Raw genomic sequence first — 72089 nt, forward strand, 5'->3', positions numbered from 1 at the left:
ACTTGGAGAGATTTGGGAGAGATTTCACATACTTAGAGAGATTTGGGAGAGATTTCACATACTTGGAGAGATTTCTCATACTTAGAGAGATTTTGGAGAGATTTCACATACTTGGAGAGATTTGGGAGAGATTTCACATACTTGGAGAGATTTGGGAGAGATTTCACATACTTGGCGAGATTTCTCATACTTAGAGATATTTGGGAGAGATTTCACATACTTGGAGAGATTTGGGAGAGATTTCACATACTTGGAGAGATTTGAGGGAGATTTCACATACTTGGAGAGATTTGGGAGAGATTTGGATATAATGGGATAGATTTAGAGAGACTTTGTCGGGGGCCTTAATTAATGTTTTTCTTCGCCGAACAAAGGTCGTAGGCTTAGTTACAACCCATTTTGAGTGTTATACGCCCCCGAAGGGTACGTAATAGTGTTTTATAGAGTTGTTACTTCCCTCAAACTGATTAGGGTTTGGGATTTTGAACATTTGAAACTTTCAAGTGTTACTTTGCATTAAAATTTAGAGTTACACATTAGTAAACATAAGGTAATCCCTAACATATTGGCACTAGTTGAGTTGACCAGTTTGACTTGTTGACTTTCTTGACTTTGACTTGACCAGAAAGTGACGGTTGTCACATCTACGAGCCTTCGACATGACTGGACCACGTCGCAAGGCCTACAACCTATCCGGACCGCTCCATGGGCCACCGACCTGACTGGACTGCCTCGCAGGGCCTACAGCCTATCCAGTCGTCCCCGGGTGTCTTGGCCTACAACACAAAGCAGGACCGCCTCAACCCAACACAACACGTCGACTTATGCAACAAATAAACATAAACACAGAGCTAGTAAATACAGATAATCATATGAATGTACTGAAACAGCTACAACTATCATATTAATATCCTGACCAGGATAAATAATCTAGTGGGCCAACATTGGTGCCTTCGACCCACGGGTATAGTGAGGAAAACTCACCTTTCAGTCTGAATACAAGCGGAATGAATCTCGGTCCCGAAAATCGGCTCAACGATCACCTAACCAAAACAAAGGACCTAATCTCAACTAATCAGCTCAAAATACCTAAAATACCCCTAGTTCAATTTGGTCAAAGCTCTAGTCAAAGGTCAAGGTCAACGGGTCAACTCGGTCCACTCAGCTGGGTACGCGAGGCGTACTCAGCTCCTACGTTGGACGTACTCAGGCTTTGACCGAAGTTGGGTGATTGACCCCGTATGCGCGGCGTACGTTGGGTCACACACGACGTACATACACAATCCCTTTTTCCTTAATAAGAGCTTAATGCATTAAGCTCTCACGTCCCAATTTCAGATCCAATGCCAAATACCACTAAGAGTCATAAAGTTTCCAACTTTATGACTTTGCATGCCCATTAAGTGCTTAATTCACAAAATACCAACTTCTTAATACCTTAAGACCTTCTAGGGCATGCATGGGGAAAAACTAAGCATCAAGACCACATTTTTATGACTCAAGACCCCTCATTAGGTCTGAAAGGACGACTTATTCGACTAAGAGCATGCCATGCTTAAGAATCATCATAGTTGGGACCAAAAATGCCCTAAATGAAGAAATGGCTAGATCTATAAGATAATATGATCAAGCTATGAGCTTTTTACCTCCTAGAGGTTGCTAGCAAAGAGAGAATCCCAGATCCAAGTTGCTTTCAAGCTCCAAAGTCTTTCCACCACCTTCTTCTTCTTCTTCAAGAATACCACTAAAACACAAAGATGAGCTCAAGATGCACCCTTCTCACTTAGGGTTAGATAGAGGGATGTTTTCTCAGGTGGAGGCTGATGAAGGAATGAGAAATGAGGAGTAAATGATGATTATATATGGACCAAACCCTAAAAATTAGGTTTTGAGGATCCTTCATGTACGCCCGGCGTACGCGGTATACGCCTAGCGTACTAATACCCGTGCATGTGAGCCCAACATACACAACATACGCCCAACGTACCCTGAAATTTATGAAAATGGCACTATGGGACCAATTTGCAAACAAAACTCATTTCAAGGGATAAAATCATAAAGCTTCATACTTAAGAGTTAATTTTGGAAATACCTCATTGATGGGATGTTACACATAGGTCGGGAACAACAGACTTCTTGAACTCCTTAGCTTTGAATTCTCCATTGTACCCAATTTGATTCAGAAACAATTGAAACTCTTCAGTCGTTGGTTCTTGAACGCGAAAACCTTTGGGGTTTTCTACAATGTCGATCACTTTGAGGAAGGTGTTCTTGTGGACTAGAACAATATTGTCATAAAAAAATCTTCACTTCCAGTACATCATCCTCAATTTTTACTCGTTTAAATGTTTTGTGAAGGATACAAAGAGGAAGTTTAGGGTTAGGGATTTTGGTGAGAGGAACTGTGATAGGGTGGGTGGATATGAATTTGATCATGATGTGAATGGATTCATCATAATCCATGGGATCGAGAGGAAAAAACTTAGTTGTTTTTTCTGAGGATGAACTCAGTGGATGAAGATGAGGCGGATTCCTTTGAATAATTCTTCTTCGATGAAGGTTTGGAAGTTTGTGGAGCAGTTTGAGAGGACACCATTGTTGAAGGTTTGAGAAAGTTTGAAGAACAGAGTACAAAGAGAAGGCTCTGGGAAGACGATAACAAAAGTGAAAAGTGTGAATAGTTAGGATTCAAAATCCTTTTATATGTTGGATATTCCAGGCCGGGTCGAAGAATGGAATGATGACACGCGAACATGAAATGGGTCGCATTAAATTCATTGCCTAAAAAGGCTTCCTAAATGACTGCTTCGAAGGAAATATGGGATGTTTGTTTGTTCAAAAGAAAAACCATCGATTTAATTCAGATATCACTCATTGCTTTATTGGAACGTGTGCCAAAGCACGTTTATTGAGCATTAAGAGTGTAATCATAAAGAAAAGTTACCGTTAATATATTAATGAAAAACGTTTCGGAATAAAAACTTTTATGATAACCTTAAAATTCCTTTATTGTTGAGGATCTCAGAATAATCAGATTCCAAGATGACATGTCATAAGATATTCCAGAAATAAGATAAACACACCACTAGTACGTAATATAGAATTCAAGATGGCATAGTCTCAAACTGAATATCAGAGGTAAAATGCATGAAGATCTTAGACCACCAGTTCCAAAAAGATTTGAGGTTCTGAGAGCTGAAGGAGCAGAGCTCAGAGGAAAATAAGTGATGAACTCACATTACCGTTTCGTATTTGAATTCCGATGTGAACTTCATAACAAATGCTTGTTTTTGACAAATACTCCAAGATGGGAATTTTTCAAGTAATCCGATGTAACTATATCGGTCAAAACTTCAAGTGATGAGGAAGGCTGAAAAACTTAAAACTGAAAAGTAAAGGTTAGACAAAAAGATACATATAATGACCCTATATTTTCCAAATAAAGATGTAACTATATCAGGCATCATCATTCCCATTTTGTTCAGAAACCCATTAAATTTGGTTTTGTCTAATGCCTTAGTAAATACATCAGTAATTTCATCATCAGATAGAACAAAAAACAGCTTAATGTTTCCTTTTAGAACATGATCTTTAATAAAATGGTACCGAATGTCAATGTGCTTGGTCATTCAGTGCTGAATTGGACTGTGAGAAATTAAAATTGCACTTTGAGAGTCACAAAAGATGGGAATCTGTTGAAATTGATAACCGTAATCCAAAAGCTGAGATTTCATCCAAAGAACTTGCAAAGTACAGCTTGCAGCAGCAATGTATTCTACTTCATCCGTAGAAAGAACAATATTGTTTTGTTTCTTGGATGACCGGCTAACCAATCTTCCACCTAAAAATTGACAACCTCCTGATGTGCTTTTTCTATCCAGTTGAAGACCTCCATAGTTTCAGTCAGAATAGGCTTGAAGAAGAAAACTTTCATTTGCCGGATACCAAATTCCAAGGTTCATCGTTCCTTTGAGATATCGGAAATTTGCTTGACGACCAGAAGATGAGACATCTTAGGATTAACCTGAAATCTAGCATACAGACATGCAGAGAACATGATGTCCGAACGACTTGTAGTGAGATAAAGTAGCGATCCAATCATTCCTTATACTTTCTTCTGATCAACAACAACACATGATGGGTTCGAGAAGATCTTGTGTCCGAAACCCATTGGAACCTTTACAGAGGCACATGTGTCCATTGAATATTTTTTCAGAAGTTCGGAAATGTGTTTCTCTTGATGAATAAAGATTCTTCTATTAGTCTGCTTAACTTGTAGTCCGAGGAAGAAACTTAATTCACGATTCATGCTCATTCGGAATCGACTAACGATTAACTTTGCAAAATCAACAACCATCGTTGAATCTGTTGATCCAAAGATGATGTCGTCAACATATATTTGAACTAACATGAGATGGTTTCCATTCGATCTTCAGAATAATGTAGGATCAATAATTCCTCTTTGAAAACTGGAACGCTTCAAAAAATCAGTGAGTGTCTTGTACCAGGCACGTGGAGCTTGCTTGAGGCCATAAATAGCTTTTTGAAGTTTGTAGCAGTGGTTTGGATATAAAAGATTTAAAAATCCAGGGGCTGTTGAAGATACACTTCAGTATCCAATTCACCGTTAAGAAAGGCGCTTTTGACGTCCATTTGGTAAACTATAAAGCCTTTGTGAGCAACATAAGCGAGAAAGATTCGGATGGCTTCAAGACGAGCAACAGGAGTAAAGGTATCGCTGTAGTCGAGTCCATCGATCTAAGTAAATCCTTTGGCCACCAATCTTGCTTTGTTTCTGATTATAACTTCGGCGTCGTTGAGTTTGTTTCGGAATAACCATTTTGTACCAACAGTAGGGTGATCCTGAGGAGGAGGGACAAGAGTCCACACTTGATTAATGTCTAATTCTGCTAGCTCTTCTTGCATGGATGTAATCCAATCAGAATGTTTTAAAGCTTCCTTGATGGATTTTGGTTCAACCGTTGATGTGAATGCCAAGAAGTGACACTCATTTTGAATGTTGGTAGCAGAGCGAGTTTGAACTCCAGTATTGAGATTTCCAATGACTTGATTTGGAGGATGATCCTTTGTCCAGATATGCAATATCGAAAGTTCTTGTGCAACAGATGATCTGATATCAACAATAAGGTTATATTGCTCCCACTGAACAGTTTGAATTTGACGAGGATGCTCCCCATGAACTTCTGAACCAGATATGTCAACGTCTTCATCGTTCGAAAAGTCAAAGAAGTTGGCATCGTCTTCGTTCAAATTCAGCGAATTGATCTGCTGCATCTTGAAATCCATCAACATTTGATTCGAGGGTTGGATGACTATTCTCCCCCTCAACCTGAGAAGGCTGAAATGGATCAGAATCAAATGGAGGAAATGTTGGGGTTGGACTAGAGACATGTTGAGAAATCGAAGCGACAGTTGATGATGACGGTCTTGATCGAGATTCTGAATCAATAGCAGTTTCTATTGGTCCGAACAATCTTTCGAAGTCAACTTCATGGATAATTTGAGGATTCGGAGACCCAGGAGGTGGAGAATCGGACTCCATGATGTGTGTTATAACATAAGTAGGATCCAAATTCCAAACAAAATTATCATCAAAAGTGACATCAAAGCTTTCTTCAAGTACACGAGTTCTACGATTCAGAACTCTGTAAGCTTTGGACTTGGCTGAGTATCCCAAAAAGATGGCTTCATCGGCTTTTGGTTGAAACTTGGTGAGTTGATCACGGTTATTTTTAATAAAGCATCTACAACCAAAAACTTGTAAGAATGAGGTACTCAACTTTCGACCATTCATTGCTTCATATGGTGTCATGTTGAGACGACGATTGATGATGCTTCAATTTTGAGTGAAGCAAGCAGTAGAGACGGCTTCAGCCCAAAGATATGGAGGAAGGTTTGCAAAGTTCAACTTCGATCGAGTGTCTTCAACAAGAGTTCGGTTTCTTCTTTCAACCACACCGTTTTGCTAATGAGTATAGGGAGCAGAGAAATTATGGTCGATGCGTTTTTCGGTGAGGAATTTCTCAATGGTAGCATTTGTGAATTTAGAGCCATTGTCACTTCGGATTATTCGAACAGGAAGTTTGAAAGCACTTCAATTCCTTTAATGAAATTTATGAGTTCAAAGGTTGTTTCGAACTTTAGCCCAAGGAAGAAAACCCAAGTAAACCTTGTGTAGTCATCAACAATCACAAAAATGTATTTTTTGTGATATAGACTTTCAACTGTAGATGGTCCACAAAGATCGATATGAAGAAGTTCCAGTGGTTCCAAAATTGAATTTTCAATGATCACAGGATGACATTTATTTGATTGCTTCCCACATTCACATGTAACACAAAGATGATCATTTTCAAATTTGAGGAGTGGCAGACCTCGGACCATTTCACCAGAAACTAGATCATTTATGTATCGGAAGTTGAGATGAGCGAGCCTCTGATGCCATAGCCAACTTACGTCGGGAATGGCCTTTGAAAGAAGACAAAGTTGAGGATTTTCGATGAGCATATTGATGTCTAAAGGATACATATATTTTGATGTGATATGATTTGATAAGACATTCTTTCCATTCTTCTGTCATAACGTATCTATGCTTCTTGCAAAATTCAACTCTCCGATTTACATCAGTGAGTTGAGCCACACTGATCAAATTGTGCTTGAGATCAGCTACATATTCCACATTAGAGACAACGAAATTTTCATTGGTCAATACACCATTACCTCAAATTTAAGAATTCAAATTGTTTCCATAAGTAACGTAACCAGCGTTAGGAGCGAGCTTAAGATCACGCAGAAAGTATTTCTGCCCGGTCATGTGCATGGAATAAGCACTATCAATATACCATATTGTATCTTGTTTCGAAACACAAAATGCCTTCACAATCATTGAGTTTTGGAGTTTTTAGGCTCCAAGTTAGATTTAGGGACTTTGGGATGGGCTTTAGACTTGGTTTGTGATTTCGGAGCAAATGACATCTCGGAAGGCTTTTTCCGAGATTCTTTTGGAAAGAAGCAGATTGTCAGGGTCTTTTCATTTATCCAAAAATCATATTCAACCAATGGTTGTTTGGATACTGTTTTCTCGGAGGAACAGTTTTCCTAGATGTTGTGGGAATAATTGTGTTTACAGATGTTACAGTTGTGTTTTTAGACTTTTTCACTTTCCATTCAAACTTTTGTTTTGAGTCTTTGGAAGATTTATGAATAACAGTGTTCTTAGCAACTTGTCCTTTGTTTGCTGCTTTCAAAGGCACATTAGATTTTGGAAATTGTTTTGGTTTGAAAATCGTGCCATCCGATTTAGCAATAAACACAGAAAAGGAAAATATCCGAGGAGAGTCATTTTTCACAGAAGAAGTTTCAACAATGACCTTTTTTATACAACTATTGACAGATTTTTTCTGAACATACGAACTAGGAGGATTAGATGGCCTCTTAAGGATCTTAACAAGTATGAAAGTTTTGTGATTCCTAGTAGTTGGATTGACTGTTTGAGACACTTTCTTCTCGAATTTCTCGAGGAACCTAGAATTTTGCCTAGACCTAGTTTCTTTCTTAAGGAATTTCCTAGCTTCGGTCTTTTGATGAAAAATATCTTTCTTATTCAGCTAGGGTTTCTTCCGAGAGTCAGATGATGACTTGGAAGTTTGTCCAGTCGATGGATTGTTGAAACGAGGCTTAATTGGCACTAGAGTCGATTTTGAGACCACCTTGCAATTGGAGACACATGATTCAGACGAGAGGTCATCATCACTCTTAAGTTCTACCTCACTATCAAGAGACACCCAAAAAGAATTGGATTTGTCCGAGTCATGTCCATTTGTCTCGTGAATGATTTCCTCAATAACACAAAGTTAACGGAGGACCAGCTTTCGGAAAATGAACTCCAGTACAACCTGTGTTAGGTAAGGATTCCGAAGACTGATTCAGGTCCAGGGATATCAGAGGCGGAAGACGTGAAATCAGGACATTTAACTGTGATAGGTTTGAACTTAGGAATCAGAGATTGAAACTTGTCCGAAGTCTCAGGAAGGGATGACATAGGTGAGACAGGGGTATCCAAATAAGTATGGTTCAGAATGTCTCCCACAAAAATTAGGTTTTGAAGTTCCTTCAAGTGACAAACAACAAGTTTCAGAAACTCGCTTCTGAGACCTGGTACTTTGGAACATGGGTGACGAAAATTGTGTCATCCGTTCGTTTGCTACAAGAATATCAATAGAGTTATGTAACACATCAATTTTGGCATTAAGTGTTTATTATTAGTAACTAAGATGTTTCTTTCACTGAAAGTAATTTCACATTTGTCTTTCAAAATAATACATTCATCCATAGTCATTACAAATTTTCTCTCTAATGATTCAATCTTAAGCTTGCGGTCTTGAAAACGTAATCTAAGACGAGTCAACTCACTATCCAGCTTTTCACTAACTTTTATGGTGGACTAATAAGCTCTATGAATAACTGTCATATCTGATTGAATTTGAGTTAGATAGGGTTTACAAACAGATAAATCAAAATTATTGTCAGTGATCATGGATTTTACCTGCTGGATGATGCTTCTAGCAGGTGGATTGTTTGTTGCCATGTAACAAAAGTTTGGCTCAGCATCATCATCATCTACTTCTGAACCAGAAGACTTGTAGCCTTCATCACACTCAATTGATTATCTATCCATAAGACACATGATCCTTGCAGATTTTTCTTCACCCTCGTCACCAGAAGACCAGTACCCATCAACATTTCTTGACACCACGGTAACAAAAGACTTTTCAATTTCAGCGAGTTCTTGTGCTCTACGAGCATAGCAGGCAGAGTCTTTTACCTTTGGTTTTTGGGAAATTTCAACCAAACAGTCTTTTTCAAAGTGGTTTCCAAGACCACATTTGTGACAAACAATCTTGGGTTTGACTGGTTTCAGAACATGCTGAAGTTCCGAAGAGTGATTTAGAATGTTGGGTTGGTATGCCAGTGGATTTTCTGTAGGTTTAGGGAAAGATTGAGGATTGCTTTGATGAGGAGCTTGAAATCGATTTTGAGGAGGTTTTTAATTGAGATTCCAAGGACGTTTGTACTTCATGGACAGAAGTGCAAATTCTTGCTGGAAACGAAGTTCGAAATCACCGGCTTCTGGATCAAGCACTACGTCGTACGAATAGTTCAAAATCGTAGGAATATGTGCAACTGGTTGAGTAGGTCGAACAGGTTAAACATGTGTGATGACTCCAAAAGGATCCAAAACAGATGGGTTCGGAATCAGTGGATTGACAGAACTTACTAAAGTGAGAGGACCTCGTGATATTTCTTTCAACGTTTGTGCAACGTTGGATTCATGACCTTGCAGTTCGTCAAACAATTGATATCGCTTCATTTTCTTCAGAGATCCATTACTCTGGTGATAGGACATAGCGTTTCCACATCCTTTTCCAAGGCTATTGATGAACTTGAGATTCTATTCGAGTGGAGTTCAGACTAATCCATGTGTTGTCATGTTGTTCACAACGATTATGTACCAATTTGATGCAGAGATTGCAGATTCACTGGGAGTTGTAGTGAAAGTATCAAAGTCGTTTACAACGAATGTCAAACCCTTATCCTTCATGTTCTCATAATCTTCGAACAGGTCTTGAAGTGTATCACAAATCTCTTTGGCAGATTTACATAATTTTATGTGCTCAAAGAGAGAAGGAGGAACACCAAACACCATTTCCGAGAATGCAATCTGATCTCCATGAAGCTTTTCGAGGTCTGATGACGTTAGAGGTGCTGACGTTGTTCTTCTTGACCCATGAGAGTTGCAGCATCATCTCTAACCATTTGTCTTACGGGAACATGAGGACCTTATTTCACAGATATCCATATCTCTTCACCTTTTTCCTTACCAAATAAAAATCTCTCCATTCTAACTTTCCAGTGATCATACTCTTCAACAACTAGAAATGGGGCACATGTTGGGAAACCCACACGATTTGCTATTTGCATTGGATACATTTGTTGAGTTGGATTAGGAGCAACCATTGAAGTTAAAGTATTAGAGATGAAGTGGTATATAGAAGAACTTTTATCCTGAACACAGAAATGATCGAGATACCAAGGTAACCTCAAATCAACTACAATATGTTCTTATAGATTCAAAGGACAACCACTTAGGCTCTAATACCACTTGAGAGTGCAAGAATTTGTGCATGGACAAGGTTTGAAAACTCAAACCTTGAATTAACTTAAGATCAATGTCTGCTACTAATATTAAGAGTCCAGTCAAGTTTGGTAAACCAATCTTGTTGTGAAGTAAGAAGTTCAACAAAGTATTCAAGTATGAGAAAATGAGTATGAACAATGTAAAGCGATTTTAAGAACGATGAGAATGATAGAGACAAAGATTTGACTTGAAAGATACTTGGTATTGATGTGAAAGAGAATGTTGTTCTTACTGTATCATTGCATGAAGATCACATCTCCTTAAATAGACAAGGAGTGATAAAAAGACAAACTAGAAAGACTGCATGGACTGAATAAAGCTGAAAAGTCAAAAAGCTGACACACAAAATTTTCTCGATCTTGTCCCATGAACTTTACAATAAAAAAAGAACTAAATGACAAGAAACATTAAATGCAAATACATACTCATAATAGCACTGAATTCAAGGTGTTTCTCAGACAAGTCTTCGTTTCGGAAGAAGCTTCACTTCAGAACTCATCATACTCTAGAATGTACTTCACATCGGTTTGGCTTGACTTCGGGTTAGGGATGAGCAAAAGGACCGAACCGGCCGGAACCGGCCGGAACCGGCCCGACCTGGGAACCGGCTTCGGCCAAAATCAAGAACCGAACCGGTTCCGGTTTTTGCCGGGTTTTCAATTTTCGAACCGGTCTTCGATAAATAGCAACGTATTTTGGGGTTACGGTTTCGATTTATGCCCGGTTATTGAATGTGATTATAAGCTCGAAGATCTATAACATGAATGCAAAACTGTTATGTATTTTATATACATATACATGAATTTGCCTTAGATCCACTCCCCCCCACGCGTTATTCCTTTGCTTAATTTGTGTCGTTAAAAGCTACCGAACACCTTGATCTCCTGCTCTCTACAGTACAGGATACTCATGATATCTGATAAATAAGATTTGTTATATTTCTATAAGAATAAATGAATAATAAATTGTTTATAACAAAACAAAATGGTATGGGAACAGAAAAAACTACATGGGAAGTTGAGGAAATATGGAATTCCAAGGTGTTTTAGTGTGATAAGAAGATTTAAAGTGGATCGAGTAATTAAGGGCAGATGTCATTTCTGTTTTATGTTTGTGAAGTACTAGTGAGTTGACCTTGATAAGTCAAAATTCTAACCTTGGGATTTACTTACTTGGGAACCATCATGAATTCATGATTTGTCTTTTACTTAAGATTTAAACTTCATTTGACATTATATTGACCACCTTTGACCATGCATGATATTTGTTACTGAAATATAATAACTTACCATAAACATAATTAATTCTTTAGTGGTTGATTTGCATGTAAAAGTATATATGAAATTGAAGAGTTGATTTCTTGATGGTTATAATTGACAGAAAGAGGAGGAAAGTGAGAAGAAAGAGCAATTTAGTCTGGTTTCAGTGATGGAGTTTCCATGCGATGATGATGAAGATGAGGTTATTTCACATTTCCAACAATTATATGCGGAAGGTTTGACTCTATACATATTTTTTGTAATTTATCTCGATAGAAAACAATAACATAATTACATAAAACGTTTAATCTTAACATATTTTTTCTATCCGGTCTAGTTCCCGGTTTTGGGCCGGTTCCAACGACCGGTTCTTACCGGGTCCCGGTTCCAAAAATTGATGAAATTTTAGTATCGGTCCCGGCCTGACCGGTTCCATCGGGTGCCGGTTCCGGTTCCGGGACCGGTTTCGGCCGGTTCCCCGGTCCATATGCTCATCCCTACTTCGGATTGCTAAAGGTTCACTTTTCATGTATCAACAAAAAGGGATAATAGTTATCTAAGAAAACCTGTCTTATCCAAGACTCTTTACCCACCTATATAAACCCCTTATGAGGTTCATTATTTTCAGCCTCTCCTCTAAGAAACTTAGGGCCAAAAATTTTAATCCCCTCTCCCCCCCCCTCTCTTAAGTCTTCTATTGCTAGGGTTTGGGTACAAACCATTAGAGGCATGAGATTTCTGGTGCTTGCTTTCTGAAGAAGGAATTATTGATTATTGCTACAATAATCAAAAGGTATGTAAAACTTAAAACCCTTTGTGATTTTCAAAATTAGTAGGGCACTCCTAGGGTTCTTGATGTTCAATTGTTTGTTGCAAATCAATAGAGACAACTTAGATGCAATAGGTTGCATGTGAACTTAGGGTTAAGTTTTTCCACCACATACTTTTTTTGTAACCTATAAAACCTATCAGTGGTATTAGAACCATTGTTTTTAATTGATCTTGCACAATGTTGAATAGAATCAAAATTAGGTTTTATAGAAATTAAACCCTAGAGAAGGTATTTTCGAAAATTGCTAGGGTTCTTGAAACCCTAGCCTTCACCGTTAGGTTTTCGAAAATTGTTAGGGTTCTTGAAACCCTAGCCCCCCTTAACCCTTTTTCAAAAAAAAATAGAGCCCTTTTAGGGTTTACCTTGTTTCCTTATTTGTTATTTTAAAAGCCTTAAAATTTGAACAATTAAAACTTGATAAACCCTAGCCTTATTTTCGAAAATTAGGTGGCCTTGGATTAGGATTAAATTTGAATTATTTATTAATTGGTTAATTGTAAATAATTATTTAATTCATAATGATTTAATTAATATAATTAATTGTTTAGTTAAAAGATAAAAATAAATCATAACTAGTTTAATATTAATTAATTAAAAGAATTAATTTAAATAATTAATATTTAAACCTCATATTTTGAAAAGTTTTAAAATATATCTTATATATATTACTAAAAGTTAATTACTATATGTATAAGATAAGTCAGTCACATCGCTAGTACGTCTCATTCACGAAACCATGCTATAAAGATGGTATAAGGAAGCGGCCTATAAAATGACCGTTAAATAGGTGTCCACTCTTACCCACCGCTCTCCTGTGTGGTGGATGGTCATTAGCCGAATGGGTTTGATAGGACATAATCTCATTAATAAGTATAATGATATAAAATTACTAGAACCTTCTTTTAAATAAAATCTCACTCTAGTTACTTTAGGAAAAATGTGAAAAAGTATGCTAATCCATGAAAACGCACATCATACTTTAATATGTCGTTAGTGGAACGTGCGTGGTTAACCGACACACTAATAGGGGATTTAAAGAGAAATGATATGCATCTCAAAAATTATTATTGCTAATGGAGCATGTGTGGTTAACCGGCATATTAATTGGAGATGATAAATGATATCGAGGGTGCCAAACGTGTTTGCATGGTTATTCACATATTGTTTGTGATCCTCGGCATCCCAATCACAAATAGAATAGCATAATCTGAGATTAATTATGCCATTGATAAGATTCAATGAATCTCAAAAGATCTAGGAATTTCTTAGTTTGAAATTGGTGAATTGTTTTTACCTACCTTCATAAATTCGCAATAAGATTACGACATCCCTCTTCTTAGTTGTGAATAGTTTTCCTGGATTCTAGACTTGAATATTAATTATGGGTTAAAATATTAAGGATTCATATCAACTAACTAAAACTATTTCCTTCATATAGATGTCTACTCCAGGAGATGATATTGCTACTCAATCATCCACTAACAACAACTTCACTCTACTATTGATCCTCTCTAAAGAGAAACTAGTTGGTCCAAACTACATGGATTGGATGTGAAATCTCAAAATGACTTTTCCATACGAGGGAAAAGAATATATCTTCTATAAATCTCTTGTTGAAATCTATGAGTCGACTTCTACTCCATAAGAGATTGCTTCCTACCAGAAACACTATGACGACGCAACGGAGGTCGCTTGCATCATGGTTGAAACTATGGTACCTGAGTTACAAAAGTTCTATGAGGACTATTAGTCGTATGAGATGGGCTTGGATCTTGTGGAAAAGTTTCACAAGAGAGAACATCAAGAAAAGTATGAGGTCGTTGAAGCATTAATGGCCTCCAAGTTAAAGGAGGGAGAGTCTGTCTGCAATCATGTGCGGAAAATGCAGAGATACGTGGAGCGTCTTGAAAGGCTCAATGTGAATTTTGACGAGGAGTTAGATATTGACATAGTCCTTAACTCCTTGCCATCTTTTTATGATCAATTCATATTGACTTCTCATTTGGACAACACAGAGACCACATTGGCCAACTCCATAACTTGTTGCAAACAGCTGAATCAGGGATGAAAAAGAATCAAGACCCTTATACTACAAGTGTTCACGTCCTTGCCATTGGAAAAAATAGAGGAAAAAAGAGGATGTCCAAACCTCAATCAAACTGGAAGGACAAGGGCCAAGCTGGATCCTCTAACAATGGGTCAAAGACAAAGTCCAGTTCTGACATTCCTGTTGTTAGTGACCCCAAAGAGGCCACTTGATACTACTGTACGGAAAATGGCCATTAGAAAAGAAGCTGTCCTAAATACTTGCAATACATCAAGGATGGAAAGGTCAAGCCATCGTCGGCATGTATATACACTATTCAAGTCAATAAATCACAACTTACTCGTTCTTGGGTCCTTGATACAATATGTGTTTTCATCTTTTTACTATTATTTCTTCAATGGATACAGTAGAGGAACGAAAGTGGCCGACGGTGGATTTCATATTTGTTTTGATTTGCAGGGGCTAAGAGAATGTGAAGAAGTGAGCATGGAAGAATAAATCTGATAATGGGAAATAATCGATCTACTCCTATTACCAAGATTGGAACTTATGGTCTTATGCTTAGTAGTGATGTTATGATAGATTTGATTAATTGTTTTCTATTCGAAACATTATTTCTTTTCATGTATTGTTTAGATAAGGATTTTGATATTCTTTTAATGATACGAATAGCTCGATTTTAGCTTATAAAAATGGTGTTTTTATGTTTGAATCTTTGCCTTGTAATGGTGTGTATGAGACTGTGATTTGTGTTGATAGCTTAGGCAATAGTGTATTAAATATTGATCTGTCTAATGGTGTAGACAAAACATGCTTGTGCATTGTTGTCTTGGACACATTAACAGGAAACGCATCGCCCAACTTGAAAAGGATGGAGTGTTGGAATCATTTGACATAAGGTCAGATGATGAGTGTGAATCTTGTCTTTTGGGTAAGATGACAAAATCACCTTTCACTGGATCTTTTGAAAGAGGTGAAGGTTTGTTGGACCTCATACACACAGATGTGTGTGGGCCCTTTAGATCAACCACAAGGGATGTCAATTGATTCTACGTGACATTTACGGATGACTATAGAAGATATGGATATATCTACTTAATGAAACATAAATAAGAAACATTTGAAAAGTTCAAGAAGTTTAAACACGAGGTCGAGAATAAATTGGGCAGGAAGATAAAGATGTTTGATCTGATAGAGGTGGGAAGTATCTTAATCGAGTTCCACAACTATCTCAAGGAATGTGGAATAGTTTCATAATTGACTCTTCTTAGGACACCCCAACTAAATGGTGTGGCTGAGAGGCGTAATCAGACCGTGTTAGTTCGTTCCATGATGATTCGAGCTTTGCTTCCTATTTCTTTTTGGGGGTATGCCTTAGAGACAACCTCCCATATTCTTAACCTTGTCCCTACTAAGAAGGTTGCCAAAACACCTCATGAGATGTGGACAGGGAAAGTTCCCTAATTAGGCCACATCAAGGTTTAGGGTTGTGAAGCTTTTGTTAGACGAGAGACTCATGACAAGCTAGAACCTAGAAGTAAGAGGTGTATTTTCATTGGTTACCCACAAAAGTCTTTTGGATACTTGTTCTACAAACCTAGTGAGAACGTGATCTTCGTATCTCAAATAGGAGTCTTTCGCGAGAGAGAGAGATATGTCATATTCAAAGAGGAAAGTGGGAGTCCTATTAATCTTGAAGAAATTTCAGAATCATCCAATGAAGGAACCTTAGAAGACACTATCTCTCAACCATAGGATGATACTCCTATTGAGGCCATTGACAGTTTATTACCTCTTCGCTGATCAGGTAGAGTTAGCATGCCACCAATGTTCTATGATTTCCATATAACATATGATGGTGATATGTTTATCAGTGATGGTACACTGGTAAATTTGGATGAGCCAGCTAAATACAAGGAAACGATGGCAAGCCCTGAGACTACCAAATGGAAAGAGGCAATGGACAACGAGATTTGTTCCATGTATGATAACCAGGTTTGGAATTTGGTTGATCATGTACCAGGTCAAAATACAGTCGGGTACAAGTGGATCTTCAAGAAGAAGACCGACATGGATAAGAAGGTATGCACGTTCAAAGCACGACTGGTTGCAAAGGGCTTTACTCAAACATTTGGGGTTGATTATGATGAGACATTTTCACTGGTGGCTAAGATCAAGTCTATTAGGATAATGCTCATATTCAAAGAGGACAGTGAGAGTCATATTGATCTGTAATAAATTTCAGAATCATCCAATAAAGGAACCTTAGAGATCACTAGCTCTCAACCAGAGGATGAGACTCCTGTTGAGCCCATTGACAGTTCATTACCTCTTCGCTGACCAAGTGGAGTTATCATGCCACCAACGTTCTATGGTTTCCATACAACGTTTGATGGTGATACGTTTGTCAGTGATGGTATACTGGTAAGTTTGGATGAGACAACTAACTAAAATGAAGCGATTGAGAGCCCTGAGGCTGCCAAATGGAAAGAAGCAATGGACAGTGAGATTCAGTCCATGTATGACAACCATGTTTGGAATTTGGTTGATCATGTACCAGGTCGAAAGACATTTGGATGCAGGTGGATCTTCAATAAGAAGATCGACAAGGATGGGAAGGTACACATATTCAAAGCACGACTGGTTGGAAAGGGCTTTACTCAAACCTTTGGGGTTGATTATGATGAGACATTTTCACCAGTGGCTAAGATCAAGTCTATTAGGATAATGCTTTCCATAGTTGCCTTTTATGATTATGAAATATGGCAAATGGATGTCGAAAATGATTTCCTTAATGGGAAGTTTGCTGAGGATGTTTACATGAGTCAGCCGAGGGCCTTGTACATGCAAAGTTTCCTAATAAAGCGTGTAAGTTTGATAAATCCATTTATGGATTGAAACAAGTAGCTTGCATTTGGAATCTTTGTTTCCATGAGAAAGTGAAAGAGTTTGGTTTCTCTAGGAGCGAGGATGAGTCCTGTGTATATGCCAAAGCTAGTGGGACTATAGTAACTTTCCTACTATTGTAAGTTGATGACATACTCTTCGTGGAAAACGACATTCCGACCTTGCAAGATGTGAAATGTTGGCTCGGGAAGTGTTTTTCCATGAAGGATCTAGGGGAAGCTGCCTATATATTTGGGATAAGGGTTCTGAGGGATAGAAAGAAAAGACTTATTGGTCTCAGTCAGAGTACCTACTTGGATAAAATATTAAAGCTATTTTGTATGGAAAATTCCAAGAAAGGGGATCTGCCAATTCAGAGTAATTCTAAGTTGAGTAAGACTCAAAGTCCAAATATAGATGAAGAAATAGATGAGATGAATCGAGTCCTATATGCTTCGGCTGTAGGTTCGATCATGTATGCTATGACATGTACTTTCCCTGATGTGTCTTATGCTTTGAGCATGGTTAGTTGATTTCAGGGCAATCTTGGTAGAGCTCATTGGAGTGCAGTAAAGAACATACTTAAGTATATGTGAAGGACAAAGGATATGATTTTAGTCCTTGGAGGCAGTGATACGTTAAGAGTAACTGGATATATAGTGACGCCAACTTTCAAACATAATGAGACAACTTTTGTTCTAAGTCGGGCTGGGTGTTTGTGTTAAATGGTGGAACAATGACTTGGAAAAGTTCCAAACAGGATACAGTGGCTAATTCTACTTGTGAATCATAGTACATAGTAGCGAGTGATGCATCAAAGGAAGCGGCTTGGTTGGAGAACTTCATCGAAGGTCACAGAGTAGTCCCAACCATTAAGGAGCCATGGGAACTTTACTGTGATAATGAAGGTGTGGTTGCTTTGACCAAAGATCCCAAGGATCATGGTAGATCCAAAAATATTGACAAAAAGTACCACTACATCAGACATAGGGTTGAAGAAGGTCATCTTGTAGTGAATAGAGTAACCTCAGAAGATAATCTTGCATATCCTTTCACAAAGGCTCTTAGTAGGGTTAAGAATAACCAGCATGCTAGAAGCATAGGCTTGAGAGATGATATTAGTTTTAGTAGTTAGTTGATAGTTTGAAACTTGGAACAAAATAAATGTAATTGACTTTGGTGATTAAGTAATAGAGATTATTTATGAGTAGGGTTACTGCCTTTTTCAATTATTTATTCTTGTGTTTTATTTTACATGTTTTACTTCCTAAATGATTTGATTATTCGAAACTCCACAGTCGTTCATACTTTTGGAAGTGAGTAGTGAATTTAGACTATCGTGAATAGATTGTAGATTGTCTTTTGAGATTAGACATTGCAATGGTTGCTACAATCTTGATGAGTACTTAGAAAATGGAGATTTTGAGTATTTGATAAACTCACGCTCAGAGAATTACTTCATGGATTATAGCACGAGTAATTCTGAGACGATAATATCTTATATTCTTAAAATGGAAATATATGAGTTGTAATTTACAATTCGCTTGTCCATTGGAGTTACGTAAACGCATTAGTAACATGATGTTATAAAACGTAGTGTCATGCATGATTTGGTGAGTAAAAGATACAAGCATATGAGTCGAAATTTATTTGTTCCTTTTTCCCTAACGGGAAAAACGATATCTTTGGGCCCCTTGGTGATTTGGTGTTGAAGTTATAGTGTTGGGCCCAACCAAGACTAAGTTCATGTGTTCAATTAGTAAGTCTTATTAGGTCATCACAGATCGGGAAATCATGAAACAAAATTTTGGACAAGAGATTAATTATAATCCATGTCTCATGTCCATACGATATCTTTTAGAACGAAGGGATATTTGATCAATTATCTGAGGACCGATATCTGATCAAATCAGAATATGGAGTTGCTTTGGAAAGCACCCCTTTGCTGTTTGATTTAGAAGTTATACTTACGATTGTAGTTATAGACTTATCCAAACGAGAGACTGTTGAGTTAGGTGTCTAAGCCAATAACTAAATTGGTATACACTTGAATTAAAATAAGAGTCCTTTTGGGTTGCCCTCAAACCTACTAATTGATAGAATGACTTTTTGGAGAGAGAGGTTGATTTATTAGTTTATTATAAGATTAATAAATAGCAAATATATATATATATATATATATATATATATATATATATTTATATATATAATGAGAATAATATATTAATTAGAAACAGTGTTATTTAATTAATAATTAATCAGAAGTTAATTGGAATTAATTTTAGGATGAATTGGATTAATTAAAAGTATACGGACTAAAGGCGACAATGTTCAAAAGTTAAGCATTGAAGGATTCTAGAACCTTCCCACATGAGGGGGACGGGTTTGTAGGTTCCTAGGGCTTCTTGGAAGCCTTAAGGAGCAAGAAAATGAATAAGGGTTATCTAAGAAAACTTTCCTTATCCAAGACTCCTTACCCACCTATATAAACCCCTTATGAGGTTCATTATTTTCGCCACTCGTCTAAGAACCTTAGAGCCAAAAATTTCTATACTCTCTCCTCCCCCCTCTCACGTCTTCTATTGCTAGGGTTTGGGTACAAACCATTAGAGGCACGAGATTTCTGGTGCTTGCTTTCTGAAGAAGGAATTGTTGATTATTTTGCTACAATAATCAAAATGTATGTAAACCCTAAAACCATTTGTGGTTTTCGAAATTAGTAGGGCACTCCTAGGGTTATTAATGTTCAATTGTTTGTTGCAAATCAATAGAGAAAACTTAGATCCAATAGGTTGCATGTGAACTTAGGGTTAAGTTTTTAGCCACATATTTTTTTGTAATCTATAAAACCTATCAATATCATCATCTAAATCCGTCCATAGTGCCCTCTATTTATAGGGAATGATAAAAAACCCTAAAAGATAATTATCTAGTCACCTAATAATTATCCATATACATGGTAATTATCTAACAACTTAAATTATCCTCTTTTATCCTCCAGAACATTCCAGAACTTCTAGATTTCATTTAATTAATTAAAGGCTATTAATTAATTAACAAATCAAGTCCCTATAAAATTCTCATGACATTTATTGCTTATTTATGGTCTTGCCTATAACCTAAAAGGACCCTACTATTAATAGTAATATTACCAATTTTTTTGTGAGACTATTCAATGCTCTTGTTGTTTTTTGTTTTGAATATTAATCTTCTTTTTGTACATAGGATTACTAAGGATAACAAAATGTATTAAACTTTGATGAGTCAATATGTATATTTCAGGATTCATTGTTCAAATGACAAATGGAAATTAGTAATAAAGTAAGGGTCTATACTATCTTGATTCTTGTTTTTAAGGTAAGAACATTAGCTCCCCTAATACAGATGTAAGTCTGTTGTTTGGAAGTGTCTGACATAATAGGCTTGGCCATCCTTCATAATTTTTTGGATGTTCTTAGGCATAAACTTGACCTCAAAAGAGGACATGCTCCTCATTGTGACACATGTCATAAGGCTAACCAATCAAGAGAGTCATTTCCTATTAGTGTGAACAAGGTCTCTAAGTTGGGAGGCTAAGTTCACTTAGATGTTTCGTGTCCAAATCGACTTCCTACTCATAATGGATTAAGACATTTCTTGACTATATTGTAGAAATCTGTTATAAAGAAAAAAGTTTATATTCTAAAATCAAAAGAAAATGTGTTGGATAAAATTGTTTATTGTTATAGTCATGTTAAAACTCAGTTTAAAGTTGTGTAAAGGTTGCTAGAATTGATAATGGGAAAGAGTTTTGTAATAAGAGATTGGCTTGATTTTTGAAACTAATGCTATTGTTCACCAGTTGTATGTTGCTTATATATCTCATCAAAATGGGAATGGTTGAATGTAATTATGTAAGCATCAGCACATATTGGATGTTGCTATGTCCATTCTCTTTCAAAGTGGCACGCCTTTAAAATTTTAGGGAGACGCAGTGTTAACTGGTGCATATGTAATAAATTTCACTCATTTTTCTATTCTTGAGGGTAAAAGTCCTTTTTGAAATAGTGTATGGTAATGCATTTCTTTATGCCATCCTTGAATAATATCCTCGATGATATCATACAAAATGTAACCAAACAATTTGTATACTTGTTAAATCCTTATATATGTTTAATCAGACCCTAAGAAAGTAGACTAAATACTTAACATGTTCCTTAAAATATTTTGGTTTTGTATAAACTTTGAATGCCTATTCATTGTTTACATTTTACAAAGAATGTGTTTCTATATATTATTTTGTGTGTATGTGGATGATATTATGTTACATGAAATAATGTTGTTAAAGTTGGATAAGTTAAATCTTTTCTTGAAATATAATTCACTTTAAAAACCTTGGTATGTTAAGATTTATACTGGGAATTGAAATCTTGGAAATAAATGAAGGAATTTGTTTGTCACAAATGAAATATTGTCTTGAGTTGCTTCATGAGTTTGGAATGCTTGATTGCAAATATGTTGATACAACTATGGATTAGAATGTAACTGTTTCTGGTTAAGACGTTGATTTAAGTGATGCCTTATTGGGCAATATTAATGAATATCAATGGTTTGTTGGAAAACATATCCATAGTATTACCAGGCAATATATTTGTTTTTATGTTCAGTCTTTAAGTAAATTCATGCATAGTCCTAGAGACTCACATTTGAAGATTTCCTTAAGGTTTTTCGCTATGTAAAAGATTTTATTGGCTTAGGAGTTAGGATAGATATGTATTTATCTTTGGGTCTTGAAACGTTTGTTGATATATATTGGGCTTAGTGTGTCAATACACATATGTGTAATACTGAACATTTTTTGTTTTAGGATAAATCACTTATTTCTTGGAAAAGAGAAATGTAAACCATAGTTTCCAGGTCATGTAATACCGAGCTATGGTAGTTGCTACGTATGAAAGATTGTGGGTGCTAAAAATTTTAAAAGATCTCAATATTGATTGTATTGTGTCTATAAATGTGATGTGTGATAATACTTCTAAATCTTGTTTTACACAAAAGGATCAAACATATATATATATATATATATATATATATATATATATATATATATATATATATATATAGACAAAGTTTAATGTTTCAAAAGGTGTTAAAGATTTTGAAAATTAATCCTATTGAACAAAAAACACGTATTTATACAAATTCTCTTGCTTCAAATCAACAAATGCAATACATGTGTGAAAATTTCTATTTATAATCCATTTCAAGGTTAGAATTGAAAGAGGGTGTTTAAAATAGAGTTATATTTCTAAAATTCTAACTTGGAATGATGTTAGATTATTTACACACTTTTTGTGTATTTTAGGAATTTTTGGTATATTTTAAAAGTTGCTAAATTTGGAGAAACCTAAAGTGCATATAACGAGGAAACTTGAAGGGTTGTATTAGAACTACTAGAAAGCCTATATGATTATCACCTTGCTCTTGCTAAGAGCCGTCTCTTTTAGCTCTCTATATTCTTTCAATAAGCACAAAATTAGGGTTTATACACTTGAGATTGTTGCATAGAGTTGTTCTAGATTATAGACAATAGATCAATTTTCTTGAGTTCATTTTAAGTTGATGTTTGACTACACTTATTTAAAATGATAAACACTTTTTAACTTATACGATGTCAAAACGAAGTTTTTAAAAAAGTATTTGAATTAGCTTATCCGATATCAAAACGCTATAATTTGATAAATCATTTGTGTTTGGCAAAATGACAAAAAAAAGTTTCCTACAAATATAGGACCGTTATAAGTTATAAGGAGTTTTGATAAGTTAGGGGTTAGTAACTTATCAAAAATGACTTATCTTCGGTCTCACGTCGTTACAAACGGTTTTTAAAAAACAGTCTATCCAAACAGTCATTTTAACTTATACTGGTGTAGAACCGATAATAAGTTAAACAACTCATTTTCTAAGCTTAACCAAACACCCTCTAAAAAGGAGTAAAATTTCTCACTTAAGTCTTGTAGTTTGAGTTCAAGGGTTTTCATAGTATACCATGGGTTTAAGAAATTACCCTATGGTTTTCTACATTGAAGCATAGATAATAAAATTAATATTTTACTTTTTAAACAATCATTGTAATTTCATTTTATGAAGATAGAAAAACTTTGTTTTTGAAAATACAATAATGCTTTAACCAAGTTTAACAAAATTTCGTTATAGAGTTATATTTTGCTTCTAGGGTATTAAATGTTAGGGTCGATAATCACTCATGTGCATATAATGTCCTAAATAGGAAACCAAACAAGTGTATACTAACGTTTACCTATTTCAACAATTTGCTTACATCCACACATGTCACTAGGAGTTTGTTATGTGATACTTGACTTATCCGGTAAAAAGTATAATGAAAAACGCTTGCATTTTAAAAAATTGTAAAAACTATAAAAAATGAACAAAATAAGGCAACCATGAACCAACATGTCAACGAATGCAAAAATGTCACGTCACAACTCTTCAACCGAGCATGAAATTATATTGAGAAGGATTATAGATCGGTCTCTATTCAAATTGGCATCCAACATTAAGCGGGTGGTTGGGATTGTTTATTTAAAGGCTTAAAGAACAATATACTTTTTTTATAAGGGTTATTACCAAAAAGTATTAAAAATAATTATCGATAATTCTTAGCGTCGTTTGGTTCGCTGGAATCTGTTGGAATTGGAAAGAATTAGAATTTAATTCAATCACTTTCCTATGTTTGGTTCAAGTTTTGAGAATGAATTGGATTCCTAAATGTGTCCAACTTTCCTTCCATTGATTAAAAATAAATTTCATCTAAAAGATGAGAAAATTCAAATTCCTTCAAGTGGGAATGTTGAAGATTACCATATTACCCTTTTCATTTTTAACATTAAATATGAAAAACCTCCGTCACTACTCGCGACCACCTCCACCACAACCTTCGCCATCACTACCCACCACCACCACCTCCGCCACCCACCCACCACCACCAGTAACCATCACCACTAATGTCGTCGCCACTGCCACCACCTTCGCCACCACCATCCACCACTACCACCGCTTCTGTTACCACCATCACCATCGCCGACACCACTACCACCACCACCGTCACCACCACCACCACTACCACCACTACCCAAAACCTCTGTTACCACCTATACCACCACCCTACCAATACCGTTGTTACTACCAACTCTATCATCACCACCATCACCTCTATTGCCACCACCACCACCACCACCGTCGCCGCCACCTGCACCCACCACTACCACCACTACCGACATCCACAAGCACCACCGCCTCCACTAACACCCACCGCCACAACCACCACTGCATCTACCATTAACACTAGTGATGCCACTACTACTACCACCTCCACCTTCGTCACCACCACACACTACCGCCATCACCACCACCGTCGCTTCTGCCACCATCGCCGCTGCCACCACCACCGTTTACTATTTCTATAATTTATATAATATATCTTTACATATAATTATAAAAAAAAAAAAGTAAAAGTAAGCAAAAACCAAGAATGGTAGTTCTGTCATTTTACACTATTCCAATTCCATTTTCCGCAAACCAAACAAAATATAAAATTCGATTCAAATTCCATTTGTTGCTAACCAAACAGAATATTAAATTAGATTCCAACTCAAGAGAGATTCCAATTCCTTAACAGATTCCAATTCCTTCAAAAACATTATGCGAACAAAACGCCGCCTCACTTTTCTTTTTAAGTCACTTATTTTCTTATTATGCTATGTCATTAATTATTTTTCATGTTTCATTTACACCATTAAAATTTATTTTTACGATATGTAGTCTCCATTTTGATTTGTTATTATTGAGGCTTGATAGGTTGTAATTAGGATAAAACTATTATTTGGATATAAATGAACAAACATATTGAATGAAACGTTGGATACCACACAAGTGTTGAAGACCACTTTATCAAGTTTAAATCAACTCTATGGTGTAATAAAAATAAAAAAATAAAAAAAATAAAAAAAGGAAAAAGAAAACTTTATTAACGTATTGAGTGAAATTAAAAGAAAAGATAAATGACTTTAAAAACAAATTGAGAGTTACTGGTGACCATTTTGTACCATTAACTATTTGTATAAAAGTGTTTATCAACTTATGTGTTATCAAAACAAAGTATATGAAAACGTATTTGAATACGAGATACGAAAATGTGATAAATTGGTAAGTTGTTTTTAGTGTGTAACAAATTCTACTTTTATATATATATATATATATATATATATATATATATATATATATATATATATATATATATATATAGTTAATATTTTTTTTTTATTTCATCCACACATTAAAAAAATGCTTATATGGTACCAATGTATAAAAAGTTAATAAACATCTTAAATAAGAAATATCAAACACACTAAAAATATTGATATATGGATTTATGAATACAATTCTGATGATCATGTCAATGGAATTGTCCCTATCGTATATGATAGCTAAAGTTTTCATATATCCAATATATTATTTTACCCTCTATAAAAACAAAAGCATGATTTCCTACCCCGAAGGAAGGGGACATGATTTGGTTGTTTCAAACTGTACATAAAATTTGGAAAATAATATTACAACATATATAATAGTGGCGAAGAAGTACTCAAATTAATGACAAGTCTCACTTATGAGTAATAGTCCTTGGTTTTGTCTTTCCAAATTATAACGATACATATAGATCGTTGAAAAAACTTCCTCAAGGGACCTCTCATAATTGTCGAGCAAAGCATTTTGCTCAATATGCTTCTGAGTATGAAATATCAACACTAAACTGGTTATTAAGAGTCCATATGTTCTTTTTCCCCGTAACAGGCGTGTTTGGCACGAAGCTTTTGGAAGCGTTTGGAAACTTCTAGCTTTTAGCTTTTGACAAAACGCTCTAGTTTAAACAAAAAGCTTCGTTTGGCAGTACGAGCGTTTAGCTTTTAGTTTAAACAAAACGCTCCAAATCTAAAAACTACTTCATGTAGCGTTTAACAAAACGCTGCTGAGCTTTTGAAATCAATTTTCATAATTACCCTTAAAAATATATTTATATATTTATTTATTTTTAATCAATTGTCATTTTATGTAATTTTATATATTTCAAAAGTTACCAGCTACTTTTACTAAACACTCATATAACAAATCAAAGCTATAGCTTCCCGCTACCAGCTACCCGCTACCGACTACCAGCTAACCGCTACCCGCTTCTAGCTAACAACTACTTTTGCCAAACACGCCCAACATATTGCATGTACTATATTCTTTATGAAGTGGCCTAAAACTTTATTTTTGGTATGGAGATGATGAAGACACATGTGTGTCCTTGCATAAGTGTGCTCGTTAATTGACCTTCGATCTTGAAAAAGTTAATTATTTTTCATCTCTCATATCCCTAATACACGATTTACAATCTTTGGTACGAAAAATCGCTTCAAGCCTATTTCATAAATTTTGTGGTTGTAATTTTAAATCCATCTTCAAAAAAATCCATTCCCAATGCTAGCGTCGTATCTTCTTTTAGAACAATTGAAACTCTTTGATACATGATGAGGGTTTACAAATAATTAATGGGTTATATTTGTGGGTAGTTTCGAAAAATGGTAGTAGATGAGGCAATCTAGTCTACGAAGGGGATTGATATGTAACTATGCTTTTAACGTCGCTTTGGGAAACTTGCTTGACAAAAACAACATCACGTATTAGGATGCATAATAGTAACAACACGTACACATTTAATGTCATTGTCATCTGCATAAGAACGTTTGTTCCATGACATTATCAAGAGAAACATATATGATTTACTTGTAACCTTACCTTGGAAGCCACCAAGTTAACCAACAAAAAATATATAATAAATCAAATTCACACCATAACATTTGTAATCATATATAATATACTACATAACACCATCGACTTACTCCAATGACACTGTAGTACAAAAGAGACGCTAAATATATGTTTATATAAATTCACTAGGTTATAACCCGTTGACACCACGGATGAGAAAAATAAAAATAATTTTAATTATATTTTAATGTAATTATTAAGCAATGATAATAAAAAATTTAATAATTTATAAATATATATGTTTTGTTAGTAAGTTCATAATGATATTCACTATTATGAATATCCAATTTACATTTTGTATTTTTAGAAATTTGATAAAATCATGAATTTTTATGATGCAATTTACAATTGAGTATAATGGAAAAAACATAATAAATCATGGAAATGACATTGACATATGTCAAATTAACCGTTACAAACGTGACAATAATGTAATAAACATAAATAAATACAACACAATAAATTATAACTTAAAATGATGAATGAAGTGTGATTTATTATAATTAAGTAAAAGATGCTATTGAAAATTAAAATAACATAGATAATAACAAAAACATAGTTGTTAATCATAAATTTGTAAAAACTTACTTGTATACAACATTAGATGCTCTCTTAGTACATGAACCATCGTTATCTATAATTAATATTTTTATTTTTTTTCTACAACGGACTATGAGTGAATACTTTGTCTTAGAAACAAACCAACCTTATGACTTTTATTTATTGTTATCGCAATATGTACATAAGTATAATTTAAAAAAAAAATGAAATGTGAAAAACAATTATTCTTACCATTGGTAATGTTAAATAACAAATTTATAACATTTCAATTTGAAGTGAGGGATTGTAAGCTTGTATGTTGATATATAATCGAATTATTTGAGTTGACATTTTCATTTGCAGATGCGGTATTTTTCAACTTAATTTCAAGATTTTAAATGTTAGTGACGATTTTACACATGCAATATAATGATAATATTAGTTAATAACAAAAAACTATTAATTGTTAATTAGAAAAATTATAACACATTAGATAATTGTTTTATAAAAATTATAGTGTACATAAAATATAACTGAAAATGATAATATTATTGTTCTCAAAACTTATGTGCTAAATGAACCTTGAACATTTGATGCCGATGATAATTGTTTTGGATTTTCTGTTATTCAAATATAATTTTAAATTTTATGTTTGTTCTAGCATCGGCATAATCTATGTCTTTTGAATCCATAAAAGAAGAGAAAATTATCTAATAACAAATATGATGGAGATTAAAAGGTATTTTATAAACTCAATGATTACAATTAGAAATCTTAATGCGGTAGAGGGAGATGCATAAAATGCCAAATTCAAATCTTATATCCGGAATTGTTATATTTTTGATTTAGATATTATAAATATTATACATATACAAAAATTGTTACAGAAACAGAAACATAAAGGTTTTAATTTTCATTTACACAAATACGAAGTTAAATTTTAATTTTCATTTACCAAACCTATTAATCATCAAATTATTCTATGTTTAACTTATTATTAAATACACCTGTTAATAAAAAAACAAATACACTCTTGTTCGTCAGACTTCAAATGTATCTGAAAGGGGAAAAAACATGATTCCTATATTTCCCTAACCCTACCCTAGTGTCTCTTTTCTTGCATCCATCGAAGAACACCGACCTTCATCCTTGGCTCTTGCCCCTGCATCTCGGACGTCACAGATGACCACCGCCTCTGTCTCACAGACGACCGTCGCAGGTGTTGCACAACACACCGCCGTCGCACATCACTCCCGGTATCATTTTTGCCTGCACAGAAACGATGAACTTCCCTCCTCAGCCCTCCTCAAATCGCCGACGCCTCCAGACCTCCGTCCTAGTTCCACTCTGTCATTATCGCCACTCCGGTTAGCTTCTTGCCCTAATGGCCACTTGTTTTTATCAATATTAAGAATCCTTAAATGGCATTTTTCTGCTGGAATCGATATTATGAAATCGTTTTTTCTGTTGAAATAGTTTTTATGTTGCTCGATCTTATGGTGTTCCGCTGAAAATTTGATATGATACAAATATACAGGTTGAATTCTATTTGCTCACATAGATTTTTTGTGTTAAAATGTTTGTTAATGAATTGAAAACTTGATCACTCAACATTACTTAATTTGCAGTTATCAAGAGTGATTTTGGGACAATTTTATTAAGATACATGTGAAGTACATTGAGTTCATGCTTTGATTCAAAATCTGATTCAAAAGGTATCAAATCAAATTCTGCTTGATACAAGGGTACATATGAGATACTTTGAGTTCATTGTTTGATTCATAAACTTCTTGTTGATTCAGTTTGTTTAATTATTTTGTTTTTGAGATAAATCCTATGACATATTTTGACAATGGTTGTTAATCATAAATTTAATATTATACTAAAATAATTACCCAAGATTGTACTTTCAAAGTAAAATAGTTTATTAAGAAAAAAAAATTAACAAATACAATGATTTTTTTTGGAGTTGGATGTATTTTCAGTAAACAAAAGTTCAAATTTTGATACTTAAGATGCGATATTTTATGTGATTATTCCTGTCAAATATTTAGGTAATCCATTGTTGTAAAAAAAGATTGATTTTTATTTATTTACTACAATACATGATTATCTTGTTAGACTGTTAAGATTTTTTTGATTATTTACACACTCCAATCATTTTATAATGAAAAGAAGGCAAATTTATGTTTTTGATGGTGAATTTAACTATAATTTTGTTTGTCTTTATGTAAATACGATTTGGGGCTCTAAATTTCCCTATGTAGGATGTTTTGTTGGCTGCAATCATTGAGTGTTATGATGCTATATTATAGTATATATTGTTAATTTATTTGGTTTTAAATACTTTGTTCTCATAGGTTAAGCCACAAGCTAATAGAAGGAATAATTCATTAGAGGAACCACCTAGTATGGCTGAGTTGTTTAATAGTTAATTGTATTTATATAGCTGCAGAAAAAATAAATAAAAGGTTTCACTTAAATTTGATGAAAAATATATGTAAAATAAAAGACATGATGAACACAACAAATATATTCCTATATGTTGTTATTATTTGCATTCAACTTCGGTTTGCATATGCTGTCCAACATTGAAAAATAATGGTAAATAATGTTGAAAACATTATTCTTATTAAATGATTCGAAATAGTTTTTTAAAATTTATATCTATAACAACTTCGAAGTACCTTTATTCATATAAAGGGTAAAGTTGTCCAACATTAGAAATATCCATACTTTTAACAATCTAAAGCAATGTACTAAACCAAATCTGAAAAAAAAAAAATCTGTGCACTCCTAGGTTATGTGCAGAAACAATAGCATAAAAAACTATTCTTAATTAACAAAAATTAAAAGATATAATTTCCAAAGAATATGTAAAGGGTAAAATTGTCCAACATTATAAATAAAGGGTAAATAACCTTTTTCTTATTAAAAGATTCGAAGTAGTTTTTTACAATTTATATAACAAAGAAATTTTCGTACATTACAAATATCCATACTTATTTACAATCTATAGCAATGTAATTTCATCATTTTGCTACTACAAAATTCAAAGCATAACAGATTAACACTTATAGTCTTCGGTTTCTGTTATGGTGATTAATATGACTAGTGATTCACTCTGTGTGTAAGTATCAGAAAAATGATGATTTTGTCTATAAGATAAAATATACACAAAGCAACAGAAAGAGAAGAATATAGATATATAATCAAAATAAGAATAAGAATCACAAAAACAGAATTGCATTGTTTATATGTGAAAGAAATGTATACAGAAAGGAACAGAAGGAGGTGAATATAGATATATAATAAAAATAAGATGCGAATAAGAATAGTGTTGCTTGGGGATGCTTTACCAGAATTGTAGTGTTTTATGATTCTTTGAATCAGCAAAAGCGAATAGACAAATGTTGGAAACGAATTCAAAAGGTTTTGAAGTTAACACTTATAGTCTTCCGTTTCAAAGTTAATATTTTAATTGATTTAATTCCTATTATGATGCAGATATATTTGGAAAAAGATAAATTTATTAAAAACTCATTGCTGATTTTATGTGATATGATGTATGATATACTTAAATGGATTTTAATACAGGTCTAATAAGGAAACAGATTTGCTGATTAGTAGGAGAATGTGTGGATTGGGCGGTCAAAGATTGATAACAAACCAAAATTTTCGTTTTATAGTATCGTATTTGATTTGAATGGAATTTGAATTTGAGTTTGATTGTATTTGAATTTGAATGTATTGACTTTTGACTTAGACTTCCGTTAATAATGCTTTGGGCGGGAATTAGTTTCTGAGAAAAGAGGTGGAAATGACACGTGGATTGTTATGGGTTATTAGAGGGACATGTGGCACCTTAGAGAGGTTTGGTTTTTATTAGGAAGAGAGATTTCGACAAGATGATTATGTCTGAGATAATCTACTAAAGCACTACCGCATTAAACACATTAAATATACAATAAAAAACCACAATAACATGGTACAATTTACCATTTATTACAATAAAAACATAAAAACCTTGGATTGTAGTTCGAAATTTGGTACCAAAACTTTCCAAAACATATGGAACTAGTAGATACAAAATTCCGAACGAACTATGTCATTTGTAGGTAGGCCAAAACATGTATTTCAATAAATGACGATAATTTTTTAGGGTTAATATCATAATATGGTAATGAACTATGTATAATGTTCAAAAAATACCCATAAACTAAAAAAATGTTATCAAAGGTTAACAAATTATTTAAAGTGTTAAAAGAAATACTACAGTGACCATCTATGGTTGGTTTAACAAGTCACATTTTTTGTCAATGCCATAAATAGCTAACGAACTGTTTAACATGTTAAAAAAAACATCCATGAACTAAAAAATTGTTATCAAAAGTTAACGAACTATTTTAAATGTTCAAAAGATACCATGATGACATATTATAACAAGTTTAACAATTTAAGCTGAAACGTTTGTTCGAAAAACACTCATAAATCTGGAACGTTTGTTAAAAAACGCGATCGACCACCTCAAGCCTCGCTAATTTGCTAGACTATAAGGCGTCTATCTTGCAACTGTTGATGACTAGTTTTATGACATGTCAAATGTATTGCTATGGATAGATATCTATATCGTAGAAATATGATTTGAAAGATAATATATTGTTATGACTATATTGTTTAAAACTCTTCGAATTAATACACTACTTATTCGACGTCTTCTTTGGATCAATACACTCCTAAGTACACTTCTAATCCCAACTTATTTCTTGTTTTTTCATAAGATTGTTTTCATAAACACCATTTGTAACCAATTTCTAACCATAACAATATATGATCTCTAAAATCATATTTAAGATATAACTTTCTAACCATACCAATATATCTGATTCTTTAATCATTTTAGGGGTGGACGAAAAAAAAATGATCTAAAATGAATTATTGTTATATAAGTTCGCCATGGTATTTTGTGAACACTTTAAGTAGTTTGTTACCTTTTGATAACATATTTAGCTTACGGGTGTTTTTTGAAAATTTAAAAGAGTTCGTTACAAAATTCAAAATTCTGACAATAACACAAAATATGACATGCTTAACGTGATATAAGAAGTCACCATAGTATTATTTTTTTTAGAACACTTTAAATAGTTCATTACCTAATGACAACATTTTTTTTTTAATTTACGAGTTTTTTTTTTGGACATTATAAATAGTCTATTACCCTATTATGACATTAGCTTTTTTTTTTTTTTTTTTCAAATGGCTCAAAATTAGTTATAAAAAACATTGACATTAATTTTGGGGTAAATGGCACAAAAAACACTCTTTTTACACAGAAATTCAATTTTGACACCGTGTTTTTTTTGTGTCAATTTTGACACTGTGTTTTCCAATTTGTTACAATTCTGACCACTTGACCGGTTAACCAGGTTGCATGCTGACGTGGCATGATGACGTGTCAGTTTTGATGACGTGGCATGCTGACATGATATGCTGACGTGTCAAAATTGAATTTTTTTCTCACAAAAAACACTAAGTTTTCATTTTTTTTTTCGATTTTGACACTAAGTTTAATTTTTTCTTTCAACTTTGACACTATGTTTTTTTGTTCCAAATCGAACATCATTTTTTCCAATTTTGTTCAATGTTGACAATTTTTTATTTGAAACCGTATAAATATTTTTTTAATACATTTAAACCGTATAAATATGTTTTTTTTTTCATTTAAAAACCATAGTATTGTATAAATACATTTTTTTTTACACTCAAACCATATTTTTATGTATAAATATGTATTAGTTATATAAAAGTTGTATTTTATATTAAATATGCAACTTTAAAATGTGGTTTTTAAACGGAAAAAAATATGTTTATACGGTTTAAAATGTAATAAAAAAATATATTTATATAGTTTCAAATGGAAAATAGACAAAATTGAACAAAATTTGATAAATGATGTTCGATTGGAACAAAAAAACAGTGTCAAAATTGAAATAAAAAATTAAACTTAGTGTCAAAATCGAAAAAAGGTGAAAACTTAGTGTTTTTTGTGGAAAAAAAAATCAATTTTGACACGTCAGCATATCATGTCAGCATTCCACGTCATCATGCCACGTCAGCATGTAACCTGATTAACCGGTCAAGTGGTCAGAATTGTAACAAATTGGAAAACACAGTGTCAAAATTGACACAAAAAAAAACACGGTGTCAAAATCGAATTTCTGTGTAAAAATAGTGTTTTTTGTGCCATTTACCCTTAATTTTGTGATTATTTCTAAAAAATAATATCTTTCACAAATCTCATACCTATAGGTTAAGATCCACGCAATTATTTAACTTCACATTAATTGATTTTTTTCTTTTATGTAATTGATTTCTAAATCCAATATAAATTATATATTTTTTATATATGAAATCAAACAAAACCAAAAATAAATCAAATCTAATCCCCTCCGTTAGCTTATGTTATGTTTGGTTGCTTTAATTTGGCCATATATACGACTTTCTTCTCACTATCAAAATAGTCAATATAGACAATGTACTTTATTTATTATAATTATAAGTAATAACAACATGACAATGTACTTGTGTTTTTTTCCTGCATTAGTGAATAATTGAAGTGGGAAATTAGTTAATATTTCAGAAAAAAAAAATTATTTTATAAGATCTGGATTTCTTTAAGTCATATAACATATATTTCTACTTACAATATCAACAAGATTTCAGCTACCAACAATTATGAGAGATTTACCACAAAAAGAAAAAATGAGACAAAATTGACCATAACTACTAAGACTATTGTTGCATAGAAGATGAGTAACCTGACTTATGTTTGACCATTTTGTCCCTTTTTTATCAGCAAAATTGACCAAAATGCCCATTGTGAAGCTATCAAAGTTGTGAATTTTGCTGGAGGGATTTCCGATTCTGGTTTCCTCAGTCTGCAATATTTTGCTCCTATAAACTGCAAAAAGGACTCTGAAAATGAATTTTTAATCATTAAAAAACATTAGGGAAAGAATCATATGACAAAAATGAAGATTCAGAAAAATACTTACATTTGATATTTCCAATCATAATGAAGAACAAAACTTTATTTCAGCAAATGTCAACAATAGACAAATCTTTCAAAGTTAGGAGAACAATTGTCCCTTGCTACCTCTGTTTTCAAAGAAACAAAAATAAAGATTCAGAAAAACAAATGAACTGAAATTTCTTGGAAAATGTTTTAAAAGAACCCTAATTCCAATTCATGCATTTTGGACATCAAAGAAATGTACCTTCTTGGTCTCAGAAACTCTATATAGATCAGCATGTATCTCAGTCAACCACAAACCAGGAAACAGTGTCTGCAATAATATCAATGGAAATACAAGTTAACAAGAATCAGAACAGGTTTTACACATATTCGAGCTATTTGATGCTTATAGATGAATTATAAGTTAATCTTATTCAATTGATAGTTACAAGATTATGTGAATAAGATAATAGCGTGCCTTGATGTGATCTTGTTATGAATTTCTTCAGATAGAATCTTTAAACTTTGTTAGGTAATCTCCTTTCCCTAACTTCTATCATTCAGCATTCTAATTTGATATGGGATATAAGTACGATTTGAATGCTGATATCAACATAATAGAGAATTGTTGGCAAATGAATTATGCGATCTAACAAAACATTAGATCACAGATACGTTGTGTATCAAATCCGTATAAACATGAGTCAAATCCAGGTTACTATGATTTATTTCCATAAGTATTAGATCGTAAATTATATGAAACAGGTACTTACATCCAGTTGATTTTGTACGATCTTAGGTCGCTTCTTAGGCTTCCGTGGCAGTCGCCGTTCCCCCATGTCCTCGAAGTCCTTCTCCATCTCCCGACGTGAAAGCGGAACAGAAAACTTTGGCCTAGCCTTTTCTCTCCTCTCAATTCCCTCAGCGCCACCGCATCCGCCGCTATTATCTACACCCGAAGACGAAGGTCGTTTGAATTGTTCCTCCTCATCAAGCTCTTTCTTAAAATTGAGTATTATCTTCTCCCAATTCGCTTCCATGTCTCCATCTTTAGCTTTTAATTTAAGTACCAACGCATCAACCACCGCCTGAGACGGTGGCCAAATTTCTAATTGCCCATCTACCGCCAAGTTACCGGCGACTTCAATTGAATTCGAATTATTCGCAGTGCATTTGGAAAGATTCGGTTGGGTTGTAAGCTTCGAAGAAGAAATGGTGGAATTGCTGGACGAGTTGGATTTCTCCAGCATTATTATGAATCGAATCAGATTTGATTGGATTGATTGGATTTCAAGGTTTTTGATTCTTGGTTGATGCGAAATTTGTCCGGGAGCTTTCCAGCTAGGTTTTCCGGCGAAAAGGATATTTGGGAGCCCAACCAAGACTATAAAGCCCAGCTAATAACTTACTCATCACAAAATAATAGTATTTTTTTTCCCCAAATGAAATAGTTTAATGCTCTTTAAAGAGGAAATTACAAATTTAGTACCTGAACTATCCCTCATTATGCAAATTTAGGTTTCTTACAATTGAATCTTGAGTAAACATAAAGGAATGGTCCATGTATTTATATATCATTGTTAGGTTCAGTCTAAAGTTAGGAATTTCTTTTGAAAGGGGTCCACATTGACATGTATGATTCTAAATTTGGTCTCTCCATTTTAATACCAATTTAGTTTTATTAAGTCATTGTTAAAATATCATTTTATCTCTACTTTATATCTTAGCTATTTTATTGCTATTAAATATGTTACAATACGCTTTGAGTGTTATTATTATTTTTTTTAATATTAATTCAGTTTAGATTATTATTCTTTACCTGTTACAATCTCCGATCATCTTGTAAACATATTTTGTCAACAATAATCAAACACGGCATCTTTTTTTTTGTTTTGAAAAAAAAATCAAATCTTAATGTCGAAAAACTATCAATAACACTATAAATATCAACATAAAAAGTAGAGGAATTATGAGCCAAAACAAAAACTTGCTAAATGTGATGGTGTTTTTTTTGAAAAAAATAGAAGTGAAGGGTTTTTTCGGAAAAACAATTGTGTGAAGCCAGCCGTTAAACTTGTTAAAATGATCAAATTGAAGCATATCAAAATACATAAAAGTTTTGTAGAAAAATAAAATAAGTTGAGGTTAAATTAGGAAGAAAAACCAATATATAGGGTCTTTTATGTAGTTAACCTAAATTAATATATTATTATAATCGGTAAATGACCTTTGATTCCATCGTTACCTTGAACGACAATGTTATAAAGGTCAATGGTTGCTAATTTACTCAGTCTCTCTTAGGAGAAGAAAAATGGAAACAGTGGGTAAAGTTGTAATCGCCATTGTTATAGCTGTGATAATAAGGCGAGGATGGAAAGTACTGAACTGGGTATGGTTGAAGCCGAAGAAGCTAGAGAAGTGGCTGAGAGATGAAGGGTATAAAGGTAATTCATACAAGCTTCTAATGGGTGACATGATTGAGCTTGGAAAGATGATGAATTTAGCGAAAAAAGATCCAATTCCAATCACCCATGATATCCTTCCACACATTCTGCCCTTCGATCATAAGATCATCTCCACATATGGTATTAGTTTCTTCTATCTTTTTCTCCATTATAATATTTTAATTATTCACATCTATCAAAATAATCACAAAAAACTTAAACTTTAAACAATTGATTATCAGATTCTTTAATCTTGAGCATGATGTCACACATGACATCGTCATATCATATTTGTAACTATCAGCTATAAACTAATAGCTAATTTTACTAAACTTATTGTTAATGATTTCATAGGTGAAAAATCATTCCTATGGTTGGGGCCAAACCCAAGGGTGTATATTAGGGATCCAGAGTTGATAAAGGAGATTTTATTAAGACCAAACGACTTCCAAAAGCCACACCCTGAGCCCTTTCGAGATAGCATCATTGGTGGCCTTCTTATCACCGAGGGTCATAAATGGAGCAAACATCGGAAAATAATCAATCCAGCTTTCAATCTTCAAAATCTCAAGGTGGGTGTATATAACTATCTATCTTTCTTTTTAGATCATTTTGATGTGCAAAATCTAAATCGATGGATTGATTATTGATATATATCTGCATGTAGACCATGTTCTCGGTTATCTGCTCGAGTTGTAGTGATATGGTGAATCAATGGGAGCTTCTAACAATGGAAACTGGTTCGATTGAAGTTGACGTATGGCCATATATAGATAATTTAGCAGGTGATGTGATTTCGAGAACAGCATTCGGTAGCTCTTATGAAGAAGGAAGGAAGATCTTCCGAATCCAGAAGGAACAAATCGAGCTTATATTCAAAATGATGTTTATACTTTATCTTCCCGGAAGAAGGTAATTAACAACAATGGTGATCTATGATCTAGTAATGTGAATCATAATTCATGAATATACATTCATTGTTCCGTTAATTCGTTTTGAAATTTAGGTTCATACCCACGAAAGCGAACAAGAAGTATAAAGAAAACATTAAAGAGCTTCACGTTGTGCTTAGTGGTATCATTAACAAGAGGAAGAAAGCGATCGAGATTGGAGAAGGTAGCTGCGATGACTTACTTGGAATTCTGCTAGAATCAAACTCGAAAGAAATTGAAGAATTTGGAGTCGGATTGAGTATGGAAGAAGTGATGGAAGAATGTAAACTATTTTACATCGCTGGATCTGAAACAACTTCGAATCTAATTGTTTGGACGATGGTTTGTTTAAGTTTGCATCAAGAATGGCAAATCAAAGCTCGAGAAGAGATCCTGCAAGTTTTCGGCACAGGAGAACTTGATTTCGAAGGTCTAAAGAATCTCAAAACCCTAACGATGATTCTCTACGAGGTTCTTAGGTTATACCCACCAGTAATCATGACAATTCGTTCGACCATCAAGGAAACGAAGCTAGGGAACATGATGATACCTCCGGGTGTGCAATTGGCGTTAGCAATGATATATATTCATCATGATCGGAAAGTATGGGGGGATGATGCGACAGAGTTCAGGCCGGAGAGATTTTCCGACGGGCTTGCGATTGCAACAAAGGGGAAAGGGTTTTTCCCGTTTTCAAGTGGTCCTCGTGTTTGTATTGGGCAGAATTTTGCTATGACGGAAGCAAGAGCAGCCATGGCGATGATTCTCCGGCGATTCTGTTTTGAGCTTTCCCCGTCTTATAAACATTCTCCGTTCCCGGTGTTCACAATGCCACCGCAGTTTGGTGCTAATTTGATTCTACGTAACATCTCGTAGCTTGAATTTTGTAGACTACAAATTTGGCAACATTTCTAGACATAAATATGTTATACGTTGCATCATAATATTACAAATAATAACCAAGTGGTATATATAAAAATTATTATGCATTCACATATATATATATATATATATATATATATATATATATATATATATATATATATATATATATATATATATATATATATATAGGAATGATCATTTGAGAACCTATACTTTTCCGAGAAACCGAGAACTAAAAGTGGAACATTAGATCAAAATTTTTAATGGTCTAGATGAAAAATGGCAGATTTGTAATTATCAATAATTTTAATGGTATCTTAGACTTTTTAAAAGACATAAAATATATCATATCCTAATAACCAATTTAATTGATCAAGAAAAAAACATTTTGAATCTTTTCCTCACCGACTCCATTTATCTCTCTCTCTCTCTCTCTCACACACACACACATCTTCATTCTTCATGCTTCACGCTTTGCCATCGGAATCTATCCTTCACTATCGTCATTGCTTCATCGTTGTTGCTTCATCGGAACTCCGATTCTCCTTTCTGAGGTCAGATCTGAGTTTTCGACTCTAGAAGCGTCGTTCAATTCCGGTGGTTGTGGAACGAAGTGTTACGCCTCCGATCCTACCTTAGCCCAAACCACCGCAATCGCTTCTCTCTCACGTCGATTCGTTTCCCCCAAAAGCACCACTGTTCGACGACGTCACGGCGAATCTCCACTGTTCGACGACGTGTTCAGGTCTCTCAACGGAATACTGAGTCAATTTCATGTTCAGCTTCCCTGATAGTAACCCTGGAAGAAAGGAAGGGTGAAATACTGAGTCGAATCTGTCCATTAGGCCAGGGTGTATCGGGAGTATAAGGTTGTCGGTGGGGCGATGAAGGCTAGGGCAAGCTCGTTGACATATTGGCAAATCACTTCGACGTTATTTCTCGTTGTAAGGTACCTTCCTCTCCCCAATTTCTTTGCAAAATGTTCGATTTTAGATACATAAATTTATATTCTGATGTTATGCATCTAAGGTAAGCTCCGTCCATTTTAATGTTCTTAAATATCTTAGGGATGAGCTAACGTCAGACATACTATCTCTCTGAAGTCAAGAAATTCATGCTTCATCTTGTTTCTTTTAATGATTCTCAACGAGGATACTATGTGTGTTATAGGAAATAAAGTTGTAGTCCATCTTCCTGACTTTTGTTGTTAAGTTGTTATTGTAAATTCAAGCATTTTTCTCAATGATTAAGTTTGATTTTATTACTTGCTTTGCTTATATATTCTGTTATCTATTTTTTGTATACTGGAAATATAGATATTGAATAGTTAAGTGGTTTGTTGAATTTGTCTAAATACTCCATGTTCACCATCAATCTTATACTTGTGATTTTGTTGCAAATTAACTATTATACTTGTAAAATGGAAAACATATTCAACCTTTAGTAAAATTTATGGAATATGGAACCAGTATGATCCTATCTGTAACTCCATAACTTCTAGTTTTAGCCTTGGAATTGTTCCAAAATCCATATTCAACCGAAGTCCTTGTAATTCATTAACCATCATATGGTAATTAACCATGTAATTCACATATGAATTACATGTGATTCACATATGAATTCCATGTGATTCACATGTAAATCACAAGTGAATCACATATGAATTACATGTGATTCACATGTAAATCACATGTAACATGTAACTAACATGTAACATGTAATTCACATATGAATTACATGTGATTCACATATTATTACCTTAATTTATGAATAGGGTTTTATTGTGTATATGAATAGTGTGATGAGTTCTAGTATCAGCAACTCGAGTATGAGATTTGTCTGCCTTCAAATTGAGGTGATTATTCTCACTATACTGTGTAGGATGCTAGATGTCTTTGTGACTCTTGCATGTGTATGTTAGGTTGGGCCCATTTATTTGTATGTTGGGTTGGGACCATTTATATGGTATGTGGTATTTTGGGGAACTCATTAAGTTTTGTGCTTACTGTTTTTTTGTGGTTTAACATTTTCAGGTACTTCTAGTTATAAAGGGAAGGGACCGACTTGGCTGCACAACGCTTTCCCCTACGACTTTCTGCATTAATGATTTTTATTATACTCTGATATTTGAGATACTTTTATATCATGCTTGATATTGGTAACAAATGATGAATGAATTTGATGGCTTAAAAATCAAAAATTTTAATCAGTATTTTGGGATGTTACATAGAAAATATAGGCTAAAAATGAAAGTTAGAATTAGCCAAAACGACTAAAAGGAAAGTTGTAGTACACGTCGATACCTACGCAGGGATATAAGAATCATCGAAAACGGAGCTCACACGTGGGAGTTATGGAATTTAGAAAATTGGATTCTCGTCGCACACGGCGCGCATTTCTGACGTCTAGATCCGTCAGGATACAAATGACATGACACAATGTAGGGAAGACATGTTGCAGCTCCCTGATGGAGCCAGACGCATGGGACGTGCTGTGCGGCGCACACTCCAAAACCTTCTATGTATAGAAAGTGTAACATCCCAAAAGTCATAGAAATTTAAATTTTTTAAAAACAACCCATTAACCCTAAAGTGTTTACAAAAACCATTGTTTCAAAAGTATAATCATAATCAGAGTATCCCAAGAACCAATGTCATAAAAACAGGAAGATGTGCACTGTCACACCCCAAAACCGGAACGGCGGAAACGTTCGGGGGTGGAGGACGTCATGTACAGTATCACAACAATGCATAGTAGTAAACAAGCAACAACATCATCCATTGCATTAATAATATAATTTAATACAAGTGTGTTCTGTCAAGTTAAATAGACACCAAAAATATGAATCAAAATAAAAGATGAGTCTTGAACGAGCTCCATCTTCTCAAAAACTGGCACCGGTACATGTCTACTGGTGACCTGAGAATACAAGTTATTTTGAAAGAGTTTATCAGCTTTAAAGCTGGTGAGATCATAAGTATATTAGTGTCTGTGTTTGTATGAAAGTGTTTGTAAGTATGTAATGTATAAGTTTGTAATTGTTTGTAAATTGTTTGAACTCTCCTAGAAAACCCTATGTTTCCTACTAACAGTAGCCTTCTACCAAGGCATCTAGTGGTCGTGTGTGTGTCTCTTGTAAGAGTATGTATTTTCCCAAATCTAACTATCATTAACCAAAAATATAGTTTTTACATTACTGTTTATTGTGTGAAGATCACAAAGTGAATGCAATGGGAAAATGAAATAGTACTGTAGTGTTGTATTAAGTAACTACTGCTGTACTAACTACCTTAAACCAATTGTTATTTAAAGTACCATGTGATTGGCCTGTACCATACTACCGACTATAAACACGACGATGTAAGACGTCGGAAGGAATGACGTTTGGCACCCGTAGACTTGCAAGTCCCACTGTAGCGAGCAGCAAGGTGTAGGATAGTCAATCCAGTATAGATCTATACACAAACTCAACGCTCTCCATTTAAGGAGATTCTTGATACAAAACGGGCCATGACAGGTGATGCCATGCCCCGTTACGTGGCTCACATAACTGTATTAGTGCACTTGTGAATGTATTGTATGTACTAGCTGTATTGTATGTTCTCTCTCTGTCTAGTATGTATGTATGTTCTCTCTGTATGGTATTGTTTGTTTCTCATCATAGTATTCTCTATCTGTATGTTATGTTCTCTCTGTATGGTATTGTTTGTTTCTCATCATAGTATTCTCTATCTGTATGTTATGTTCTCTCTGTATGGTATTGACTCATGTATGAACTGACTCTTTGTATGTTTCACTGTTCTAGTAATAGTATTAGTATCTTCCTAAACTATACCTATTATAGCTTACTAGTAATGTTGTTTGAATGTATGAACATGTTTGTATACCTTTGCTACCCAAAGGTATTGAATAGAAAGAAGTAACCTTTTATATCTATATACATATACATGATATATGACTGGGATTCAAACGACCTTCGGACAAACAACTGATACCCTAAGTCCACAACCAAACAAGGAACAGGAAGTAAGGTGAGCTATCAGTCCTAAGTCCTTTAAATCCTACTTATATAACTATATCTATATAGATACACATTTAACAGAATATAAGTTTAAAAGAGTTTAATAAAAGTATTTGACATGTAAAAGAGTTTAATAAAACAGTTTGAAGTAGTTTGTTTGATAACATAGTTTGAAAAGTAAGAAATCCACTTGTTTGGTAGCTATTAATCACATGTGATTGATATAATAACTATAATAGTTCAACTTGTATCCCCCCCCATAAAAGCATTTAAAATCATTTAAAAGGTTGATTAAGGGGTATGAACTCACATGTAGTGAGTGGTTTGGATGAACGGATGGTATAGGATGCTAAGTGTCAAGTGAAGACTTGAACACACACAAGGATCCTAGTTAACATATAATAACACATATATGTATCCAATTAGTCATTTAACAACTAATTAATCAAGTTAAGACATCCTAGGACATGTAAAACACTTGATTTAAGTGCTATAAGTACTAAGGATTGCATCTAAGGGTTGTAGGGATTGGCTTTTGAGTTTTGGGTCCAAGGGTAAACTCTTTTGGAGTTTACGGTTTTGGGACCAACTCCCTTGGAGTTTACGGTCGTAAACCCATGAGTTTACGGCCGTAAACTCATGGTAACTCTACCATTTCGTGTTTTGAGGTCTTAAAGGTCATAAAGAAGCATCCTAACTTCAAGTCTAAGCCTTAGGAAGTGATTGTGGCACCATTTCACCCCTTTGTGGAGTTTACGGTCCATGGACCATTTCTCCATGAGTTTACAGTCGTAAACCCATGAGTTTACGGCCGTAAACTCTAATGGTCCTTGATGTTTTCGATGTTTAAGGTCCCATACACTTCAAGGATGTGATCTATACTAGTATCCATGGCTTGGTAAGGGACTAGGGCATACAATGGCCCTTTCATTAGGGTTTACGGTCCAAGAACATGTTTGGACCGTAAACACCTTTGATCTTGTGTTTCTTTGTGTTTACTAGTTGATTAAGAAGTGTAACAAGCCTTATAACACACTAGGGTAAGAGTACTTACAATAAAGAAGCTTGAAAGGGTGTTAAAAGTCCAAGAACACTAGTGTGTGTTCTTGGTGTTCTTGGTGAAACTAAGAACACTTGAAGATCTACACAAATGGAATGATTTCATGGATGAAATCATGTAAGATCACTACATTAAGTAAGATATCAACTAATTAGGGCAAGAAACACTTACAAAGTTGAAGATCAAGAAGGAAAATCAGATGATACTTGAGAGCATTTGAGTTCTAGTTCTTGAAAATGGTAAAAAAGTGTATAAAATGACTAAGTGTCATATTTATACCCCTTGGGGTTTACGGCCGTAAACACCATGTTTAGGCCGTAAACTCCAGACTCTTATAGTTTTGAGATTTTATTGTTGCACAATAAACCCTAGGGTATCCTCTCTCCTGTTATCTCTTGAAGTACTAAGCTTTAAAACACTCAAACTGACTCCAAAAAGCTTAACAGTTAGCAGAAACAGTTCCGACTTCTATTGAAGTGAATGGTTGTACAGAATAGAAATTTCGGGTTGTCACATGCACGATCACGCATTCGCTTTCCCACGATCCTCTGAAGTACCTGAAACAATAAACTAAAACCATAAGCCAAAGCTTAGTAAGTTCCCTCAAAGTACCACCACACAACATAACAAACAACATCATGCAAATATGAGCCTTCAGTCTGACTGGACCGCCTCGCAGGGCCTACAACCTATCTGGATCGCTCTCCGGGCCTTTGGCCTGACTAGACCGCCTTGCAGGGCCTACAGCCTATCCGGACCGCCCCGAGTATCTTGGCCTTCAACACAAAGCAGGACCACCTCAACCCAACCACAATATGTCGACATGTATAACAGATAAACATAAACACATATCCAACAAATACAGGTAAGCATACAGATCTACCAATCTATCATATAACCAACATAACTGCATAACATCATCCTATATACCAGGATACATAACCTAGTGGGCCGGCATTGGTGTCTTCGACCCATAAGTACAGTGAGAAAAACTCACCTCTCAGTCTGAACAAATAGCCAAATAGGTCTCTGCTCCGAATCTCAACTCTACCCGTCACCTATTCATCAAATAGTAACCAATCTCAAATACAACTCAAAATACCCAAAATACCCCTAGCTCAAACTTGGTCAAATTCAAAAAGTCAAAAGTCAAATTTGGTGAATAGGGTTGAGTACGCCCAACGTACTCAGCTGGTACAGCTGGCATGTACGAAGCTTGACCAAAATGCGAGGAGTTGACCTCCTACGCCCAACATACGTGATGTGTTCCTTCTTTTCTTATTAAGAGCTTAATTATTAAGCTCTATTGTCCATATTCAAGATCTAGCCCTAAAATAACATCTTTAACCATAAAGTTTCCAACTTTATGGTCTTGCATGGCCAATAAATGCCCAATAACAAAAACCCTAACTACTTAACCCATTAAGACCTCGTAACTCATGCATGGTAGGAAAATAACAATCAAGACTACATTTTTATGATTCTAAATGCTCCAAAACGTCTGAAAGGACATCTTATATGGACTAGAGTAATCCTTACTCATAATACCAAGCTTATGAGACCAAAACAACACAATTTCATAGATAAATAAGATCTAATCAATGCTTCATCAAGTTTAGAGCTTTTTACCTTCAAGTGGTGCCAAATGACGTTGCTATTCTGGATCTAAGGGGTTCCACTTCTCCAAGATGACCTTGTTGATAGGTTTTGATCACTATAACATCCTTATGGTACACATACAACCCTAATGCTTTGGATCTAAGTTTTCTCTAGTTATACATGCAATTTTCATTTTCCAAAGCATGAAGCCTAACTAGCATACAACATTGATATTTGAAACATAAAAACGAGTTAGATGATTACCTCTTGGTTGTAGCTTGTAGAACTTGGCCTTACAAGAGCTTAGCACCTCAAATGTGATGCCTCAAATAAGTCACAAAACACCAAGAACAAATGGAGGACTATGAGAGAGGTTTAGTAGGCACTAAAATCGTCTATACTCTTCTTAGAATACTTATGTTCCAATTTTAGGGGCTTAGGGGTTACATATATAGTGTAGAATTCCAAGGGTCACTTGTAAACCCTAATCCATTCACTTAGGCTTTTGATCCAATAATTCATTTGGACTAACACTTCATTGACTCTCACATAAGCTTAGTCAATCACTAATCAATCATGGATCATTAGCCCAAACTATATGTATCACTGATTTACATAATCAGCCCCTGTTAATTTAATTAGTCTCTTTTAATCACTAAATTAATTCGAAATTAATTATTGATCAACACCAATTAAGTAATATGATTTCTCAATTAATATATTATACTTATAATATATTAATAAATCACAAATAACCTCTTTCTCAAATATCTTTCCTATCAAATTGCTCCGGTGAATGCAACCCAAATGGACCATGCTACTATCGGGTTAAGTACATACCAATTATAGTTATGGGCTTAGACACCTAATCCAACAGTCTCCCACTTGGATAAGTCTAATAACTATAACTACAAGTACGACTTTAAAAAACGACTAGCAATCGTAGCTCTCAAAAGCCGATGTCAACTCTAATCAATAACGCGTCCTTTAGATAAGGGATCATATAATCCTCTGTTCTTCAAGATATCGTGTCGACAAAGACATGGAATAAAGTCATATTCATTGTTCAACAGTTTGTTTCCCGATTTCTGATTTGTTTGACATAGAACTTAATTGAACACATCAATTTAGTTCTGACCGGGCCCGACAAATAAGTCAAAACAAAATCATCGAGGGGCCCAAGATATCACTTTTAATCCTCTTAGGATAAAAGGAACAGATAAACTTCGACTTATATGCTTGTTTTAATTACTTTTTAAATTATACACAATAATACGTTTTATAACATCAAGTTACTGATGCGTTTTCGTACTATCAATGCACAACCAACTCGTAATCAACAACTCATATATCTTGGTTTGAAGACTATACGATATTATTGTCTCACAATCACTCGTGATGAATTCCATGAAGTGATTCATGTGAGCGTGGGTTTAATCCAATACTGAAAGTCTTATTTCAAGAGTACTCATGAACGTTGTAGCAAATTTTTGCTATGTCTAAAACACCTTAGACAATCTACAAGCCAATTCATGACAGTCTAACCTCATAGCTTACTTCCAAAGTATGATTGACTGTGAATGGTTTGAATAATCATATTATTCTGGAAGTCAAAACATGCAAGAGTGAAACACAAAATAATCAATTGACAAAAGACATTAAGCTTTACTTATAAATAAAACCTTTATTATTTAATCATCAAATGTCAATTACATTTATTTATTACAAGTTTCTAAATGTCTATCTAATTACTAAAACTTATATCGTCCCTTAGGCCAATGCTCTTAGCATGATGCAAATGCTTAACCCTACTCAGTCCCTTCGTAAGGGGATCTGCTGGGTTATCTTCTGACGATACCATTTTCACTACGAGGAGTCCCTCTTCTACTCGATGTCTTATGAAGTGATATTTTCTGTCGATGTGCCTGGATCTGCCATGATCCCTCGGTTCCTTGGTTAGGGCGACCGCACTCTCGCTATCACAGAAAATCTCCATAGGCTCCTTTACAGCTGGTACAACTCCAAGGTCTCCGATGAAGTTCTTTAGCCATATCGCCTCCTTCGACGCTTCACTTGCTGCTATGTACTCTGATTCGCACGTTGAATCAGCTACAGTCTCCTGTTTGGAACTTTTCCAAGTTACCGCTCCTCCATTTAGGGTAAATACCCAGCCCGACTGAGAGCGGAAATTATCTCTGTCGGTCTGAAAACTGGCGTCACTATACCCTGTCACTCTCAATTCATTACTCCCACCTAGGGTAAGGACCCAGTCCTTTGTCCTTCGGAGGTACTTGAGAATGTTCTTTACCGCAGTCCAGAGAATTCTACCAGGATTCCCTTGATATCTGCTGACCATGCTCAAAGCAAAGGCCACATTAGGGCAAGTACATGTCATAGCCTACAGGATCGAGCCAACTGCGGAAGCATATGGTACTCGGCTCATCTCTGCTATCTCGACATCAGTACTCGGGCTTTGAGTCTTACTCAATTTGGTATTACTCTGGATAGGTAATTCTCCTTTGTTGGAATCTCCATGTTGACACATTTCAACACCTTGTCCAAGTAGGTACTTTGACTAAGTCCTATTAGTCTTTTACTCCTATTTCTCAATATCCTTATCCCTAGAATGTAAGCAGCTTCTCCAAGGTCCTTCATAGCAAAACACTTTCCAATCCAGGACTTAACCTCCTGCAAGGTTGGAACGTCGTTTCCTACGAGAAGTATGTTGTCTACATACAATACCAGAAAGCTAACTATACTCCCACTAGCTTTGACATATACGCAGGACTCATCCTCGCTTCTTGAGAAGCCAAATTCTTTGACTTTCTCATCGAAACAAAGATTCCATCTGCGAGATGCTTGTTTCAATCCACACTATTATTTGATATGTTGTTTATGGTAGAATAACATGCTAGTGATAGGCTAGGGATCTTCAGGAATTGCATGATAGAATTGCTTGATATATGATGCCTGATAGCCTAGGGTTACTTCTTGTATGGAATTGACATCATTACTATAATTGCTTAGTATATGTATCACAATTATACATAGCTAAGATTTTAGAGCCTGAGAATGTTTGGTTTGGCCTTATTTCCTGTTCCTTGTTTGGTTGTGGGCTTAAGGTAGAATCAAGTATACGATTGTCTATAGGATCTATTGTTATGTATGATTAGCATATGCAAGTGCTACAGGGTTGGTGGATGTTTCATGGGTGAGTATTTGCGTGAGCAGCCAGTTAGAGGATAAATGTTTAGCCACCCTGGAGAGGGCGAGGATAGGATGTATTCATATCCTAGTTGTGGTATCTGTTTGGACGGATGACCAAATTTGGGAGGTCATTGCCACTGAGGTGGCTACTGCTTTCCGGAGATCTATGTCGAAGATGTTTGGGTCTATTAAGACCGCTATGATTTAGCTCTTTGATGATCGATACGCTGCTCTTGCTTAGGTTTCCATTGTTGCAGCTACCTGTAACACCGTAAATTTTGAAACCAAATTTTTCATTTTAAAAGCACATTAAACTCATATATTGTATTTCATAAAACCACATGTATCTCAAAATGTTAACATCAAAATCATAAATAAAGTCAAATCCCAGAATCCTCAACATAGTCCCGAACAAGTGTGTACAATCATGTCAGCGCCTTCCCGCAGTCCTGAGAGGTACCTGAAACACATCACACATAACATGGTAAGTACGAAGCTTAGTGAGTTCCCCAAAATACCACATACACAAATAAGCCTCTCATGGCTATAACTCGGCATGGACCCTTCGGTCTCATGCGTCTCGATGTGGACCCTTCGGTCATGTGTCTCAGTGAGGACCTTCCGGTCTCACAACTCAGTTTGGACCCTACGGACCTGTCTCAATGGAAACCCTACGGTTCCACAACTCGGGTTGGACCCTTCGGTCCTATCTCAGTAAAACACAGAATATAGCATATATATATATATATATATATATATATATATATATATATATATATATATATATATATATATATATATATATATATATATATATCACACAGACAAAATGCAAAATATCACATAACTCAAATAAGCACATAAGACCCTACGGTCACACATAGATACCACTCATGGTAAGTATAGTGAGAAAACTCACCTGGTAAGTAGGCTAAGAAAATGTGTACTCCTCGAACACAAATCACCAGATCTAGCCTACATGTAACAAGCATCTCTAATTATCACTTAAAGATCACAATTCCAAATAAACCCATGATAGTCCCTCCTTAGCTCCTAGGATGGGTAAAAGACCATTTTACCCCTCCATGGTCTCCATAAGTCCTGTCTTGACCAAACCCTAAAGTCAACAAAAGTCAACACTCGAGTCAACTGTCCATGTTGACCTGACTCGCCGAGTCCCCATTGTTCCTCAGAACATCGCGAAAACCCAACTTAACTCGTCGACTCGTCGAGTTACCCATATCCAGACTCATCGGGGAAAACCCTAGCCGACTTGCAGTGTCAGCTCTTTGAATCGTCGAGTCCCTTAAGTCAGTTTCTCATTCAGGTGTTTTTAAGGCAGAAAGCAACCCCAAACTCTATATCTGACCTCCCTAGGCTCGATTATCACGTAAATCCACAAGCTTTACGTACATGCATGGCAATTAGGGCTTGAAATGCCAAAAACATAATCCCATTAAGGGTTTCTCACTCAAAAGCTCTATTATGGCTGAATAAAGCAGGGACCTTTGGACTCTAGGGACCTCACAAGGTCCAAATCTGAAGTCCAAATCTCTAGATGAACTCGATACACTCAAAGTCCCAATATTATATGGAAAAAGCCCTGAACTCCAAAAACATGAGATCTAACTGACATAATGATAAAGGTGTGGACTTTTTACCTTTCATAGAAGCTCTGGATGAAATAGAAACGGATCTAACAACCTCTTCTTGTTCCTTGCTCGAAATCCTTCCATTCTCTTCAAAAGATGCACCAAAACACTCAACGATTAGCTCACACACACTCTCTCTTAGCTCAAAGGCCGATTAGGGTTTCACACAGGGGAGTTGGGCAGGTGGTGAGGCAAAAATGAGAACATAAGTTCTCTTAAATAGGCCCCAACCCTGGATATTAGGGTTTTCTTCTCACAGCGCCTACTCGGCGAGTCGGATCTCTGACTCGTCGAGTCGGTCATTAAACCCACATGGCCAATCACGACTCTACTCGACGAGTTAAGGCTCCAACTCGTCGAGTTACTAAATAAACCACAAAAATAAATATATAAATAATATACCTAGGAGTCCGGATGTTACACTACCGCAGCTGTTGTTGCTGCATGCATTGGTAAGGGGAGAGCCTTCCAGTATCGGGAGTTCGACAATATAAAGCCTCCGGTGTCTGATGGAGTTCAGGATCCGATTCTCGCGATGAGATGGTTATCTGATGTGGAGGGTTGTTTCTTCACATGTTCATGCCCTGCTGACCATAAGGTCAAGTGCACCCTGAACCTTCTTCGGTCAGGCGCAAAGGATTGGTGGAGGTTAGTGACTAGCTCCTACACTTCTAAGCAGAGGGCCGTTGTGACCTGGGAGCAGTTCTCCGAGTTGTTTTGCTCGAGGTATGTCCATATGGTGGAGAGGGAGAGACTGGCCCATGAGTACTTGGATCTGAGGCAGGGGACTGAGACGGTGACGAAGATCACCAATATGTTTACCGAGAGGGCTCTTTTCTGTCTTGATTTTGCTGCTTCTGAGCAAGCTCAGATGACTCGGTACTTGAGCATGCTCAAGAAGGATATCCGCCAGTTTGTGTCTACTCAGCGGTATGGTTCGCTTACGGAGCTTTAGGAGGCCGCAAGGAGGCAGGAGATCGAGATAGAGCTCCAGTCTAGGGAGCTGAGGTATGCCCCTATCCAGTCATATCCTGCAGTAAAGTGGTTCAAACCCACTGATTCGAGATCTAGGGGCCAGAGGGGTCGCACTTGTGGCAAGTGCGACAAGGTTCATGAGGGTACTTACCGATCATCTGCCGGATGCCACAAATGTGGCAAGGAGGGGCAGTTTACGAGGGATTGTTGCCATCCGGACCAAGTACCGACCGTCAGGATTTGTTACCATTGTGATCAGGTTGGCCATGTCAAAGTCAACTGTCTGTTGCTTGTCGCCAAGCTGGCTCAGGCTCCAGCACCAACCACTATAAAGATCACCGATGGACACCAGGGTAGAGCGGATCCCCGAGGGTCTAGGCCGTGCTTTACAGCTCACCGTCAAGGAGGCCAGGGCGGAGCTAGACGTTGTCACTCGTATGTTTATATTTATATTCTGTCGAGTTATTTTATGATATGCTTATGTTAATGATTCGGTTAGGTACCTTATTAGTGAACTCTTTGTCTGATCTTGTGCTTTTTGACTCGGGTACAAGTCAATCTTTTGTATCCCATATGTTCAGTAGCGGATTTGATATGCTTGTTGGGGAGTTAGAGTGTCCGTTGTGGGTTTCTATCGCCAAAGAGCATGGGGTTTCTGCATCCAGGGTTTATCAGGGTTGTGTTTTGGAGATTTTTGGGGTACCTTATCTGATTGATTTGATTCCTATCCCCATGGGGGATGTGTGTGTGATAGTGGGGATGGATATGATGAGTAAGTTTGGTGCTATGATAGATTGAGAGGGTCAGCGGGTGGTGGTTCGAACCCCAAGTGGGGGAGAACTGGTTATCTATGGAGATGGTACCAGGATTGGGTCAGCTTTTTGTTCTGCTGCCAGGGCGCAACAGTATATCCAACATGGTTGTATGGGTTATCTTGCATATGTGATTGATACTCGAGTTGGGAAGAAGGCTTCAGTTTCAGATGTGCCAGTCATTAGAGAGTTTGCTGATGTGTTTTCAGAGGAGTTACCTGGTGTGCCTCCCGAGAGGCAGGTTGAGTTCAGGATTGATTTAGTTCCAGGTGTAGCTCCGATTGCCAAAGCACCGTACCGATTAGTACCGAATGAGATGCATGAGTTGTCATGTCAGCTTCAGGAGCTGTTAGGAAAGCAGTTCATCAGACCGAACAATTTGTCGCGGGGAACACATATATTGTTCTTCAAGAAGAAGGATGGTTCGCACCAGATGTTCATTGATTACCGGGAGTTGAATAAGTTGACGGTGAAGAACTGTTATCCCCTTCCGCAGATTGATGACCTCTTTGATCGGTTGTAGGGTGCATCTTGGTTTTCCAAGATCGATTTGAGTTCAGGGTATCATCAGGTGAGAGTTAGAGAGGAGGACGTGGAGAAGACCACATTTTAGACTCGTTATGGTCATTACGAGTTCGTGGTGATACCGGTTGGGCTCACCATTGCGCCTGCGGAATTTATGGATTTCATGAATCGGGTGTGCAGGGCGATGCTCGATCGATCATTTATTGTTTTCATTGACGATATCTTGGTGTATTCCAAGACTAGGGAGCAACACAAGGAGCACCTTCGAGAGCTTATAGGAGTTTTGAGGCAAGAATGGTTGTATGCCAAGTTCTAGAAGTGTGAGTTTTGGTTACAAGAGGTCTAGTTCTTGGGCCACCTCGTTAATCATGATAGGATTTTGTTTGATCCGACCAAGATCGAGGCGGTTATGCAACGGGAGGTCCCAAAGTATCCTTCTGAGATCAGGAGTTTCTTAGGATTAGCAGGGTATTATCAGAGATTTGTTCAGGACTTTTCCAAGATTGCAGTACCACTCACTCGTCTGACGAGGAAGGGCATGGATTTCCGTTGGGAAATTGAGCAGCAGGCTGCATTTAAGACGATGAGGCAGAAGTTGTGTGAGGCACCAGTGTTGACCCTCCCTGAGGGTGTCGAGGACATTGTGGCATTTTGTGATGCATCCATCACCGGTTTGGGAGCGGTGCTTATGCATCGGGGGAGGGTTATTGCTTATGCTTCTCGGAGCTGAAGTTGCATGAGGCCCGTTATCCGACTCATGATTTGGAGTTGGGAGAAGTAGTGTTTGCTCTCAAGATTTGGCAACATTACTTGTATGGGGTCCGATGTATATTTACATGGATCACAAGAGTTTGAGATATCTCATGGATCAGCCGAATCTGAATATGAGGTGGCTTGACATGGTCAAGGATTATGATTGAGAGATTTTGTATGACCCCGGGAAAGGGAATGTGGTCGCTGAAGCTTTGTACATGTATGAGATTGTTGCTTGGCATAGTATTCTAGTTTCCATTGTATCTGATCGAGATGTTCAGTTTGTATCTCGTTTTTGGCAGAAGTTCCACGAGGAACTGGGTACGAGGTTGCATCTTATCACTGCTTATCATCCGCAGATTGTCGGTCAGAGTGAATGGACCATTCAGACACTTGAGGACATGCTGAGAGCATGTATCATAGACTTCAGTGGGAGCTGGGACTCCTACCTTCCCTTAGCCGAGTTTTTTTATAAAAGAGCTATCACTCCAGTATTGGTGTGCTGCCTTTCGAGCTTCTCTATGGGAGGACGTGTCGTACCCCAGTGTGTTAGGGAGAGATTGTTCACAGGGTCTTAGGAAGGACTGATGTAGTCCTTCAGACGACAAAGCTTATTCAGCAGATTAGACAGAGTCGGCAGAAGAGTTATGCTGACAAGCATCGATCTGAGTTGGAGTTTCAGGTCGGTGACATGGTTTTGCTGAAGGTATCACCCAGGCATGGTGTAATACGCTTCAGGAAGAGGAGAAAATTGGGCCCCCGGTATATCGGGCCATTTCGGGTGATTTCCAGGGTGGGAAAGGTAGCTTATAGGTTGGATTTTCCTGAGGAGCTCAGTCATATTCACAACACCTTCCATGTTTTGCAGCTGCGGAAGTGTGTGGCTGATGATTCAGCGGTTATTCCTTTGGATGATGTTCAGGTTGATGATCTCCTGAATTACATTGAGAGACCAGTGGCGATTTTAGATCAGAAGACGAAGGCCTTGCGAAACACGGTGGTATCTTTGGTCAAGGTCCAGTGGCAACATCGTAAGGGTTCTGAATGGACATGGGAACCCGATTCTGAGATGCGGGAGCATTACCCTAGGTTGTTTGCAGCAGCAGACTTCGAGGACGAACTCTAGTTCAATTGGGGGAGACTTGTAACATCCCGGCGATGAGGTATTTCTAAATTTAATCCTTAAGTATGAAGATTTATAGTATCTAGCCCTTATGTATGAGAAAGTTTGCAAAATGGCCCATAGTGGCATTTTTGTAATTTCAGGCCGAGGTCTAGTACGTTGGGCGCACATGCGAGGGCCTAGTACGTTGGGTGTACATCGCATACGTAGGGCCTACGTGCAAGATCCTCAAACGCTAAATTTTAGAGTTTGGACCCTATTTAACCATCTTTTTTGCCTCTAACCTCATCTCTCATTAGCCTCCAATACCTCCATTCGATTTTAGCAAACCCTAGCCAGTTGTTTGAGCATTCTTAACCCTTGTGTGTGTTTTTGGTGGTCTTGAAGGAGAAATAAGGAAGTAGAACCACCTTTTTGAATTGAAGAAGCTTTGGATCTGGGATCTTCACCTCTCTAGCAACCTCAAAGAGGTATAAAGTTCTAAAATTGGCTTGTGATTCCTTAGATCTAGCTAAGTTATTGATTCATGAGCATTTTGGTCCCAAGTCCTGACCTTTTTAGTGTATGGCATGATCTAGTCCATTCTAGCTGTCCTTTTAGATGTTTTAAGGGGTTCAGAAGCATAAAAATAGGGTTTTGGCTCTTAATCCTTTTCCATGTATGTGTTTGCTTGTCTTAATTGGTTAAGAGGGTAGGTTTTTAGTATTTAGCACTTATTGGCCATGCAAGACCATAAAGTTGGAAACTTTATGGTCAAGAATGATATTTGGGACTTCGATCTACAATTTGGTCATATTAGCTTAAGTAATAAGCTCTTGACTCATTAAGTGGAGAATCAGCTGCGTACGTTGGGTGTACCAATTGGTACGTTGTGCGTATGTAGTTTGAGCCCCGACTCATCAGACAGTGAGTACGCCCCGCGTACATCCGAAGTACGCCCCGCGTACGAGGTCTGGGTCGACTCGGCTTGGTTGACTCGGCTGATTTTGTTGATTTTGACCGATTTTGACCAAGGGTATTTTGAGGTATTGTTACTAATTTAAAATGGAAAATGTTTTGATTAAGGGGTCGGGTAGAGCCGGTTTTCGGAGCAGAGATTCATTCAGCCTGTATTCGGACTGAGAGGTATGTTTTCCTCACTGTACTTATGGGTCGAAGGCACCAAGGCCGGACCATTGGATTAGATATCTTGATTTGTTGTATATTGTTATGCGGAGATATGTGGTTACTAGTTGTGTGACTAGACTGGTAGATCTATAGGATTACCTGTGTTTGTTGTTATTGCTTGATATTGTTATGTAGCGATATGTTATGGTTTACTGGGTTGAGGAGGACCAGCTGATACTGAAGGCCAAGATACCCAGGGCGGTCCGGATAGAGTGAATGCCTACGAGGCGGTCCAGTCAAGCCGAGGACCAGAGAGCGGTCCAGATAGGCTGAAGGCCCGATGAGGCGGTCCAGTCATGCTGAAGGCTCTGTATGCATGTTGTTGTTTGTTATGTTATGTGGTGGTACTTTGGGGGAACTCACTAATCATTGGCTTACAGTTTTAGTTTTGTTTCAGGTACTTCTGAGGACCGTGGCAAGGAGACGACGAAGGCGTGATCGTGCACATCCTTCGGTTTTATGTTATCTGGATCTTTGGGACACTCTGATTACTGATAAGCGCTTTTGAAACAATGGTTTTGTAAACATTATGGATTTAATTGTTGTTTTTGAAAAGTTAAAATTTGTTGCGAATTTTGAGATGTTACAATATATATATATATATATATATATATATATATATATATGTTTGTTTGTTTAGTAGAGGTCTATGAGAGAGGTCTTCCCGTCCGAAGACATTGGTCTAAGTCTTTTGACGCGCAGACGTTTTCATGTTTGTAGTTTTCTAAAAAACAAACAGAGTTCAAGACGATGTATACGTAGATGTCTTTCCACATGCAGACATAAGTTCTCAAAAAGATATTTTTTTCCAAAAAACAAACAACACAACACCTTACTTATATTTAATTAAATATAAATAAATTTTTATTCTTTATTTTTTATTTTTTTCATATGAACTTATTACTTTAATATTTTCTTAGATGTTATTGGCTTGGTTATCACCTTTGGTTTTATTATCATTGATCCTAACAACGAAAAGCATAGGATCCACATTGAGCTAGAAAACTTAGAGTTTAAAATTTTTCTCTTTTGGATTATATGACTATTAACTAAATTTTTTATTTCACTCACTTAGCAAATACAATTTTTTGAGGGGTATTCATCTTAAGGTGACTTTGTGGGTAGCTTTAGTCTATTGATTACCTGATTATCTTGAAAACCATTCAAATGATGATCGTGTCATTATAATTTTGTAGTTTGCTAAGCTACATGATTACAAAGGTTCTGTGACATCCCCTATTTCACGGTCAGAATAGACCTTTTTATTTATTTTTATTTTAAACATAGTATTCTTTTGTGAATGCCGAATTTGTCCCATAAAAGTATTTTTGAAGAAATGTTTTTCATTGATTATTAAAACTTAGGATGTCATAACTGATACAAGAAACATAAGCATAAACATAGTCATTACTGGCCTTACAACATCTTTTATACTATGACATATATTTCCTTGAATCTCTCATTGGATCCAAACATCATTATCTTTGTACTGCTTCCTATGATACATAGAAACTGAGTGGGTCCTGTTGGGAAACCTGGTGAGTACATAGGATTTTCAACCCACAATATGATAATATTTAACTATATATTTTTCAGTAGTCAAATAACCTAGTTACCCATTCCCGTTATCCTCACATCCAATTCCTTAAACAATTATCTCGAGGGATATCTCCTAAAGGATCTTTATCAACAGCAGTCGTTATCTATTCTTCCTTAAACATCTAGGCACAACAGTATGATAGTACTTTGGGCACAACACAACAGTACGATAGTACTTTGGGTAAACACAACAATATGACAATACTTGGAGAACAACACATCAGTACGATAATACTTTGGGTAAACACAACAAGTCACAACACAACCCTTTACTAACTTATCTCCGCCTCTGATTTATTATTTCACACATCCCTTCACTAACCTATCACAACCTCTCGTTTATTACTTTACACAACTCTTTACTACCCAATCATATTTTAAGTATGATAAATATATAGTTTAATCAAGTAATAGTTATATTATGTTGCACAGATATTTAAGCACATCTAAACAACACACATGACATTAAACAATTAAAATACTTGTATCTATGTGTAAGTTGAAAGTAACTATATACTCACTTGTTAAAAGTGGATGGCTGGTGATTTCGGCAACGCTCTACCTAACACTTTGGCTTTCCTTTGATATGACATGGGTACGAATATCACTAAGTTTTAGTCTTATATTCTTATGACTAATGATATTCTAGATTCCTCATTAATCTCAATGTCTATTGGTCTATAACTGATAAGGAGCAACCAGGTAAGATCATATCGGAGGTGGGGTCCGTTTGGTATACATAGTATACTGTTTAGAAATCTCACTTTAAACACCTCACTAAATCTAACATATACATCACCCCCGTAAGTAGACCAATCAATATTATGACATGGAATCACTAATAAATTTTATTTATAGATTCATAATAATGACTATGAATATATATATATATATATATATATATATATATATATATATATATTGTAACATACACGTTAATAACCTTGTATAATTATCATGTTTTGTAAGCTTGATAGCTTAAAAGTGAATATTATTAAATATTATATGATTTTAAGCGTTGAGTTTTAACAAGATAGTTTTATGAGATTTGAAGTAAAACTATGTTTAGAATCATTCGGAAAGTATTGAAAGTGATGGGAAATCTTATGAGATTCCGATAAAAAAGTCAACTATCGAAATTAACAAAAATATAACATTTAAGTTGAAAGTTGTAAATAATCTCGTTAGAAACGTTTAGGCGAAAACCTCACCGAAATCCGAGTTATAACGAAGAAGTTATAACTTATCAAAGTTTCGCGACAAAACCGGCACGACGCCGTAAGACGAAAAAAGTGAGTTTACAATAAACTACTTTTTAGCTTTAGTGATCTAAATGAAAGTTGTATTATTCGTTAAACCGAGAGCTTTCATAAAAAGAATGTCCAAATCTGACTTCTTATGAGGAAGTTATGATTTTTCTAAGATTCAGCATAGCAATGTACAACTTGAAATTCGTATTATAGATCGAGCAATTTTTAGCTGACACAACCTAAACGAGAATCGAAGGTCTCGTCAATAGTAGTTCAACGGTAAAAAGACAGACGAAAACAGACGTCGGATGAAGAAGTTATCAATTTTTAACAGACTTTTCTTGTCCCGGCCTGTTAAAAATATAATATTAAAAATAAAGTCAAAATTAGCCGAGGGAGTCTAAACAAAAGTTGTAGAGTGTAATTTTACCTACGCGTGGATATAAGGAACGTAAAAAACGGAGCCCGTATGCGAAAGATATGAATTTTTGAAGCTTCAGACACAAACTTCGAGGAGGCAGTACGTCCAACGTACTCGAGTTACGCCCCGCGTACTCGAACAAGGTCCGAAATCAGCCACGTCGCCTCTTTCTTCGGATGGAGGACACCTATCTCGCACGATTGACACGTCAGGGACAGTAAGCTCCTATGCCCAGCGTACAAGAGTACGCTTAGCGTAGAACTTCATAAGGCAGTACGCCCCGCATACTCTAAAATTACGCCCAACGTAACTTGGGGCTTCGGCCACTATAAATAGAGTGCGAGGCTGCCCGATTTTGTTTACAAAAATTTACACTTTTACACCCTAAAACATCTCTCAAACTATCCTAACACCCCTCCCCCCCCCCCCCCCCCCCGAAGCCAAGAGAATCACCCTAACACCCGAAGCAAGCCCCGAAGCACCCGAAGACCCGAGAAAATAATCTTTTCAGTTGAAACTTTGCACGCACAAAGCGCGATTTTCAACAAAAACTTCCGGTTTCGTCAAATAAAGTCATTTTTAGAAACGAAGTGCTGCCCAAATTACCATTTTATCATTCGGTTATTTCACGGTGAGTTCAATATAAGGACAATTGTATGTTATGTGTTATATGTGCAATATGCTTTCCTGTGTTATTCTGGTATTGGTTTTATACCGTTGATCATGTAGAGCATGTCTCGTATCACTTCTGGTATTGGCTTTGAGCCTTTGGCCATGTAGAGCATGTCTCGTATTATTCTGGTATTGGATTTATGCCTTTGGCCATGCAGAGCATGTCTCGTATCACTTCTGGTATTGGCTTTGTGCCTTTGGCCATGTAGAGCATGACTCGTATCACTTTTGGTATTGGCATAGGGCTAGGTAGGGCTGAAAGCCTATATATTCTAGCAAATTGATAATCCGAAATTGTATTTTCGGTTCCACTTGAGCTGAAGTTTTATGATGTATATCATATTGAAATTGTTGTATCACATTGATTGTAAATCTTTGAATCAAATCATTGGTTGATATGGAAAGCCTGTCATATGATACACGTATGTCTTTATTGTTCTTTGTCCCTCTTTGCTTCTGTCATATTGATATATATGGCATAGCGTTATACTGTAATTGTTATTAAACTCACTAAGCGTCACCCGCTTATCTCTCTCAGTGTTTAACTATTGCAGGTGATAAGCATCCAGTATAGACAAGTACTGTTGGAAGATTTAGAATAGTTAATACTATTACTTTCGTACTTAGTGCTCATGTATGTATATGAATTATAAATTTCTGGGTAGTTATGTAATATATATAAAACTTTGTAAAAATCTTAATAGTCGGTTTGTATTCAGTCTTTTGTAAATAGACCATATATGTAAATTATGTTTATGAATATGCATGTAGTATGTTTGGAGTAATATGGTAAGGTTTTAGAGAAGGGGTCACACACACACACACACACACACACACACACACATATATATATATATATATATATATATATATATATATATATATATATGTTACACTTGAATTAAGTTAACTGCAACTTAACTTACAAAGGTTTTAGCGAAAACCGAAAATTGCGTGGAGAGAACTCCGAACCAAACACCTCTTTTCGTCGAGCTCTTAGAGCTCCAGAGTTTCTACTAAAATGTCTAAAGGTTGGGAAAGAATCAAACTCAAAGGTCAGAGAGATTTCAGAGAGATTTGGAGTGGTTTTATGAGGAAATGAGAAGAAACTCAACATCATTTTATAGGGTTCTAGGGGGGGTACGCCACACTCAAACAAGAGGCGCGTCGCGCCTCATCGATTCCCTGGACCTCCTGCCTTCTGCCATGTGTCGCGCCCGTATTCGCCCACATCCCACGTTTCAAGAAGGTGACACGTGTAACATTCTCATGGAGACACATGTCCAAAACTCGTTGTGCCACATCATCTTGTCTCTTGGAGAGGGCGGCTACCCGACCATGCCATGTGGCGCCACCAGGTGCTGCCACGCCATCGGTCTAGGTAAATTTTTGCAGATCTTCAAACGACCATAACTTGAGCATACAAGCTCCGTTTTCAACGTTCTTTATATCCTCGAAATCCTCTCGAAGAGATCTACAACTTTCATTAAGGTCTCAACAACTAATTCTCACTCTAACGAAAATTCATATTTAGACCGGTTTAGACTGTTAAAGTCCGGCGAAATTCATAACTCCTTCATACGAACTCCATTCTCGACTGTCTTTATATTGACATACTTCTAATCTCGAGATCTTCAACTATCGTTTAGATTGTTTCGGCTAACGATCAACCAATTTGAATTTCGATTATGTGCCCACATTGTTGCGCTGAAACTTCAAAAATCATAACTTCTTCATATGAAGTCAGATTTGGACGTCTCCATATGTACGCTCTCGGTTTTACGATTACTATGGCTCTCTTTTAGATTACTTAGGCAAATAAACAACCTATCAAAAATTCATTTTTTACAACGCGCATAGCCATGCCGGTTTAAACGCAGAAATTCGAAGAGACATAACTTCTTTATACGAAGTCAAATTTCGTACGGAGTCCTTGTTACACCTACTGCAAATTTGGTTGTGATTATTTATCCTAAATAACATTCCGTAAAAATGTCGTTTTATCACTTATCGATAAATTTCCTAAAAGAATTATAACGTGTAGTCTACGACGTGTAACACTGGTGATCTCCCTTTTCGACGGTTCAAATTATAATAATTGTCGTTTATTATATCTTAATTGCATAGCCCGAAGTTGTGGACGTTACAATTTAACAATCTATAGTACTCAATTTAATTTACTTATAAATAACAATCACATATTTTAATTTACTTATAAATAACAATCACATATTTTAATTTTATCGAGAAAAGTTTATTCATTTCTTTTATATTAAATTTTTCCTTAAACTTTACATATATTTTAATATATGTAACTATTTATTATATATACATACGGCCAATTATATGTTAGTAGTAAAGAGCAAAAAATTATTAAAGTTGTTGATTTTAGATAAGGATGTGAATTTAACCGATAAAACTTCCAATATAACATACAAAGAAGTGTTTCAGACTTTATGTTAAACTATTATGTTTATTTTACATTTTGTATTATCTCATGTTTTCTTACGATCAAAGTTACGCTATATTTTTGATACTATATATATATATATATATATATATATATATATATATATATATATATATATATATAAACCATGGTTTCCAGTTATTATAACTTAGGCCCTGTTTGTTATCGTCTGACTGGGACCGAGTCAGCGATTTGGGCTGACTCGGTCAGACAAGATGTGTTTGATAGAAGCTTTCTCAATCAGAACGTCTGGCCCATATCACTTTCTCGGTCAGACTTTGTAATATAGTTGCCTGGAAAAATTACACTCATACCCTCTATTTGATTTCTTCCCATCGTGACCCAAAAGAGATACCAACAAGGAAAATTGGCCGCCAACATCGACAGCTCTCCATCGCATCTCCATTGCCGACGTCCCTTCCTCAGTCCGACTATAGGCCAGAAAGTTCATCCCTCCGTTCGAGCTCCAGCGAGCAAGCATCGATTTCTGCATCAATAGTTCCGATTCTGATCAGGTAAGCATCGATTTATCTTTCCTCGTCTCATAAATACTTCCGATTTTTGCCATCATCGACTAGCATGCATCGATTTCTGCATCAATAGTTCCGATTTCCGCCATTATTTCTCTAAAAGTTTCGATTTTTGCTATTTCGATTGTTGTTGTTTCGATTTTTGCATCTATTTTGTTGTTCAAAGTTATTTTGCTGTTGAGAATAGATAAAAGTTTTGAATTTTTAAATGATTTGTTCCAAGTGATTTGTTGTTCACTTCACGGTATGATATTGAATGTGTCTTTGCTGATGTTATTCATACCCGAACACATACATATATCTGTTCAAGTGATTAACAGATATGCCTTTGTTGATGCCAATACCAGGGTATTATCTACTGTCTGCAAATCAATAATTTGAGGGTAAAAATGTCATTCTACTTACTGATGAACATATTGTATTTCATTGATTGCAGGGTTTGAAATCACAAAAGAGCAGTGATTTGAAGTATGATATATGTGGAGTATGATATATGTGGATGGGTTATTCTAATGTACATCCACCTCAGGTTCAATGATATAATAAGCTCATTTTAGGCCATGTATGGTGGTTTTAACTTATAAACAGATATGAGATTTGATTTTGAGATGAGTGACACAATATTCAATCAAGAAATCAATTTGGCAGAATTTATTGGTATTTTTAGTATGTTTTATTGACTCAAGATGATGGTATTGCTTTGTGAGATGTAAACTTGTGATGTTTGGTTATATTACTTGGTGTGGATTTATTATTATTATTATTATTATTATTATTATTATTATTATATTGCATAAAAATGAATAGCGCAGGGTAAAATGGTCATTTTGTATCAGTCAGCACGTTTAGTCAGATGTACAATCAAACAACATGATTTCTTACTCAGTCAGAATTTCTTACTCAGACATATATTTTTGAATCAGCACTTTCTCATTCAGTAACTATCAAACGGGACATTAGTTTGATATAATAGTTGCGAAACCACTTTTTTTTTTCTTTCAAGAATATTTATTATAACCTAGTTTGATCGCCAAGTGGCGAAATCAATGGCATAAAGACAACACTTTGTATAGAAGGACCTCAAATAATAACGTTTGCAACTTATGGCCCACTTCAACTTTTCATTTAAAAAATGGTCTAAATATATTAGAGGTCATGCGTTGCACGGGCCAAACGTTTTTTTTGTTGATATTTGGTGGGTCATGTACACGAAAAATCCAACAACGTTGTTCAAGGAAAATAACAACAATTTATTTCCCCTGAGAATAATTTTTGTTTATAATTAGATAGTTACACATCCTCCATATGTTCTCCATTGTTCGACATATAATTGAAAAAATTGTACATTACCTAATCTTAATTAAAAACTTGAGCAAAAAACTCAGTTACATCAAGATCTAACACTCTAAATAGAATCCATGCATACCAAGGTGTTTATGCAGCAATAGATGGTAATCTGCAGCCTCTGATTTTGCCTTTCCAATCCTCTTCTTCTTGTCAGCAATTCTTGCCCTCTTTCTTTGGAATGTCTATGATGTCACCAACCTCTGTATCTAAGGAACCTTGCTCACTTAGTTACCTGTTTGCATTAAATTCCCATTATATCCATCAATCAATGAATCAATCCAGTCATCCTTCTGCTAAAACATATGCAAGAAAAAAATCAGAGACTAACCAACTTCTCAACATCGGTCAGTCCGGGCAGGTCATTGTCACCCTTTTTCACAATCACTAAATTCAAAACAGAAAGATCTTGGCTCACAATACACCCACTGACCCAAGGATAAATTTCCTCCTGAGTTCACCATTATGCCTTCCATATCCTCTGAAGCAAATAGTGCCTACAGGGGGTAAAAGAGTCATTTACTGGAGGGCAAAGTGGTAATACCTTGTTTTGAGTCGTTGTGAAGAGTTGCATTTGCTTGCACAAAAGAAAGTTTTCGAAATTTCCTAAACCCAACTGTAGTAACTGCATCATCAATAATATATATATATAAAAGTGGAAGATTCTAAATCTTCCCTACAACTATAGTACACAGAAAGTACAGAAGCTATATTCCAAAGAAAAAGGATTTATACATCAAAGAACTTCATAGTCTCTTTTATCCCATGAGAACCCTCGACTAATGTGTTTAAGAGAGAATCACATGCAGGAAAACTGTTGGGGTCCCACCCGATTTCAACTACCATCTCTTGAAAAGTTTGTTTAACATTAAGTACATCATATTCATTCTCCCAAACCTTGCTCTCCACAAAGAATCCCTCATCCAAAAATGAATAAAACTAAGCATAAACTACAAATTCTGGAGGACCGAGACTTTTACCTGTTTTAACTTTCAATGATGAATGTAAAGATGCCAAAATTTAGAATGTCAGGGCAAGGAGCGACACAATTCTGTTGTTGCTTTAAGCAGCAATTACCTACTGCAAATGGAAGAAAAACAAAATCAAGTAAATGAATAAACATTACTCTCAACATTAAACCCTGCAAATAATCATATTTTAATCAATTTTCAAAAAAAATAATTGCCCATTTTTAAAAAACAAATTATAAAAAGCGACCAAATTTAAGTAATCGGCCTTACATACAGATGAAAAAAATTGTGGATTTTAAAGGTGAAAGAACAAATATTTGTAATCATCCTTCAACTGAACCTTATCGTGCTTCATGAAGCCCTAATCACCCACAAAAATAGTAGAGAAACAAAAGACCATGATAAAGTAGAGAAAGTAACCTTACCTCTCACCCACCTCTCATCGGTCGTTCCTAGGGTGTCGTTAATGGTGTTTCCGATTGAAGCAGATGGAGCTCTACGCGTGTCATAGACGGTGGTGAAGGCAAGCTTGAAATCGTTGTGATTCACCTTCACCCTCTCTTTCCCTAAACCCTTATTAACACTCCGGTTATAGCATAATATGACCAAAAATCGGAATTTCCAGCAATCATCTTCTAAAGACGATTATTGAAGTTAGCCTAAGCGTAGAGCGGGAATTTAATTGGGAAGAACATGGAACCTACGTGTGTGAGGATAGATGACCGGAAAAACCGTGTAGCGTAGGCGAAACCTGGCATCCCGCCCAGAGTTTTACCTTCTCCGGTCGGAAGAAACCTAAATCGAAATTTGAAAATTGGTGTACCTCAAAATATAAACGTAGATGGGTTCCATCCACGTAGTTCGATAGTAGCGATGGTGAACTCTGATTGTCTGTGTCCGAATCAAGGGTGGTGGGAGTGAGAGCCTTTTCAGGTCTAACTGAGAAGAAAAATCGAGAGGTAGGAGAAGATGATCCTCTAAGACCGGAAGGAGAGGGAGGAAGCTCTTCCCTCACTCTCTCTTTTCCCTCACCTAAAAGCCAAAAGCCAAAGAATGGGTGGAACCCTTCCTCAATTTTTTTTTTTTATACTAAATAAAATAATTTTTCTTTTTGATTTATAATTTTTAAATTAATATCAAACATAAAATTTAATTAAAAATAAAAAGCATTTCATTAAGTAAAATAAAAATTACATTAACCCTAATATTTAAATAAGTAGAAAAAAAACCGCAAAAAAAAAAAATCAAACAACCTATAACAAAGTAAAAATTATTAATTAATATCATAATTTTATTTAAACCTAGATACGTCACTTGGAATCATCGTCTTCGTCATCGCCTTGATCGTCTGCATCATTCTCCCCAGCGTCACTCTCGTCGTCGGAATCTTCACTCTCGACGAACATATCAGAATCCTCGTCTGATTCGTCAAACAAATCATCGTGAGATAACTCGTACGGGGGCTGAATATGAGCCCTATAAATGTGTTCCACCAAATCAGCACGAAGGGTCTGATGAATGTCGCGATTATGTACTTCTCTTCTATTCACCCTATACTCTTGTGTACCAACGGCTACTCCTTCGACATTTGGCAAAACTTCATTTTCGTTGTATCGGCATATCGCTCTTCCTTCGTCTTCAAGAATCATAATATGCAATATGATACATGCATACATTACGTGTTGTAACATTTTCACCTCATATGACTTTGCCCCGACCGTTAGTACTTGTCAACGTCTCTTAAGTACACCAAATGCTCGCTCCACATCCTTCCTAGCTGACTCTTGCGCCTCTTAAAACTTTTTCCTTTTCGGGTCGTTAGGACATGTAAACGATTACACAAAAACAGACAAGGGAGGATATATACCGTCAGTAAGATAGTATCCACGCTTATATGCTACCCCATTTGCTTGAAAAGGTACATCGTGTGACTTTGCAAGGTAGATATCGTTGAATACAAGCGACTGGTCTAGCACGTTGATGTCATTGTTTGCACCAGCTGGACCAAAGAATGCATGCCATATCCAAAGATCATGTGATGCGATAGCCTCTAGAATGATCGCCGGCTCTTTGTGGTCGCCTCTCATGTACTGACCACGCCATGCGTTGGGGCATAATGACCAACTCCAATGCATGCAATCGATACTACCTAGCATTCCAGGGAATCCATGTTTGCCTTCATGCACCGTATACAATTGGTGGATATCGTTGATAGTTGGTTTGCGCAAATATCGTTGCCCATAAACCAAACAGATCGCTTTGCAGAACTTGTACACAGACTCCCGCACGTTACGCTCTGACATCCTAAAATACTCGTCCCATTTGTCTGCACCCATGCCGTATGCTAGCTGACGAATTGAAGCCGTGCATTTTTGAATGGGAGAGAAACCTTTTTTTCCCCTTGCATCCATTTTCCATTGGAAATATGGAAAGCGGCCTTCCAAATCGCCAACAATACGTAAGAATAGTTTCTTCCTCATCCGGAACCGACGTCGAAACTTTACAGCGTAGACGGCGTCATCTACAAAATAATCTTCTATAAAACGATCGTGTCCGGCTTCGTGATTTCTACGTAACGGCGGCTTTCTTAGGTTAGGTCGTGCACGTGATGTTTCACCTAGTCGATTTTGATAGTATGCAACCGTTTTTGCCATGACGGAACCGATAAACTTAGCATCCTTTACCGCCGTCGAATCGGATGATGAAGATGATGACATTTTGAGTAATATTTTTTAGAGAGAAATATAGATTATGGGTTAAAAAAAATGATAAAATGTTTGAGTATTTATAGGTTAAGAAAAGGGAAGGAAAAAAGAAAATATATGTATATATATATATATATATATATATATATATATATATATATATATATATATATATATATATACATATGTAACGGCTATATAGCCGTTTGGAGTAAAAAAGAAAAAAAAAAGAAAAAAAAACGCGTCACCCAATGGTTAGAAGAGAGAGAGAGAGAGAGAGAGCGGGACTCTCTCCCCCCAGCCTCTTCCCGCCGTTCCTTTCCCGCACCCACGGTGCGGTGTGCTTAAGTGCGGGAACCGATCCCGCGGTTTCCCCGCAGTCCACTCCGTCCGGCCTAACAAACACGTTGACATCGAATGACCCCAGGAAAACATGTGTAAACCATAAACGGTGCAACCAATAATAGAGAAGTAGGTAAAAAGAAAATCTAAAATACACATCGTTTTTCCAGCAAAAATGAAAAAAAATCCACTAATGAGACAAAAATATTGTTCCTAAAGGATCATACTTTATATATATATATATATATATATATATATATATATATATATATATATATATATATATATATTGTTGTAAATAATTGGTGGTGTTGTAAATAATTGGTGGATGACATAATAATTGGCGCATGGCAAATTTGTCAACATTTCTAACTAGTTACAATTATATGTTAGTAAAATTTGTAGTATAAATACTCCTCCATTGTAAAGAATGAAACACACCAAAAGTTATAAGAGATATAACTTTCATATTCTCTCTAAATATTTTTTCTTCTCAATTAAAGTTCTTATCAAAGTTTACTAGTTTGGTTTGATTTATAGTTACATTAATTACGCTTAATCCATAACACGTTATCTGCACGAAAGCTCTAATCAAGGTTACTAAACAAGTGGAAAATCGCATCTATCTTAATCAAGGAATGTATTACTTAGTAAAAACACTATTAATTATATAAACCTCAATCATATTAAAATAATAATACTAATGAATTAATGAAACTTATACATTATGGACATTATGGACTACTAACAATTTTTATTTCTTATATACTAACATTTCTTTATGTATTCTAATTTTTATACTAACATTTACATTATGCAACTACTTTTTATTTATGTAAACTAACATTTACATTATGCAACTAATTTTTATTTATGCAAACTAACATTTTACATTATGCAACTAACTTTTATTTATGCATACTAACATTTATATTATGCTACTAACTTTTATTTGTGCATACTAACATTTAAATTATATTTATTTATACATGTCAATGTTTATTTATATTTTAGATACTCTTCATAATTTTATTTAAACATTTACTAATATTTATTTATGTTTCTAATTAGTAAAGTTATGTATTAGTTATAAGTCTTATTATATGATTTATAAAATACATATACATATATACACAACGGGAATATATATGCAACGGTTATAAACAGCAAAAACAACGGCTATATTTTTTTACCATAAATAAACATCTTTACCCTGCTTATTTTACCCACAAAAAATATTTCTCTCTTCTATCAAATAAATCAATTTCAAGAAATCAAGCTTCAAGATGATTCATCCTTGGGTGATAATCATGACTATAATAGTCATGTTACTTTTCATCCTAATCCTTAACATCGAAGATAATATGGAATTTCATCAACTTTTAGGCTTGTATGCAATGTTAGCTTTACCGCTTCTTTTTTGTGTAATATTTATTGAAATAAATGGATTTTAATTTTAATTTTTATTTTGTTTAAAATTTATAGTTACATTATGTCCAACATTGCAAAGCTCGAGTTTGCAGCACTTAAAGTTAGTGGGAAAAACTATGTGTCATGGATGATAGATGTAAAAATGCATCTTGAATCCATGGGTATCTCAAATACTATATATGAATTTAATAATTGTTTGGCACAAGACAAACCAAAAGCACAAGTTTTCCTTCGTAAGCATATTGATGAAATGTTGAGATTTGAATATCTTGATGTTACTGATCCAAGTATTCTCTGGAATCTTTTGAAAGAAAGATTTGATCATCAAAAGGAAGTTATACTTCCAAATGCTAGAGATGAATGGAGAACACTAAGGTTTCAAGACTTCAAGAAAGTAAATGAATACAACTCAGCTTTGTTCAGAATATGTTCACAACTCAAGTATTGTGGACAAGAGGTTACTGATGAAGATATGTTGGAGAAAACTTACTCAACATTTCATGCAACAAACATTACTTTGATGCAACAATATCGGATGCAAAAGTTCACAAGATATTCTGAACTGAATGCATGTCTGCTCGTTGCAGAGCAAAACAATGAACTCTTAATGAAAAACCATGAATCTCGTCCAACGGGATCAGTAGCACTTCTTGAAGCAAATGCTACAAATATTGATTGTCATTGAAACAATACACGTGGACGAGGGCGAGGTCGTGGTCGAGGGCGAGGCCGTGGCTATTTTAATCGAAACCAAAGCGATAATCAGAACCATAATTCTGGTCGTGGACAAGGTAATAATCGTGGTCGTGGCCAGAAAAGAAATAATTACCAATATTCACAAAGAAACAATGTCCACACACAAGATAAGGCCAAAGTGGCAAGGCATGACACTGGGACATCACAAAAATCTGATGGTTCATGTTATAGATGTGGTAGCACAGGCCATTGGTCAAGGACCTGTCGCACACCTGCACATCTTTGTCAACTTTATCAAGAGTCCATTAAAGGAAAAGGAAAAGAAGCAAACCTCATTGATAATGTTGAATTCACTCCACTAAATGTTGCTGATTTCTGCAATGACATGGAAGACATAAACTAAAAAAAATAAAAAAAAAATCTATTATTGTTCTAGTAAAACTGTTTTTCCTTCGTTTGTTTTTCATGTAATGTCTTTCCTACAATAAATGAGCTTTCTTTTTAATAATAATTATGATTATGTTTATTCACTTATTATTCCTTTTATATGTGAAGTTTAATATGAGTCCAACTGGAGCACAAAAGATTGGAGATCTTTGTATAGAAAATAGTGGTAGTACACATACTATTCTGAAATCAAAGAAATATTTTTCAGAATTAGTACCAACAAAAACAGTCATACATACAATATCAGGTCCTGCAGACTTGATAGAGGGAACCGGGAAAGCCCGTCTTATATTACCAAGTGGTACAAGCTTTTGTATAGAAAATGCCTTATTTTCTCCAAAGTCTAATAGAAACTTATTACGTTTCAATGACATATATTTCAAAGGTTATGACACAAAAACTGTGACCATTGAAAATAAGAAATATATGTATATTATAGACAAAAACCATGTGCTTGAAAAACTACCAACACTTGATTCTGGTCTGCATTATACATATATACATATGATTGAATCAAATATGGTAGTAGAAGGAAAACATTGTGATCCTGGGACATTCAGTTTATGGCATGATAGGTTGGGCCACCCAGGATTAACAATGATGCGAAGGATAATTGAGAATACACACGGGCATCCATTGAAGGACCAAAAGTTTCCTCAATCCAATAGCATAAAACCATGTGCATCTTGTTCCTTTGGAAAGTTAATTATAAAACATTCTCCAATGAAAGTTGAAAGGGAGTCACCTAGATTTCTAGAAAGAATTCAAGGTGATATATGTGGACCGATTCACCCACCATCTGGACCATTTAGATACTTTATGGTCTTAATAGATGCATCCAGCAAATGGTCTCATGTTTGCCTATTATCAACTCGTAATATGGCATTTGCAAAGTTTCTTGCCCAAATTATTAAATTAAGGGCACATTTCCCTGATTATACTATCAAAAGAGTGAGACTTGATAATGCTGGTGAATTTACTTCACAAGCATTTAATGACTATTGTATGTCTGTAGGAATTGTTGTTGAGCATCCAGTTGCTCATGTACACACACAAAATGGTTTAGCTGAATCACTGATTAAACGTCTCCAGCTAATAGCTAGACCATTGATAACGAGGACCAAACTTCCTGTTTCTGTTTGGGGCCATGCAATCTTACATGCTGGATCATTGATACGCATAAGACCAAGTTCATATCATGTATATTCTCCACTACAACTTGCTTTCGGTCAAGGGCCAAATATTTCCCATTTGAGAATTTTTGGGTGTGCAGTATATGTCCCTATTGTACCATCTCAACGGACAAAAATGGGTCCTCAAAGAAGGTTGGGAATATATGTTGGTTATGAGTCAGTCTCTATTATAAGATATCTTGAACCATTAAC

At 35.6% G+C, this 72089-nt stretch overlaps 2 protein-coding genes and 2 long non-coding RNA genes across 6 annotated transcripts; 2 read left to right on the top strand and 2 right to left on the bottom strand.

Annotated features, from left to right (window-relative positions):
- Window positions 1-28678: 28678 nt before the first annotated feature.
- On the top strand, window positions 28679-31467 carry LOC145128686 (uncharacterized). The gene is made up of 4 exons (XR_013717044.1): window positions 28679-29023; window positions 29133-29193; window positions 29285-29371; window positions 31254-31467. It is a non-coding gene; the product is annotated as an uncharacterized LOC145128686 (long non-coding RNA).
- A 2823-nt stretch (window positions 31468-34290) lies between these two features.
- On the bottom strand, window positions 34291-36482 carry LOC145129923 (uncharacterized). 2 transcript variants are annotated; one of them, XM_079064763.1, is made up of 4 exons: window positions 35445-36482; window positions 34934-35002; window positions 34712-34814; window positions 34291-34617 (listed from the first exon to the last, which is right to left on the bottom strand). In XM_079064763.1, the coding sequence occupies exons 1-3, from the start codon at window positions 35919-35921 to the stop codon at window positions 34809-34811; spliced, it is 552 nt and encodes a 183-aa protein (XP_078920889.1). In that variant the 5' UTR covers window positions 35922-36482; the 3' UTR covers window positions 34291-34617; window positions 34712-34808. The 2 variants fall into 2 exon arrangements, with proteins under 2 accessions (XP_078920889.1, XP_078920888.1); XM_079064762.1 differs by having other exon boundaries at window positions 34291-34631.
- A 437-nt stretch (window positions 36483-36919) lies between these two features.
- On the top strand, window positions 36920-39010 carry LOC145129922 (cytochrome P450 CYP72A219-like). Its single transcript, XM_079064761.1, has 4 exons — window positions 36920-37256; window positions 37470-37687; window positions 37783-38027; window positions 38122-39010. The coding sequence occupies exons 1-4, from the start codon at window positions 36983-36985 to the stop codon at window positions 38921-38923; spliced, it is 1539 nt and encodes a 512-aa protein (XP_078920887.1). The 5' UTR covers window positions 36920-36982; the 3' UTR covers window positions 38924-39010.
- Window positions 39011-63994: 24984 nt separating this feature from the next.
- On the bottom strand, window positions 63995-66134 carry LOC145134562 (uncharacterized). 2 transcript variants are annotated; one of them, XR_013719213.1, is made up of 4 exons: window positions 65509-66134; window positions 65093-65192; window positions 64444-64609; window positions 63995-64347 (listed from the first exon to the last, which is right to left on the bottom strand). It is a non-coding gene; the product is annotated as an uncharacterized LOC145134562 (long non-coding RNA). The 2 variants fall into 2 exon arrangements; XR_013719215.1 differs by having other exon boundaries at window positions 64444-64737.
- Window positions 66135-72089: the final 5955 nt, after the last annotated feature.

This window comes from Lactuca virosa, chromosome 8, assembly GCF_052849685.1.
Source record: "Lactuca virosa cultivar CGN04683 chromosome 8, Lactuca_virosa_CGN04683_v6, whole genome shotgun sequence".
Classification (NCBI taxonomy): domain Eukaryota; kingdom Viridiplantae; phylum Streptophyta; class Magnoliopsida; order Asterales; family Asteraceae; genus Lactuca; species Lactuca virosa.

What these genes read in the sequence shown, in the direction of transcription:
- LOC145129923 (XM_079064763.1), bottom strand. Translation starts at nt 35,921, where the DNA reads ATGCTGGAGAAATCCAACTCGTCCAGCAATTCCACCATTTCTTCTTCG. An exon ending in TCGTACAAAATCAACTGGAT is followed by an intron (nt 35,003 to 35,444) that starts GTAAGTACCTGT and finishes ATATTATTGCAG; the next exon opens with ACACTGTTTCCTGGTTTGTG.
- LOC145129922 (XM_079064761.1), top strand. Translation starts at nt 36,983, where the DNA reads ATGGAAACAGTGGGTAAAGTTGTAATCGCCATTGTTATAGCTGTGATA. An exon ending in TAAGATCATCTCCACATATG is followed by an intron (nt 37,257 to 37,469) that starts GTATTAGTTTCT and finishes ATGATTTCATAG; the next exon opens with GTGAAAAATCATTCCTATGG. An exon ending in CTTTATCTTCCCGGAAGAAG is followed by an intron (nt 38,028 to 38,121) that starts GTAATTAACAAC and finishes TTTGAAATTTAG; the next exon opens with GTTCATACCCACGAAAGCGA.